At 37.6% G+C, this 60,948-nt stretch overlaps 1 protein-coding gene and 1 long non-coding RNA gene across 4 annotated transcripts; both read right to left on the minus strand.

Annotated features, from left to right (window-relative positions):
* Positions 1-32,352: 32,352 nt before the first annotated feature.
* On the minus strand, positions 32,353-57,110 carry LOC116175153 (titin-like). Of its 3 annotated transcripts, none has more exons than XM_031493266.1 (4): positions 56,932-57,110; positions 37,697-40,016; positions 34,783-36,961; positions 32,353-34,734 (listed from the first exon to the last, which is right to left on the minus strand). In XM_031493266.1, exons 1-4 carry the CDS (start codon positions 56,963-56,965, stop codon positions 32,488-32,490), a joined length of 6,780 nt encoding a protein of 2,259 aa, XP_031349126.1. In that variant the 5' UTR covers positions 56,966-57,110; the 3' UTR covers positions 32,353-32,487. The 3 variants fall into 3 exon arrangements, with proteins under 3 accessions (XP_031349126.1, XP_031349128.1, XP_031349127.1); XM_031493268.1 differs by lacking the exon at positions 56,932-57,110 and adding an exon at positions 56,453-56,471; XM_031493267.1 differs by lacking the exon at positions 56,932-57,110 and adding an exon at positions 50,475-50,584.
* On the minus strand, positions 45,493-46,603 carry LOC116175154. The gene is made up of 3 exons (XR_004146256.1): positions 46,462-46,603; positions 46,090-46,396; positions 45,493-45,994 (listed from the first exon to the last, which is right to left on the minus strand). It is a non-coding gene; the product is annotated as an uncharacterized LOC116175154 (long non-coding RNA).
* Positions 57,111-60,948: the final 3,838 nt, after the last annotated feature.

Raw genomic sequence — 60,948 nt, forward strand, 5'->3', positions numbered from 1 at the left:
TTTCTTTCTTATAGGGATTCTGTTTTAATTTTTTTATGTTTCGGAATAAATTTATGTCATTGTCAATCAATTAATTGTGATTATTCGAATCATCTGTGCGACCCAGATAGAGCTTTCATGTCAGGTTTTTTATTCCACCCTAAGATTTATTTTAGGTGTGAATCCAAATTTGTGAAATAAATTCTTTGGAATTTTTGGAAGTCGATCGAAGTCATCGAGTCTCTCGATTTGAGAGATTTTACTTCTAGCAGATGCGAGAGGATATTATACAATTCTAAGTTTCAATTTTGATTTTTTTTTGGGCTAGCTGGACAGGTGTTTTGTAGGTACAAGAAATAAATTAATTACAACAAAATGCAAAAGAGAAATTCACAAATCAAACATCTCAAGTTGTACAATAAAAATGACCTAATCGCATAAAATGCAGTTAAAAAATTATTAAAAACGAGATAACACAACTTAAAATGATAAATTGCATGTACCTAAAGAACATCAAAATGCTACCATTAATTTAACACGAAAAAGTGCAAATGTGAATGCCAGCAGTATTCAAGTTAAAGTTGATTATAGCACAAACAGACCCTCACACTACTAAATATAAGAAAAGTTAATTAGAGGCCCCCGCTATTTCGTATTGCTTCCGCATTGTTCCTCAGCGAGCACGAGACAAATACAGCCAAGCCCACGGTATAAACGATTAAAAGAATCAACATTGCACTGATAAAATACTTACACGTGAATACATAAATGAATACGTAATACGGCACAACCACCTGCATATTATAACAAACAATGACTGAAACGGTACACACAGTAATAGCTTGAGAGCACGCTATGCTCCAATAAGCAAATACAAAAACCTAATAAAGACTCAAAAGCCTTGATCACTCCACAAATACAAAAATTTGACATGAGAAATATCCTGAGTCGTAATTTGGGTTCGATTAAACACAACGTTAATCAGTTACAGACAAAATAAATTGACAAAATCAATCAATCAATCGAAAATAAAAATAGGTACTCAGGGGCAAAAGGCAAATACCACACACGATTGAAATAAGTTAAATTTAAACGAAAAAAAAGTCAATCATGCTTTATATCCGATCAACTGCGATACTCTTTAACAGAACGGTAACACAAACACCCGGTGATATTGCTTCGAAACTTCACTTAAGTATTTACTTATGCTAACAACACTGGATTTGATGTAAATTGAAACGAAATAGTGGCTTTTTTGGTGGTATAAAACTTCAATTTAGCAGGTAACTTCGACAACCTTACTGAACCTTAAGCGAAAAAAAAACGTATGATAGACACAACAACAACTACTTCTGCGAACATGCGAACAACACTTGAGTTCGACTCGAATTTGACTTAATAACGACGAATTGATAACTCTGAGAACACCAACTATCTCTAACAGAAACTTTACGATTATAAAGACTGACTGTCTTTCCAGAAAGGTTCGATTACGTCAGAAAACATTCTTCCCTTTCCTCACTAGCGATCCTCCTCCTCCTCCTTTTTGTGTTAAAATTAATTCGCGTCCTAGAGTAAACAGAACTCAGGTGTTTACTTCGGCGGAAAGAACAATGCTTATCTTGAAACTAATTAGATTTTGCGCAGCGATAACGAACTCTTATCGCAATGACCGGACTTAACCCAACGCAATTAAATTCAGATGTCCCTGATTACACGTAATTCAATTATACAATTACAAATCAAAATAAACAAAGCGATTGTTTAAACAAAATCAACATGTAACAAATCTGAAATAAAATAACAATGAAATTCACATTATACAAGGAAACCCATCATTACTTTAAATTTCGATACCAACTAAAATATCCGCATGAGGTAGTTTACCATGTAAATAATAACAAATTGTGACATGCAATTTAAAGATTGATGGTTAGTAGAAGAACGAATATTACTACCCTTTTCAAAAGAAACAAACAAAATAATCATTGCAAAACACGATACACGTGCACATTGATGTTACCCACGTCGACTTTCTGCCAAGCTTCATTCCCCAAAAATCCCTGTTCTCGGCACCTGCGCAGAACGGTCACGATTGATGTATACAGAACGCTTTTTCCCCATTCTTTCAGATGTAAGGTTTGTTGCATAACCGTAGGGGTATGGCACCACAAACCTTTATAACAGGCGCACAAAACCAAGAAAATAAGCCACAAATTTGATTTAGCTTAAAATATTATTTCTTGTGTTCGATTGTGAGCTAAACTTCAAGGGTAATGTCTATTGGACAATGGGGCACAGAACCTACTAAACAAAAGCGCAATGTGAAGAGAAAAAAGGAACAAATTTGATTGTAATTAAAGTATGTACTGTTGTGTAAATTTACGTTTGTTGTTTATAGTAGCATTGTAATTTGGTTATTTTGTTTATTTAATTGTTAAGGAAATTACGAGTTATAAGAGAAGGAATATCAGGAAATTATTTGCGTAATAGAAGTTTATCTCATCCTTTTCTCCGGTTGTAGATAAGAGTTGCGCTAAAAGTTAATTAATTTTGTAAACAGATGTTGCGCTTTAGATAAGAATTTGTTCATATTTTTAACTAGAGAATAAGAAAGTGGAATCGAAGAAGGGATAAGAGGGAAACGATCCTAGATTTTCAGAGTTTCATGTTAATTGTTTTTGTGAGTGACTATGTAATTGAGCTAGCTTGGACAAGTGTTTGTGTGGGTGGCCTAGTGACCATTTACCATCTCACCCAGCAGTACTTTACTTTTAATATTAACCTTAATTCTTTAACATGTACACCAAAACTACGAAAATACGACATACAACGAGAACAAATAGGATTTCGCTTCATACAAAATTTCTTCATGCTTCATTTGTGATTCCAAATTATAAGGTTAACAATATAAATATAAAACGAGCAAAAATTCGATTGCAAAATTTATTTTTTTGTGTGCATTTTTGTTTTGTTTTTTGTTTAACATGTTTTTCTGTAATGATTATTTGTGTGTTCTCATCGGCTCCTTCATATATTTGTGTACAGGGTGTTACAATGCGAGCAAAACAAGTAATGGCGAAACAAACGCTTTGCATTTACTGCTCGAGTAATCATAGAGCCGAGGAAGTTCCCTCTAACATTATTTCATTATCGATTACCCGAAGTTGTTTAAGAAAATATGCACGCCCGCAGACGTACATATCTTTAAAGATGCATTAAAATAAAACAGTAAACCGTAACTCGTAAACTTCGCCCTAATTGCGCATTTTTTTATTCCACGCACGAACCGAGAACTATTTTAATATTTACGATATAATTACACGTTTGAACCCATCGGGAGGGAGCACCAATTGAACGTTTTCCGAAACACGTCGGCGTAATTTGGTAGAGCGTGCATTTCCGATTCGATCGCTGTATAAGGAGCGTTTCCAATTATATTCCAATAAGTAGTTCTAAATTAAATAACGGCGGAGGAAAAATAAAACCGTTCTATTATGGATACGTGTCACATTCTTATTAGGCGCACGTCGTAATTTAAGCGCGGTGGTCCTTCGAGCCGGATCGACTTTTTCCGTGTTCGTCGGTTGAATTGAATTGTGTACTTTCAGTTCATTAAACACAAAAGTGTACTCTGTGACATGTAGCAATGTGGTCGTTCTGCAATGACCGTCAGTGGAAATGGATTGCAGTTCGACTAATTCGGTTGAGCTCGACCATCAAAGGTTCCATTTGTATGCAAATAGTAATTAACACAGTAAAAGCTTCATGCAGAAAACTCCTTGTTACAGATTGAACGCAGATAAACAAACATCGCTTTAAAATTTTTAAAAAAGCCAATTTCGTCGCGCCCCGAGTTGAATGATATTCCCGTTTGTGCGATGTTGCTTTTTTTGCACGCAAAAACTACATGACGAAGTGTATACAGTCGGAGCTATTAATTCAAGAGTTTGCAAATGTCGCTTATAAATCAATAGTTGGAAAATTCTCGGAAACTCCCGCATTTTCTATGTAATTTACGCGCTCTAGAACACGTTATGCTACTCACCCAACTTGCTGATAGACGCATTGAGGTACTCACCTGAAACAGAAAGAAAATATATTAGTATGGCATTACAGGAATCAATCGAGTTAAATGACAGCGTAGTGAATACGCAACAGAAGAGATAACTAAGAGTTTGCAGTCTTCGATGAGAGCTTAAAAGAGCAGCAACTAAGTGCACGTAGTGGATAAAGCAGACTCAAAGGATCGAAAACAGCTAATAACCAATCAGTAAAGAATTAGGGGCATTTGTCACTGTTTTGATACTAAAAATTCCTGGTCGTGACCGACAGAACACGTCCCCACTTACGCCGAACTAAAGTGCACATCGTTGTATATCTAACAGCGATAAAAAAAACACGTGCGTTAATTAAATTTCATCCGATAAGAAAAACTCTTATCGCAAACGACCAGATGTGCCGACATTTGAACACGCCATTTCACGTGTTACAAATAAAATATCGCACGCAAAATTAGAAAAAAATAATTTTAACGAACTTTCAAAAATTGCAAAAGTAATGAGATACGTCGTTTCGATCTAACTTTGGTTGTCAAAAATCAAATAACAAAAACCAGAAGGACAAAACGGACCGTTTTTGTCAGAATCTCGTTACACCTCATATTTTTGAACTTAACAAGAACGGTATGTATTCCAAACTCTCCCTTGTTACCGTTAGTGCATTGGGATAAAAAAATGACCTCCCTCCCTTCCACTTTTTTTTGGCGGAAATACACGTTTTGGAGGACCAGGAATCTGAATCAAACAAAATCACGATGGTGTTGGTCTGGATTCTCATTTCCGGATAAACGGTTGAACCGAATGGAGCCAAATTTGGTACACATATTGTGTAAACAACGTCTTGCAGACGTCATTTGGGTTTAAACACCAAAAATAATGACGGGACACCTGGCATATAAGAAGTAGTTCAACTTACGGGGGTTTTTAGAAATAAAACACAGAATTGGTTTATTTCATTTGAGTTTGTATTTCTGTAGTGTTATTTTTCCTTTTAGAATTGTCATTGCGTATTAACATTATGTACACATTTGTATACATTTATTATTATAAAACGTGAAATTCACATGTGTGTACGACACATCTGTCCGTTTGCGATAATAGATTTTGGTAGCGGACAATATTTAATTAAGGCACGTGTTTGTGTTACCTAACCTAACGGGAGATACAGGTGTGCGATGTGCGCTGTAATTCGGCGTAAGTGAGGGCGCGGTCCGTCAAAGCTGTCGTTATCAAGTCTAATTATGAGCTAAATCTGTAAAAAACCGGAAGAAGGAGATTTTATTATGGAAATGGTGTTTCGTTAAATACGGCAAGCAGGAGACTGTAGTGAGCTGGTTTTTCGATTAAAGACGCAGTTTCAACATTTTCATAATATTTCTGTAGAGGTTAACCAACGTTGTTAGAAAGTTGTGAGAACGCGTGTTTTCCGTGTTCGGAAAAGTTAGTCAAGATGTAAAGAAAGTAGTTTTAGTGCAGCGTGAGGCCTCCCGTCAAGGTTCTCTTATTAGCAAAGGTAAAAGTTTGTACTATTTGCACAGCCACCGGTAATATTTGTCATCATATTCAATAAGCCAGTTTGTTTGTCATCAAGACTTGAGTGATAAAGACGAGGATAAAGAAAAGCGAAGTTCAGAAGCTGTCAGCGTTTCTGTGTGGAGTTCAGCGCGCTTTGTTTATCGCAAACCGTTGAACCAGGGCATTAGCATTATTAAAAAAGCAAAAAGTAATTTTAACATTTTCTTATTTTATTTGTCGAACGACTGCGTGCGGGGAAATTTGTCGAACGCCTGCGTGCGGGGAAATTTGTCCAAACAAACTTCTCTTTCTTTCAGGAATTTCTTTGATATTCTTTTCATGTGTTTCGGAATGAAATGTTGTTATTGTCAATCAATTAACTGTGCGCTTATTCGAAACCATTGTGCGACCCAGATAGGGCTTTTATGTCAGATTAGTCGGTAATTGTTTAATTATATTTGTTGTATTTAGTTTGTAAGATTAACTTCAAACGGGTAAGCGAAATTTTTATGCGAGTTAAAAGTTTTATTGGTTTTTCACCAAACAATGCCACGTGCGAGATAAGCGATGCAGGTGTTTTGTAAGTTCTGGCGACGTAGAGGAATTTCGTTGCGGCGCCGTATAGGATGGTACACGATGTGAAGGAAGGGAGAGAAAGATACGTAGCAATGAACAGGAAACCACAACCGAATGGAGGAAGAGCACTAAGATCTGCAATATAGGCTGTAAAGAACTGATGATGATCTGTAGTAATCGCAATATTTGATATAATTAGTGTCCAAACACCCCTAATTTGAATTTGTTCGTTCTCACTACGTTCACCAAAGAAAAACGACAAACTTTAAAAATTATTTCTAAAAAAGTGTTGGCGTTTTTTAAGTGGTGATGGCTAATTAAAGTTCCTCAAAAAGAATTACTCTAACTTATTATCTTTTAGATTAAAAAAAATAATACTAACGCCAGTATTAGTCTTCATTCTTTGCAGAAAGATAAATGACTATAAAATTAAGGCCTCTTAATACTTTAATAATAACACGCAATTTAAAAGCTTAAACGTCCAATTCCAAAATGGAAGCATAAATACTCTCCGAAAACCCATACACGACAGGTGTAATGTAATTAGCAAAAACCGCACATTACTCTAAATTAATGGACACTACTCGTTGCACTGCAGTGTAATTAATATCGCGTTCAACTGATTTTCCTCGGGATATTAAACTTTCTCGCAATGGAAATGGACAAAATGGCGTTTTATCACGTTCGGAAGAAAATCCCGAGGACGGTCCGGTAATCCGACAATTGTAATCCTATTAAGACTTTATAAAGTGAACGTTAGAGTGGCAATCTTCGCGTCTACTTGCTAGATTGATTAATGTACAATTCGTCCTCCTTTTCAAAAACCTCCACTTTAACCTAGCGTTTCAACGATTACATTTTTTGTGTAGTTACTCTCGGAGTAAAATGTCTAGTGTGATGACTTTAAAAAGTAAAATCTCAAAATCGATGGGACGATATCAACTGGCAACCCTGTATAATACGTTAAGAAACAACATTGTCAAACAGTTTGTTTTCTTAATTGACTTTTCAAACGAAGCACCCGTTTTCGTATGTGGGATCTACCAGACCTCATGAACACATTGTATGTAGATGAAATCGAACGGGCGCTTCATTACTAAAAACCGCAATTCTTAGACATCATTACTTTTATTTCAGAAGGGGATTGCGTTAATGTGCTGTGTCGTTTTCAATCGCCGATAATAAAAAAATTTTTTATCAGTTTTGTAACCGTTCCCGTGGAGATATTTAAATTGTTATTGCAGCATCTGAAAATTCTCGTCATTTGAAAGACGCGGAAAAATTAATGGTTTGTGATTTCCGTTCCGTTTATTAATTACTAACCGATTTTAGTATCGCAACAACAATTTAAAAACAGGATTAAACGACTGAATTTATTATTAAGCGGGCTGTTTAGGGGGTCGATGGTGTTAAACGACTGAATTTATTATTAAGCGGGCTGTTTAGGGGGTCGATGGTGTCTCTCTGTGGACACAATAACTGGCAAACGCTTGGTCCTATTCATTAGACAACCCTATTGAAATTGGGTCAACTGCAATGATGTATGGGATAGGGTCACTCCGCTCTGTCGATTTTCTAGATCCTCTTTACACGCGGTTTATTTTTACGCATAGGTACTTATTTTGTTTATGTTTATTCAATTTGCTTGATGATCCATCACTAAGCTTTAAACCTTATTTTGAATCCGAACTTAGTTCGACTCGGTTCGAAAACGAGGCGAGTTTCGAGTAGAGCTGGACATCCGCAATTTCGAGCAGAGTCGCGTTTTCAAAAAGTTCGGCTCGCCTCGTATCGATGCCATCCCTAGAAATTTTAACCTGGCCAATTAAGTAAGCATAATTACAAGTAGCTAATTAGATGTGTTGCAGAAAACCTCGTCTGATTTGGCTGGGTTTAGTGTCATTGGAAGCGCGCTAATTTATCAAAATGTTTAAGCCATTTTCCAGATTTTTAGGACGTCAGGGAGCCTAGCAATTAATTAAAGAAGTTTTCATTTTGAGCGTTATCAGTGGAGTTCGCCGTAATGTCTGCAAATCCCACCGTTCCCGTCCAGAAATTGCTGAATTTTATAAAAGGTTAAAACGTTATTTAGAGGGGATCTTTCGTACTTTTCATTACCGTTGTTATAAAGGGGGGTTTTCTTATTTCAATGGTTTTCATTCCAGTAGCTATAGACACCGTTATGTTTCAATTTTAAATGTCATTATTAAGATTAACTAACCCAGAAATTGTTTTTTCCTTCCCTCACTAGAGAGGAAAATCACATTTTCTTCACCCTTTTTAGAGACGAAAGTAGTTGTTTCTGAAGTAGTGTCAGAAAAATGTATTTATTTATGGTCCTTATTTTTAAGTGGGCGGGGTTTCAGTCAAGGCTGCTCTACCAACCCAACTCACTATACATTTACAAATATCCATGCCCGACCCCACATGACAGGACATCCTGTAAATGATAATATTTCAATTTAGTAAAGTACATATACGAGGGGGGGGGGGGATATTTACAAATAAGCACAGAATTGATTTGTTTAATTCGAATTTGTATTTCCGTAGTTGTTTTTCCATTTTAGAATTGTTTCTAATTGTGTAATTCATTCAATTTAATTAAGATGGTTTAATGTAGACACATCTAGTCGTTTGCGATAAGAAACATGTTCATTTCGCATTCTTTTGTTGAGTTCATTCTCTCTGCATTGTTTTCCCATTCCATTTGCTGTACTGCTTTATATTTTCTATTTGTATTCCGTTTAATTTGATATATTTAGTATTTTTTCTTTATTCATGGTTAGGCCTATTTTTCTGGATTCTGTAACCAGTTCTATTAACATTTTCCTTAAATTCCCTTCTGCTTCGGCGAGTAGAACAATGTCGTGGGAGAGTTTGTTTTCGTTTATTCTAGTTCTCACTTCTTCCCATGCAATTTTTCGAAGACTCCATCCAATGCTAGCGTGAATAACACAGTGATATTGAATCTCCCTCTTTTATTCCTTTTATTTCGATGTCTTCTGATTCTTCATGTAGTCTGATTTTTGCCGTTGCACGTTGCTATATCTGCTTTATTAAATGTTTGTTATCGATGGTTAATCTTCACGTTTTACAAAGCCATATGTTGTTCTAGATTGTACTCCGTTGCTTTTTCGATCAGCAGTTAGTTTACTGTATTTGAATTTGTTATCTCAGTGTCTGTTTTTCCTTTTAGAATTGTTTGTAATTGCGTAATTTTTTTTATTGTTGAAATTGTATCGCTTTTGTAAATTGTTTACTTAAATTTGTGTATTTAATTGTTAAATGTGAAAATGGGTGTTAAAATGTAAGACACATCTGGTCGTTTTATCACGCGAAATTTAATTAACGCACGTGTTTTATCGCTGATAAGAGATAAGGTGTTTTACGTTGTGCGCGCATTTTCGGAGTAAGTAGGGACGTGTTCTTTCGAAGCTGGCATTATCGAGTCTAACTGTGATTGGCTTATTATTTTATGGTGGAAGTGTTCCATTAAATACGTGAGACAAACGGCGCTGCCGCTGCTAGCTATTAATTTTCGCGATGGTTAAAGAGCGTGTAAATTTGTTTGCGCAAAATCTCTAAAAATTGGCCCTATTTGTTTATTTGATGACGCAGTTCGTCGGTTTCGAAATAAAGTGTGTAGAAGAAGTTAAACAATGTTAATAAATTATTTAATTGATCCACAAGTGAAGTAGTAAAAGTGCGTGGAAAGTGATTTAAACGGTTTGTTCGTATTCACGTAAAGTTACTTCGAGTGTGAGTGAACACAGCAGTTGTCACCTTAGTAAAACCTTTTTATAAGGTTTGTCTTTCATTAAAAGTTAACAGTTTCCACCGTCCGAGATGCCACCCGACATTGTTCAGCTTATTTATTAAACCAGTTCAAGAAGTGCTTTCCTGAAGTTGTCAGCGCCTGAATACCGCAAACCTTCCACGATCAGATTATTTGGATCTGAGAAAAACTGCAACCTTAAGATTTTTATTTTGTTTATCGGCCGCCTGCGTGCGAGGTATTATTGTCAATCAATGAATCGTGTGTTTATTCAAAAGCTTTGTGCGACCTGGCTAAAGTTTTTGTTTTTTCTATTGGTACCCAAGATTTATTTCAGGTGTTGCAACTCCTATAGTTGGAAAATTAAAGAAGAAATGTAAATGTTACCACTTTTTTTAAGGTAGCTCCCAAACGCAGCACGCTGGTCCCTTGGTTTATTTGGAGAAAATATTTGTTTTTGTGTCTTTTTTCCCCACATACTTATATGTTACACCCTGTATAAACATGTCGACATTTGGGTGCATACTTTTCAAGATATGAACTATAATCAGCAGACAGTAAAATTCAAATTATTGAACACTTAATTGAATATCATTGTAATTAGACGTTTCCATTGATTTAGCATTCAACATACTAAGGTAATTATGAATGATAATTGAGTGTATAAAGTACCGATTACACTACAATTGTTATTGATCTTCAACTTGATTTACGATGTCTTCCTGGTAGCTTCATTTACGCACATTCAGTGATTACAGGCAATTTACGACTTCGTCCCTGAACAGTGACATATCATTACTAGCCGACAATCACAGTTTATGGTTAAATTTAAAGCGTTCTATTCACATTTTAATTAAGTTATTGCAAATTATTGTTTCAAGGTGATCCTCTGCCTGTAAACATTTAGAGCGAAAAAAATTTGAAAACTGCGAATGTGTGTGAATTCCCGACACTAACCTAGCAGAAGAGTTAAAAATTAATAGCAATTGCCTAAACGGCACGAATTTGGCCAGAAGCTTGTTCAACATCTATTTAATTGCGCCCAATTTTCCGCTCACTTACGGACCAAACCCAGAAAATAATATAACGCACGATAACTCAGTAGGGAAAAGACCCTCGCAAATAAAATTGTGTCATCGCATATCGAGCGATTTAAAATATTTAAAGGGATTCGGCAGTAAAACGGGGCGAAATTAATAAAAAATGAAAGTTATTTAAGTTTATCGCGTTAGACGAAACAAACCTAAAGGGGGAAAAAGTTTATTATAAATAGCTTTACAACCAAAAAGTGTTTCCATTTTAGATGTAAACTATTTTTATGGGTGGCAATCGTTAAATAAATTCGACTCATTTTTTACATTTCGTACGTATCTTCTCCTATAAGCGGGTCGCCTTTGTTTCGTCAGTTAATTGCACCCCATTTCGGCGGTGTTCACAACATTGTTAATAATTAACGGTTTTATAGGTGTAAAATATTAGCCTTGGTTGTCTGTTGGGGAATATAAAATTGTTAGCGTATCTGGGGTATTAGTAAAAATTGGAATTTACTGCTAGTGGTAGTTTTTTTTATGTAATGGGCACATTCGATAAAGTGTAGTGTTTTATGTTTCTCCCCAAACTACCGATGTGTTACGTTACATTAAAGCCAGACACCTCATTAGCCCATACAATTTTATTGGATTTTATACATTACCTTTTATAGTTCGTCATTAGCTTAAGCATTATTAACTCTCAGATAAACGACGTAAGTCGGGAGATAATCCCCACGTATCTATCATAACGGGTCATGACGATATAAGATTATCCCTTTTTTAGTGTTCTGACATGAAAGTAAATAGTGACAAATTATAGAAGGATACAGCGAATGAAGAATGCACAGAAAACACGAACTGCTAGAAAACATGCAAATTTAGGTCTGGTACACATTCAAAATATACCCTATAATATTGTAACGGGAGCCCGCTGCCGAATTTTTATTTTTAATTCGAATTTTATCAACTTTTTAGATTGGAGTGTGATTATAGGGCGGTTTCTTCAAAATTTGGTGGTTCTATTCTGAGTACGGTCCTGTTGAGCAAAATGCGTGTGAAAGTTGGCGATGCCAGAAAGTCGTGGGACGATCCTGCTGTTGCTAGTTTCTCGTCAACGGTGGCCAGAACGATTTGATTGGCTAGTTCTATTCTTGGAGAGGGTTGTGCGTCCCAGAATAAAAAATTTAGTAAAAAAGTAGGAAATTAGGCCGTAGGTGGAAAGTCAGAGGAACCCGCGAAAGAGATCTCGACGAAGCACGACTGAGAAAAATGATTCCGTTCTATGTCGCGAGCAATGCGCGTTAAGACACGAAAGCGTTCACGTTAAACAGCCGCGAAAAAGACTACCGCAAAGTGTTTCTTTTTAACTTGGTAAGATAACCTACAAGAAAATTGGTGTAGTAAAAAATTAAATCGTGCAAATTGAAAATTATTGCGAAATACAGCCCATTCAGTCCTGCGATGTATCAGAAACGTCAAACTTATCGTGCGGGTTATCTGCCGAAACCGTTATTTTGACCATGATAAATAACGCAAATTAACGTTTTTTGACAGATAACCTGCACGTTAAGTTTGAAGTTTCTGATACACCAAAGGGCTGAATAATGGAAGATTAAACACGCTTAAATAAACGAAGTCAGGGTAATATTCCAACGGTGAATGGACTAAGAAATAAAACTACATGAAGTAATTATCACCCACCTGTAGTTACTACTTATGTATCCCTTTCAGCACTAGGTCTTAACCAGCCAATAATAGTTACCACTTATATCGACATATTTTAACAACATTAACATCTACCGCCGTCGGATACATCAGTCCAATCACGAGACCAAACTTTCTGCAGGACTTTAAATTTTAAAATTTTTATTAGTCCCAATCACGATTTTTCATGGACGGATCCAGCAAGAAAAAAGTTTTCCCGTGTCGAATGCAATATTAAGCAACGAGAATCTTCCAGATGAGTTCAAAATTTAGATTTTAAGAGTATAATGTGTTTGTAAAAAGGGGTAATAATCTTCATGATTTGATAAGGAGAGCGAGTTTTTAAATAGAAAAGTGTCCACATTAATCTCCTTTACACTGATTTTTTCAATCTTACATTGTTTTTTACCACCCGCATGTTAGTAAGGGAGGTATTGCATTGGGGTAAAAAATGACCCTCCAGTTTTTTTTATGGAAATACACGCTTTGATTGGAACACGACCGATTGGAACCAAATTTGGTACACATATTCTGTGGCATAAAGGGACAGAATCGCGCAAGCGCAGGTGTGCGGGTCGTATCTGTGCTAGCCACACGAAATTTTTTCCTATTAATGTGGAGTGCTGTAGAGGACGGCGAATATTTGATTGATCATGTTTAATTACATGTAAATATTTCAAATTTGGAGTAGAAGAGCGACAGATTAAATTTAAAGACAAATTCCATTCTCCTAAGGAAATGAAATTTTCTGTAAAATTGAGCTAGCCGACGGCATACATTTTTGTGTCCTTGCCGAAATTCTCCGCAATATTGCATTTTCCCTTTGCGAGCAAGTACTGTAGTGAGACAGGGATAACCAATTGGCCACGGAAACGCGGACTGGTATTAGGGGTTGAATTGACCTGCGGTTTACAGAACCAACTTTGGAGGTTCAATGGCCACTCTGACAGAATAATAATAATGGCGTAGTTCCGTCTAGGTCTGCTTCCTACAGAACCCAGTCCGTCCCTGACCAACGCTCCTATCTGTTGTGCCGTGAACTTTTGGCATAATTTGCCACGGTTAGGTGGCTCAATTCCTGCGGGAGCTTGGGACGTGGGTTGAAGATGATGATGAAATTTTTTGGGCGCCAATCTGTCTTAATTGTACGCGCTGATCGACAGATAAATCAAGCGCGCCGGCACTAAACGATAATAATATAAATTACAATTCAGTTTATTAGGAAGGCATGTAGACATATAGCTATTGGGACGTTATTAATTAAATTATAGGTACCCAGCCTCCTTAAACTGAATGATCATTCAGGGAACTATGCTAGTTATATTACAATTACAGTATCTATGAATTAGCAGTTGGTACATCATAGTTGGGTGAAATACGTAACCTGATCATGAACGATTAGTTGTCTATAATTATCTATGAACGTATTAGTGAAATAAAATGGATGATAATGAATGATACCAGCTTATCTGGAAGGTCGAAGGTCTCCAATCCTCTGGCAGGAATGGTATATCTTGATTAGACTAGAGTGTTAATCGGAGCTCATTCGGGACGCCTGGCTACCGTCATTTACTATTACTGTTCGTTGCAGCTACCAAACCGCATAAAATGTTCTTAAAAATGAGGCGATTTAACATTGATGACCTTGGAAATAAAATTGCATGGGATCATTGACCTTTAATGACCTTGTAAGTAAAATGTGGTCACCTCAAGATGCGACTTTGAACTAGTCCAGGTCCGGCATGGTATATCACTATTAGAGGTAGAAATACCTCACATGGTATGTTCTCCAGAAGCAAAAGTTTCACAAGTGTTACGTGAAATTAAAATTTTAAGTTTTTAATTTTTTGCCAACAGATGCTTAAGTACTTGAAGCATAAATACCTCCTCGTGCAGTATATTCTGAACAAAAGTTCTAAAACTGTAAGCAAAAATCAAGTGTTCAGGCATTTCTCTTCACTATAAATTCATAGTTTTCGTAGTTTCTGAGATTTGACCCGAAGTCAATATTTTTTAAAAATCCAACATTCTGTATATCGTCTTTTTGTTGATTACATCACAATCTTTTTTTATATAGTTATATGTATATTATATTATATCATATTTTTCAAATTTTTGAAATGACATGTCTCTACTGTCAGCCATTTTTGTTAATTGGCAGCAGCTATCTTAGTTATCATGGATACAACAAACAAAACAAAATCTCCATGAATCCATGGTCTACTATTTAAAAAACGGTAAAATATATGATTTTTATTTATGAATCATGGCTAAAATGTAAAAAATCTACGGTGTGATCAATGTAATCAGGAAAAAGAATGCAAAAAAATTGACGTTATGAAAGCAAAGCACATCACGCAACCCACAATACATGTCTGTATAAAATGAGTCTATTATTTTTGTTACTAGATTCTAGTGACATTTTCAGTGTAAATCAGGTTTTTAAATCCGTCTTCCTAGTTAAAAAACAGAGTATAGTTCCTTAAACGTTGCAAATGTTGTCCCCGTTTCCTCACCTTGAAGCCAGTTTCTCACACGTATGTCTTCATTACGTAAAGCGATTTAATGACCTTTCATTCCGTGTTATAATTTGTAGTAAATCCATTGTTCATGGGAAGTATGTCAGCGTCATTTGAAGGTCACGGTTTGAACGACCTAGCGAGAAAGTCTACGGTAATCTCACTTTTTTCCTCTTCGAAAGAAAACAACCGAGTCACATTCACTTGCCCATCCTTAAAAAAAACTATCGTTACGTAACGTGTATCTCAATGAAAGATTTTAGCTATAATTTAAATCAACCCTTCAGACGGTCCCGTGCATTAAAACGTCGAGTGGTTTGAAATGCATGTAAATTTTAAAATATTTCAAGCCATCTCTAGCAAATTGGAATGTTCACACTGGTTACCTGCACAAAACGAAATAAAAAAGGACGTTAAAATCTGAACGAGCGAATAGATAAAAACCGCTTATCTATTTCGTGCAGCAGCATTTTCTCTCCGGGTTGCATATTTTATATTTGTCACTATGATAAATCCCCATCTCCTAAAGTGCACATTTCAAATTGGCTGACGTACAAAGTGCACTTAATAATCATAAACGTAATTTAATTATAACAAAACGTTGGAAGTGATGAATGCACTTGCATTTCCATTAGAATTAAAGCCGAGTTTATTGGAGGTATATACAAAGTTTCAAGTTTCAGCCGGTTTGGTAGCTTGTGTATGTTGATATTATTGTTTTGTAGATAGTTCACATAAATTAGTCTAATAAGTTGAGCTATAAATTGTTCGGGAGTACATAGCCGCTGCTCTCCCTCTCACCCTTGTTCGGTCACATTGTAATATCAAGATAATATAAATTGCGTTTGCTCTAGTTTTTAGCGGTCACGTAAACGTTGCATCTGCTCAATTGAGAACTGTCAATCGTAGAGATCTCTAGTAAATAACCGATTATGAAGAAACGCAAAAGACCGATGAATAAATAGGAATTTTTCATAGGGAAACGGTTTTCACTTGCAACTGAAAAACTAGTGTGGACACAAGCCACCCTATGAAATTACAACATTTTTCAAAAATTCAATTGAGAATAAAAGACTACATTGTTACAAATGTGGCTGTCCAAATGTTACTAGCAAATCCTGTATAAAATGTAATCCCACTCAGGGAAACGGCAACAGATGACCTTGAATCGTCCTCTAGATTCTTCATCCATTTCAAAATCCACCAACGATCTTGAATTCGATAGAAACAAAATCGTGTTAGATTACATTTTTGATTTGTTGTAGATTATCGAAGTGTTACTAGGAAAGACGCCTACCCTTTACCCTATGCGTCTGCAATACTCGATCAGTTAAAAGGAGCTAGTCTTGAGTTTGTTAGATATAAAATCGGCATTCTATATCAACCGCCCGATCGCCTCTTTCACGCAATGAAATTCCTCTTTCTGCATAAACTACCCGCGTATTATTAATTTACTTCTAATGACAACTTGTAGCGAATTGAGCAGGTACCCGTGTTCGAATAAGAAATCAATACGCGATCGAAAAAATGTGACACTCGACCGGCACAGATTCTCTTCGAAGATTTCGAGTAAGAATTCCGCTCTCCCACCAAATTTTTACTTAAATACATCGCCGAATCCAAAATACGAAACAAACCCCCCTTTTTCTGAACTCAACTATTGTCGAAAGCATGCCCTCTTAACCAATACAAATCCAGCATTGTCATCGGTATTTCAAGTGACAACTCAAATTATGGTCCGTTGTTACATGTTAAATTCACCCTAAGTTACTAATGGGTCATACTATATATGATGTGAACGATGTGTTGCATATTCTTAGGATATTTTCGTCACTAGCTATCATATAGGATGTCATAGGTCACATTCCAGTTAGATTATCTTTTAAAAAAGGAGACCGTTGTGAAAGGCAGATTATGAACGGCCATTGCTGTGCAAACTATACAAATTTTGAAAGAAATTCGTTAACCGATCTTTAGTTGCACAAGCATTCATAAATTAATTGATTTTTGTGATATTGAGCCAGTTAGGCATACATTGATTAATTTTACCCAGTATTGGGGATTTAAAGGCCGCTTACTCTTAAAGCCGAACTGGCTTTTAGTGAGAGGTACGTTGTCCGAGACCTAGGAAAAACAAAGTGGTTGAAGTTCGTGTCACCTGTTGGTCATTCCGTACCCGTAGCATAGAGCGTCCCTGATATCGGAAGTTACTTAGACATCGTCAACATCTTCGCAGTCCACGCTTAAGTTAGGTAGCCAGTTATTGAAGCCCTCAACGACTTGGTTGGTATGTCTTCATGTAACCTATGTGTGTCGTCCATTGGGAAGTCGTCTAGCCAGTTGGAGGCATACTTGTAGATACAGGCGGGCAGTTGGAAATAGTCATTCGGTGGTACGAGCCACTGCCGATGAATTGTGTAGTTGGTAGTATTATAAAATATAAAAGTTTGGGAGTCAGAGCCACTATTTGTGTAATAAATGTTGTTGTCACTTACTTGTATGTAAAGGTGATTCGTCGTACCGTCAACCCAGCTATTGCTGACGCACAAAGACGCTCTGAGAATCACAAAGAACGAAAACACCTTAACGCTGGCATAATCGCATAGCCCGATTAGTTTATTGTTGCCCATATTCTAACATCGGGGTTGTTTCTCTCGACTCAATTACCTACTGTAGTTCCAAATTACAGCCTATCCGAACTACTGTCACTTAATTTATATTATACAGGGTGCGACCGGTAGAAAGCGCTTCCTACAAGGGTTCGGCCGACCTAATCAGTGGTCATTATTACCAAAAGGTATTGCGGATTAGTCGGCAAGGGGGTTCTTGGAGAAGTAGTCACCGCGAAATTTAAAGCCGCTTCGAGTCACCTTAGGCTTGTTCATTTAGTTGTGAGAGTAGGAGAACAATTTAATTAGTTTTATTTGACATTAAATATTCATTAGTGGCGCACATTTTGTTTCTTTCCTTTTTCTATTGCGGCAATACCCTTCCTGTAGGTCCGACAGGAGAGTCACTAGGGATAAGGACCTGGCGCCTCCCGAGCATTCATTTAGAGTTCGTTCTGAAGAACTACCACGCCCGCGCGAGAGTTAGCCGCGGAACCTAAGTTACCTCGCCGCAATTCCCGACAGCTTAAATAGGTAACAAATTGGCGCCCAACGGTTGTTTTTTTTATTTTTTTTAGGACTTAATTAGTTCGTTTTACTACTTAAAAGGGTGAAAATATAGGAATAGGTTAACTTTAGTTTTATAGTTATTTTTGGGGGAGAGGACGTTCGACGTTCCAAGTGGAAACATTAGGTATAGGTTGTATATATATTTTTCTTTTTTTTTGGGAATACATTAGGTTAGTATTTAGAATGGAGGTTAATAGGTTATTAGGAGATGAGTTGTCTTATGAATTAGCCATTAGAGATATGTCGACTAGTGGTACTGTACTGTAGCCGAAAAGCGCTCTGCACTTCGAGGGTGCCTAAGATTAGAAAACTCTTCACTAACACCAATCCCTAACTTGTCTAAGTTAGATAATAAAAAGGAATTGCAAGTATGCTCAAGTAAATTACAAGAATTGGAACAATGCATTGAGTCATTTGATCAAACCAATAGGGAAAATGAATATAAACGAATACAAACGCGTCTATTGCATGTACAGGGTCGATTAAAACGACTAGAATGCGAAAATTCCGAATTTACTGATTTACGGTCCGAACTCCTTACACACTGTATGCGTTTAGTTGAATATCTAGAAGAAAAGTACGATCCCGCTGAAGTCCAACTACAGCAAGGAGACAACGGATCTATTATTCCAATAGCACAGAGTACAGCACCCCAACCTAGTATGAATCCCATGATGCCAGGCACCTCAGGCCCTTCGGTTATGCAGTGCAGTATCATGGATGAGCCAATCGTCGAACAAATAATCCCTATAACGGAAAACATCGCTTCAAGTCCAGTACATAGACCAATTCGGTCACAAGCGAGACCTACACATTCTTCGACCGCACATCCCGTTGGGTTTTTCAACGATTCGATAGAGATGCAACAATTATTAACAAAGCCCAAAGGAGCAATAATTGCGAAATGGAATCTGACCTTCGATGGACAGTCCAGTCTGCCAAATTTCTTAGAGAGGATAGAAGAACTCCGTCAAGCATGGAATCTTTCTAAAGAGCAAGTATTCGAATCAGCTTCTCAATTGTTCAAAGGCGATGCGTTAATATGGTATCGAGCTGTAAAAGGAACCATACGCAACTGGGATGATTTGACTAGTGCTCTCAAGGAGGCTTTTCTACCATGCGATTATGAATATGAACTCATGGATGAAATTCGTCAAAGGACACAAGGCATAGATGAGCCAGTAATCGTCTTCATTGCAGTTATGGAGAATTTATTTAGAAGATTATCAAGATTTCCTTCGGAAACGGTGAGAGTGCAATCCATCAAGAGAAATTTGCAACCATATTTACAAAACCAACTAGCACTATATACTGTACACACTATCCCGTACTTAACCAGTTTGTGCAAGTCAATTGAAGATGTGAAATATAGGATGAAGCAATTCAAACCACCACCCGCTCAATCAACGCTGAACCCGGATTTGGCTTATCATAAACATCAGAGAGTCATTTCTCGCACAGCAGCCTTAAATGTGCAAGATACCGAAATATCAACCACGGATCTTAGTGGGGGAAATAACGAAAGTCAACTTCCACAAGCGATGGCTCAATTGGCAGTGACAACCTGTTGGAACTGCCAAAATTCTGGTCACGTGGCAAGACATTTGGTCAACCGAAACGTATCCATTGCTATCGCTGTGGGAAACCAAACGTAACGTTACGCAATTGCCCCTCATGTTCGGGAAACGGCCAAGGGAGCCACTGAAATCGGATCGATCAGTGAGCCCTAACCAAAAGAAAAATACGATCCCATACTTAGAAAAATTACGTCAGCTAAGAAAATCAATCACCACCAAAATAAGTCCGGTTTTAGATTTTATATTTTCACATACGGAAGGTGATGAGAGACCCTACCTAGATGTTGAAGTTCTAGGTTACAAAATTAAAGGCCTGTTAGACTCCGGTGCAAATCGAAGTGTGGTAGGAAGCAAAGGATTTCAATTACTAACATCTTTAGGATTGCAACTTCAAAAATCGAAATCACAAGCTTGCACATTTGCCAACCAGCAAACTTTCAACGTTACGGGAGTCCTGTCAGTCCCTATGAGACTTCAGGATAGAGTGAGAATGATCGAGGTATTAGTCGTTCCTGAACTACAACATATCTTAATCCTTGGAGTAGACTTCTGGGTCCAGATGGAGATCATCCCAAATTTGCGGAAGGGGGAGTGGAGTTTTAATTCTCAGGAAGCACATCCAACAGTGGTCGACTCCATCTGTTCAACAGAAACGTTAACAAACGATCAAAAACAGAGACTACAGGAACTCACCGAAAACTTCTTCTCATCAACCAATCCGAAACTTGGTTACACACATTTAGTTGAGCACCATATAGTAACGACAGCACAGCGCATCAAACAGAGATACTATCCTGTATCACCGGCAGTCCAAGCGCAAATTGATATCGAATTGCAACAAATGTTACAGCAGGACATCATAGAACGTTCAAATTCTGCATGGAGTTCCCCCATTTTATTGGTTAAAAAGAAGGACAATACGTTCCGTTTTTGCGTAGATTACCGGAAATTAAATGCCGTGACACGAAAGGACGCTTACCCAATCCCGTTTATTTCATCGATTCTCACGAAATTAAGGGACGCCAAATTTATTACATCCTTGGACGTCAAGTCGGCTTATTGGCAGGGGCCAGTAGCGGAAGAATCCAGGGAATTCACAGCGTTTACAGTCCCGGGCCGTGGACTCTTTCAATTTAAAAGAATGCCATTTGGTCTTACCAATAGCCCAGCAACCTGGCAACGGTTGATGGACCAAATCTTCGGAGCCGAATTAGAGCCATACCTTTTTGTATAACTGTAACAAATTTCGTTCAAATTTTGCCTAACCGTTTTAAATACGGTTCAGTGGTACAAATGACATTAACACATTAATTTTGAGGTAGAAAAACTTTCTCTTCAGAATTATTACTCAATTCTTTGCCCTGCGAGCGTTGTGGCCTCTATAGAGCAAAATTATTAATCCTGCGCCTCTTATGTATCGCGAAAATGGTTCATAAATTTCAATTATACCCCCATGGGAACAAAAAAGGACGATCTCAAAAATTTAATAATGATGTTTTTGAGATCACGTACAATTTTTTCTAAGGGATAGGTAGCATTAAAGATTCCAACACTTTATCTTAGTGTTTGGGGACTTTCACATTTCGTGTGCGTGAGGGATTTGGTTGCATTAAATAAAAAACGAAATAAAAATGAAAGTAAGGAAGAGACGAGACAAAAATTACTACTTCGAATTTCTATAATTATTCGTGCTTCGATAAACTTTCAAAGTAAATAAGGGTGTAAGGGGTAATAATTTAAGAGACGTAAATCAAAGATAATTGACACGTCGACTTTTGGAAGTGCTTCGTCTAGTTAATTCGACCGGCAATTACTCGCACTTGCGGCCGATATCATCGTTATTTGTCTTCGCACTTTCTCTTTTGCGGTAAATTGCATAAACGTACACTTGTAAAATGGGATTAATCCGTTTTTCGCGTCGAAACGTCGAGCCCTCTCCGAAGGTACTAACTTTAAGGGTAGTTAACGCAAGTTATTGACGTTCCCGAGCAGTTTAAGTTCGTTTTCATATGCAAATAGGACCGTTGTGGTGTACGCAAATTGCAACATTTACTAAATCTGTTAGTTGCTTTAGGATTTCTCTTTCTGGAAAATTGTAAGCATCTCTGGTCAATGATGGCGTCGCATCACTGAATCCAAATGGCATACGGAAATCACCCTTGACCAGCGTTGTATTCTCTGAAGGAGGTGACCATTTTTTATAGATAGTAGTTAGTCTTCTTTAAGTTGCATCAATCGAGCATTCAAATGTCGACAACAAACATGGTGTACTACTTCGTATTTTAAAGGACTCAGTTAAGTATTTCTTCTCGTGGGAGAAATGGTTTAAAACTCTTTTGCCGGCGAACAAGACGGATATTAAGTTTTAGGTCCGTTAATTACCCATTAATCGATCTTAGTTTTTCTAATGGTATACGAAACCCAGTCTTAAAACCACCAAGGTCGTGTAGTTTACCGAAATATCAACCTGATAGAATACTCCGCCGTTTTACCTAAAATTCCAAGGGAAAAAGGGCATTACTAGATTGTCGAATTTGGAGACTTCGTTCCGACTATTTGGATAAGTATAATTAACCGTAATTAGTTGAAAGGGTTACAGTAACAGCTTTCGATTAAGTAAAGATTCCGTTACATGCGCCCTTAAAAAACTTGAAGTTTGACACCGGTTTCGTAGTTTTAAGACGTCTGGGAAGGACGTAATTAATTAAAAGCGGTGTTATCGGTCTATCTTAGCATGTTCAATGGAACTCCCGAATTGAGGGAAAAATTTAAGATAGGTGAGCGCTTTTCCTTGGAAATCTTTAGCTTTTTCCTGTTTCTGGCGAACTTCGCCGAATTTAGAAGTAAAAATCAATACATTTGCCGACAGTTAAAAGAGATTGCGTTACCTATGTTTGTTATTCGGTAGCTGAAGACAAGTAGTTACCGTTCCCGTTCTTGGAAATCATTATTGTCGTGCCCGTTATTCGGTTTTACATTCGCCTTCCGAAACCACCGAACCTCTGGAGGTCGTTTGACTCATTTGTTTGTAAATATTTTGTAAGAACGAGCGCATTCGATAAAGTAGTATTTTATGTTGCTCCCCCAACTACCAATGTGTTGTACCAAATCAAATCGGCTCCCTCAACATTTACATTGATCACCATCCTCGCCAGGTCACAGATCCGAATTGATCAATTCTAAAAAACTTTGTGATTATTCTGAAAACGTACCACAAGTCCACTTTACTTAAAATCGAAACGTCGATGCAACGCACTTTAATTTTTTTGTTATACAGTTGCTATGATAATAGCGTGATTAAATTGTTTTTCCCCATCGGAATTGATAGTTTTAACTACGCTATACACGCATTAGCAATATTTCACGTATACTGTAATAAATACGTTTCATGGGTTTCTTTCGAAACCGCATTCGCGTTATATCACCGCGCTGACACGATTGGTCCATTTTTCATAAACGAACGCTCTATTTGCCGCGTATTATTTACCGATTGTGATCTAAGTAATCTGCTCAATTAAATTAACTCGCAACTTGTTAATTAACTAAATAAATCACGTACATATCGTTAAGAATTTGAAAATGGAAAAGAAAAACTTCCACGTTTCACAACTAAATCGCTTACCGACTTTTTAGGTATGCAAACTGTAATAACTCGACCGCTGATTGTTCACCTCTAATTCCGTGAACAAGATGTACAACTTCACAGACATCTTCGGCTCGCGTGCGTTTAGCTATTTATACAAAATTAATAAGGGAACCGATGCAAGTTTGGAGTCTTGCGTCTATTTTAAATCAATAAAATCTTTCGTTTCTAATGCAATTTTCGTCTCGGCAACGTTAGTAAGGTCCGTCGCCATTGTAACAATCCACATGACTTATATGCGTACGTTTATCGTCAATAACTCGAAAAAACGATATACATGAAATTTGATTTTGGCCAAAAAACTAAACTGAAAAGTGGGGCGCACCCGTTACATAAGTAACTCGCTTTTCTACGCAATTGAATTATTTTTCAAATAAAGTGAAGGACCAGAATGTTTCGATTGGGAGCTATCCCCCAAAAGTCCCAAAATTTGCGTTTCTTCTGTAATTTTGTCTCAGCAACTATAACATACTTTGGACTAACGGTTTATTCTGAAAAAATGCTTGAGCCCCCCCCCCCCCTAGTACGTCCCTGGCTACGCCAATGAAATATATTTATTCTAAATCAACCTATGAATTACATACACAAGTCACAAATGGGTTTTATCCTAAAACAGGAGCTTGTACTTTAAACCGCGCAGTGACGGTATCCCAAGCTTCCCGCACCCCACAGTCCACAGTGGGAGGGGTGTGAGTGTGTTAGATGCACGACTCTGATGCTTGAACGTCACTCAACAACACAAACACTACTACAACGGAGGAAATGGGCGACGCTCTACGAAATCGCTGAGCTACTAGAACATCTCGGAATAAGCCTCATCTAAATTAATAAAGTCAAGACTCACTCAACGGTCTAATATAAATTTAGTATTCTCACGCCATCTAGGTATTTCCTTTGTAAACCCGTTTAGTTTAGATGTCTATGGTAGATTTGTTACTACCTTAGTTATTTAGTTCGCCGCTAGAGTGAACGTAACAAGTAATATAGCAAGATGCGAAGAATCGCATACGATTTTTAGGAGGGGAATTTTTAACACCAAGCGTGCATTCAGAAATACGACTTTTAATCCGGCTCGAAGCAAGCAGTAAAAAGAAAGAAATGAAGGTGAAAAACAATGAAGTGAAAGTGATTAAACCTGAAATTTGCAATTAAATTACTTAGAAGGTATAACGATCATTCGTCCAAAGTGCTTAAGGAAATGTTACGTAAATTAATTGGAAGATTTTTTGCTGCATTTTAATTATTTTTAAATAGTTAGGACGGTTGTTGAACGCAAACGCCACATGTCACCAAAGGCGCTTTGACCAAATACTAGGTTGAGTGGTTGACTAGGTTGAGTGGTAGAGCAACAGTTGTACGTCCAGGTTAACGTGTTGAACCCCGCCTAGATTATTTTCGTTTTAATTTTATTTACATTATATAATTTCGTAATAAAGGCATTATTATTATTATTATAAATAACCTTGGGGAAAGTTCGGAAAAATTCTTAATTAATTTCCGCAGCAGTTTCCACATTTAATTCTTTTTTTTTCGGACACGGCTCTACTGATTAATCGTTCTGTTCCTCCGGAACTCCGCCTGCAACGCGCTCTCAGTAAATTGCTTCGAATTGCAGTGTCTAACATTCCTCACAAACGCAAATACATGCAAATAATAAAGGATCGACGCGAGATTTGGTTGTCAGTCACGTATAATACAACAACGTTTGTTTTACACTCGGTGACATGTAAACAAGAATAAAGTGACATTAGCTGAAATCTAATGTTAGTGAAACGGAAATAGATGTTAGTTGGCACGGTTGTCCACAAATAAAACATGAAATTCAGAATTTTTTCGTTTATATAAAGAAAACACCGCTTGTGATCTCCACGGGTCAAAATTGCGAAAAGCGCATCCAACATCATCATAACAATATATCCAAAATATAGGTAATTTTTGATCGCGCATATATTTTACTGGAACGACATTACCACTACACCTCACAATTGAGTTATTGAGAGTAAAACTATACTGTCGATTGTATTGCGACAGTAACATTCCAAGGAGCTCAGCCGAGTCATTGAATATCCAACATATTCAATGGCCGAGTGGTGCAGCGCGAATAGGTCGCGGTGGTAAACATTTCTTTTTTTAAATTTGTGTATTTAATATGTGCTTTAATTGCAAGATAATTAGCACCTTAGATTACAATGCATTGGTACAGGATCATACTTATATAGAAGAACGATCCTCGAGATCTTCACACATACATCATTTTTACAATACACCTTAAGGGGTTGATTCTGTCCCACCAGATCAGCAAGGCTTGTGAAACAAATTTTTTGAATCGGCATTAGTTTTATTTTTATTCGAAGTGCTTAAATGTGAAATTTCATTTAAATATCTTAAATTAAAAAAACCGACTGCTGTTACAGGTCCATTTTTAGTTTAGTTTTGCTTTAGTTATTTTGATTTTTAGGTTAGGAATTTGTTTATTTTGTTTTGATTTTCATCACATAGGGGTGCCTATTTTCTTAAATTTCTTCTTTCGATTTCTTCGCTTCTTTGGATTCTTGCTCTCTTCTTACAATTGTATTTACCTTTTCACGCTTTAAACGCTTTTTCGTTCCTTACTGTTTTCACTATTCTAATTTTCGAAGCTTATGTGTACTATTTTATTCCATGTTACGCCTCTGGTCCGCTTTCAGTGTCATCTATTGTCAGTTCTTGTAAACTACGCTATTCTTTCCCGCTCTTTTCAAAAATCTATTTTTCTTTTCCCGCAAACTTTTTATGTTCCTTAATTATTGGTATTACTGTTCGTTTTTTTCAAAATCTTCTACGTTTTCGTTTCCGTTTTGGTGAATCGTCAATTATATGGTGTGCTTGTGAGGTGCGGAATTTTTGCAGCCGCTTTTATCCAACAATTTTGGGATTTCTACCCTCATCATCTAGTTTCCACTCATTACCAGGAATTGGTATTTCTTCCTTGGAAACCCTATTTTGGGGATTAAGAGTGGAAGAGGAAGCGTGTTTGTGAACTTACCTACAACCAATATACAGTGAATTTTTTTTAAATGCGAACATCGGAGTTTGCATGCAATGTAATTTCCCTATGTTCGATTTTTAAAAAAAACACATCAATCTATTGAGTAGTTCAAATGAGTAGTAGATACAATTGACAGCTGTCACATTTTTAAAATACCGCCGTCCAATTTAATTACGAAATCGGTTAGGTTATTGCTTAGAATGTCAAGGAGGACACTTCGAACATTTATTGTAATTGTTTGCGTTATTTATTTTCTTATTTTCTTCATTTATGTATTGAATAAATCAAATTAGTAGAATACCAGGTGCACATGACCTACAAATAATTGAAGGTTGGTTCACAATGAATTGTGATGTCAGCGCGTGCCATGTGAAGTCAAGTTATCGTAAGTTTAAGAAAAATTTATCCTAAAGTTGCTATGGCCTCACATGGCTTATTTAAAAAAATCTTACCGAGTGCTCTTCATCATAAAGACTATGAGTTGCTGTTCATAGTCACACAAGTTGCGCGTTTTGGGAATGTGAACCGCGCACACCTCATAGATTGATGTGTTTTTTTTTAAATCGAACATAGGGAAATTACATTGCATGCAAACTCCTATGTTCGTATTTTAAAAAAATTCACTGTATATATGTTACCCTTGCTCGCCGGATTTCAACCCATGTGTAAGTATTTTTGTTGTCTGTATCCTTTTCTATCTCTTCGTTGTCTCTTAGGATCCGAGCTTTATTTCACCGTCCACCAATTTAATTGAGCATACATATCTACAGTGAATTTTTTTTAAATGCGAACATAGGAGTTTGCATGCAATGTAATTTCCCTATGTTCGATTTTAAAAAAAACACATCAATCTATTGAGTAGTTCAAATGAGTAGTAGATACAATTGACAGCTGTCACATTTTTAAAAATACCGTCGCCCAATTTAATTACGAAATCGGTTAGGTTATTGCTTAGAATGTCAAGGAGGACACTTCGAACATTTATTGTAATTGTTTGCGTTATTTATTTTCTTATTTTCTTCATTTATGTATTGAATAAAGCAAATTAGTAGAATACCAGGTGCACATGACCTACAAATAGTTGAAGGTTGGTTCACAATGAATTGTGATGTCAGCGCGTGCCTTGTGAAGTCAAGTTATCGTAAGTTTACGAAAAATTTATCCTAAAGTTGCTATGGCCTCACATGGCTTAATTAAAAAAATCTTACCGAGTGCTCTTCATCATAAAGACTATGAATTGCTGTTCATAGTCACACAAATTGCGCGTTTTGGGAATGTGAACCGCGCACATCTCATAGATTGATGTGTTTTTTTTTAAAATCGAACATAGGGAAATTACATTGCATGCAAACTCCTATGTTCGCATTTAAAAAAAAACTCACTGTATATTGTCTCTACGTTAAGGCCCACACCATCTCGTAAGTAGCCTTTTTGTGATAGTTTTAGCTTGTAATGTTGGGTTTTTGTTCTAGGGCCTTGTATTTTTAGTTATTTCTTGTCTATACTTGTTGTACGTACCTATCTACTACTAAGAAATCTTCGTCTTCGTCCATCTCCAGTCTTCAGTCGTCCGTCTTCAGTCTCCAGTCATCCGTCTTCAGGCTTCAATCTTCTTTCGATACCCTCAAATTTATTTTCCCTTTGTTTCCTTCTACCCTCATCCCTATCCATAATCTTCCCCGTATTTAGCCACTGGTCTACAACCGCCAAGTCCGCCGAACAACTGCTGGACAACTTCAGCAGCCAGAACAGCTAAGTTCAAGTTTCAAGTTACCTATTTATTACCTAAAAAAAAAACCGTTAAGTTAATTTTTAAAAAATCCATCACATTAATTCAGCCACCCTACATCATATTAAGTAATTTAGTCCAATTTTATTGTCTTACTGTGAGACGAGATCTCGTACTGATTTTTCTTTTTGCCGTTATTTCCCTGTTATCATTCCGTGCCATTATCAATCATCATCATTCGCCCTACAATATCTGTGTTAGTTCTGGATTTCCTTGAATAAATACCTTTTCTTTCCCCTATTTTTCTCTATTTCTCTTCTTTATAGTTTTACCCCTGCATTTCCAGACCAACAGGAGCAGGTTTCTAATATTTTTCTAAAATTAGTGGCGCCTAAATTTTCTGAGCATTTCTAGCTATTTCTTTCAGTATCGTCGAACCACCCCTACCACCGAGAGCAGCTGGAGCCGTAGTGCTGGATTTCTTATTTCCTTTCAGTTTTCTTCGTCACAACACACAAGAGTAATGTTCTCCCCTCGGACTTGAAGTCGGTAGTGATGTTGATATAATGAAGTAGATTCACCAGGTTAATGTAGGTATAATGAGGTAGGTCACATGACGTCGCCAATTGTAGGTAATATCAGGTAAAACACGAAGTTAATAAAAGTAATGGGACACCAAGAAAAAAATTCGCATATAACCAAGACGACGACAGAATCTTCACTAAAAAGAAAGAAGTACGGCAAATTTGTAGCAGAAAGAAAAGAAGGGATGGCGTTATGTGCATACCTCTCGCTTGATTTCGCGAATTGTAATGGGTCTTACTGGACTACTGAATTTTGGAATTTTTATCTGGCCAATTAAGTCACTATAATAAACCGTTTTTAATTAATTGTGTTGCAGCAACCGTTATCAAAAGGGATCGTGTTTGGAATTGTTGGATGCGCTTAAATAGCATAAATTTTAAAGACTGGCCCAGATTTTTATGATAACAGGGGACCGAGTAAATAATTAAAGAAGTTTAAATTTTTAAACGTTATCGTCAAAGCACGTCGTGCCGGCTGGAAAAACCACCCAGCATTCCACAAATTTTCGAATTCTATAACAGATTGTTTAGAGAGGATCTATTTGCATATTTTGGCGTCAGCGTTTAAATTTGTACGTTGAATTTTCGCATTTTACCGTACTGCTACATAGCTCGTCGAAGTTACAGGATTGAATGAGCTTGCAGCCCAACTGATCCTTTTATTTCTTACTACCTTCCTAACTTCCAGCCGTCATTTTTTGGCATGTGGCACGGTCGAGGGGGAGCGCAGCAGTAGTCGTGTTACCTGGGAAATGAGGGCCAGGCAGATGCAGTAGTAGTGCATCACGCTCTGTAGTCGTGTGATTACCATCTGGTTGTTCAGGATACCTACAGTGTGCATGGTTTGCTTTGAGATATCCCTACGGAACCTAACCGTTTCTCGAATTGACTCGACGTCTCAGCTACTGCAAACTCTGCACTTTGTGGTAGTTTGTCCAAATTATCTTGGAGCACAAAAGTTCGAATAGAATCAATAGAAGAATGAAAAGCAATTTCCGTCATGGCTCCGAAATTATCACGCATAAATATAAATTCGCGTGGGTAAATTACGCTTAAAGTTTCTTTTGATTCATTGAATAGTCCTTCGAACACCATTCGTAGTCGAAAAATTTCTCAATTATTTTTGAGGTGCTGATCGCCGTTTCTGATTCGTGGCGCGTTGCAGTTAGCTATACGAAGGAGGGCTCTCTTATTTGATGTTTCGATGCATGTGTGTAGCGAGTGGTTCATTCTGTCTCCGTGGAGTAGGTACCTAATCCAGTTCGACCGATCGCTGTATCTGTTGCCTACTCGTCTCGTGCGGATTGTAGTTCTTGTCATCTTAGCAATGCGAGATATTTAGGGGTCCTCTCATTAACATTTCCTCTATTTAAAATATGTTCTGCTTGAGCTATATTCGATTTTCACATGAATACTTGCTATTGGCATTTTCACATGTACTTTTCGTGTTAAATTAAATTATGTTAACGGAAGGCTGGAGTAGAGCCACGCCTTTTTGATGTTTCCTGTGTACATGCCATTTATTTATTGCACGAGTTGTGTTTTCTCAATAAACTCTGTTAGTGTGACGTCAAATTTGAGCGGGAAATTCGAAATGTAGGACTTGGCTGTTTTACTGTCGAAGTATATTGACCCCTATCGCCCCATACATTAAGTATCACTTTTAAATAGGTCCTCTTTACGGGCTTATACTGACCTTATGCGCATTAAATAAGCATAGGTATCGACCCTCTTATATCGAAACAGAGCAATACTCGCTAAATAAAATCCATTAATTGGGTTATAATTAAAAATTAAGAATATGTCTACCATATTTATAATTTACGGTTGGCAGTAAGGAATGATCATAAATTCATAACCTATCTTATTCCGTACCTATTCATTATGTTTCCATTTTCTACTGTAAACAAAAAAAACCCTAGGACTATTGAAAAGTACTTAAAACAAATTCAAAAGACACACTTTAAAGGCAAGTAAACGACTAAGTGTAGTAAGTGGGATAATGTAACCACAAGAACAAGGTCATAGAGGTCATGATCATTCCATATCGTCAACCGTAAAGTGTAAGTGTAAATATGGTAGACATATCTTATAACGCAATTAATGGATTTTATTTAACGCTTATTGCTCTGTTTTAAACGTAAGTAATCAGTGCTTCGATATATGGGCCGATGTGCTTATTTAATTCGCATAAGGTCAATATAATCCCATAAAGAATGCCTATTTAAAAATGATCCTTAATGGATAGGGCGATAGGGGTCAATATTTCCGACAGTAAAAAAATCAGTCCTGCAATTCGAATTGCACGGGCTATTATGACGTAACCACTAATAGACCCTATTGATTGTATTAAAGGTATTTTGAGGTGTTTTTGTACTGAATTGATTTATCATGTTTGCTCTGCATTTATGATGTCTTGAATATTTTGTTTTTATGAACTTGTTTAATTGCATTTGATTTGATATCTTATTGTTATCATACAATTTGAGATATTTTATTTTAGTGTATTTTCTCTTGCATTTTATTGCTGTAGGTGATTTATTTCATGTATTTGTGTGGCCTATGCCGGGGTTTTTTCCCGTAGAAGGTTTCCCTGGCATGGTTCTTTTTGTGTGCGTGATATATTTATTTGTTCTTGTCATTTCTTACGCACAAAAGTTCTGTCTTTTATTTAATTTCCTTCCCGATTATGTCTCACGTCCCAACACATACAAGAACCGATTACACAACGTAGGAGTCCATTCGTGCCACCCATATCGAGCCAACTTCCATCCAAATTCAAAAGTGGCGCGAAACGTCCATCGTGTCGACTTGAAAGGTAGGTGGCTCTGCTCGTAATTGTTTTGCCAGAGTTGCCAACGGTAAGTATAGGGTAAGTCAACGTTTTCAGTGTCGACTTGATAGACCCCTAGGAACATTACAAACTAGTGATGCATAATACATTGATGGTCGTTTGCACCGACAAATTTAAGTGTAACTTAGCTTAAGCGTAGTTTAAAATCCATGGCAACGATTATTGAGACAATGGTTGCCATGGATTTTAAGCTAAGTTACACTTAAATTTGTCGGTGCAAACGGCCATGAATGCCGTTTTTACTTTATTTGTATTTTTAATCAATGAATACTTGATCGTTAGTGTCGATATTCTTTCAACATCTCTCTTAAAACCATAGCAAGAAATTACATGCATACAGTCCACAAAATATTCGTTTTACACGCAATATTTTAAAAAACCATGTTTTGTCATTTCAAAATAACGGTTTCCTTTCAACGCGCTCTACTTACCTGAAACTCTCTTATCCGCCCCTGTAATGTTGTTTCCTAATTTTCGAACAATTCTTGGAGTTTAATATCAACATTGCGTGGGGGGAAACATATTGCCATTAGATAAAAGATGTACCTACCTAAGCATTGTAAAGCGAGCAAAAATGTGGCACTCAATCTAAAAGAAGGGTTTTTAAGACATTTTCCTAAAACTGTATTTTGTAAAAGTTATAGTTTGAAATTAACAAATTGTTAATATGAAAACAGCAGAACATAACAAAAAGAAAACTAATACATAAATAAAAGTACATACGATTATGACGTCACAAATCGGTAGGTGGATTGAAAAAATCCCAATGACTTTGATATATCGTAACTTTCGGTTCGCTCAATAAAATTAATCCGGCAATAAAAATTAACAACAGCAAAATAACAACATGCAAGTCTTGTTTACCATCCACGTTATTCACTACATTATTGGTAATATGAGTAATCAGTCTCCTAATAGAGCGGTCGCCTTCCAGCGCGCACAATCTCACTAACTGTCCGGTAAGTTGCGGTATAGACGGTTCGGGAGAACGATGGTGCCGTCTACTCACTGGCACTGCATCTTCTGAACTTGAGGCGGTCACCGGCGGCGGCGGAGGTTTGTGGTGACGTTTCCGCCGAGGCGGCAAAGGAATGTCTTCATCGATAAACTCTTTGAAGTGTGGAGATCGCAATGCGTAAAAACTTGGGGGAGGTTGCGAAGGTATGTAGGTAAGTTCAGACTGAACCGGGTCGGGAGGTCTTGGAGGAGGTTCTTCATCAGACTTCGAAATCCTGTCGTGCTCTTCTTTCGCAATCTGCTCCACGTCTACTGGTTGTTCACCATGTTCCTCAATTCTCTCACCACCCACTTCTAAATTTACTGCCCCGTCTTCAACAATAGTGTCACTAACAGTAGCAATAGCTTCATCAATTAGTTCTTGAATTAAACACTCCTCCAAGTCCATTATGTTTTGTTGATTGTCTAAAGAAGGCTCATCTTCGTTCATAAACTCGGACACCTTTTCCACTTGAGATGATCTTCTGGGGGGACGAGTTGGAGGTTCAAGCAATTCTTCAGATATATCATTTTTTTCTTCAGCGGTATCTAAGAGGTCAGTTTTTGAGTCGTGTCGAGGAGGCACCGGAGGAGCTGTATCAAATAATTCTGTTTCCAAAGGATCATCAATCGAAGTTTTTTTTTCGACAAAATCGCCCTCTTCTTCGGATTTTAGCTCACTACTTACCGCTTGAACTGCAGTTGAAGCCATGCGCTCTTCTGCCGCCATTTGCAGCTTTTGGAGCATTTCTTGGATCAAATTTGGGGGTAGATCAATACCGCTCACTATTAAGTTGCCACCTTTAGAGTTGATCTCTGAGACTTGCAAACTTACACCCTCTAGCTCAGACACGATGATTTTACTCGCCTGTAGCTCGTTGACGTGCAATTTATCAACGTCTAAATCGGCGACTTGCAGTTTTTGCGCCCTTAGGATACTTACCTCCTGACCATCTTGAATTAAACTCACGGGTTCAACCACTTGGGGCTGCGGATCTCTTACTTTGGAGAGTTCGTCAGGTATACCCGATGTTACCACAGCTTCTGGGATATCAGGGTTCTTCAAATCGTGAAACTCTGCAGGGACTTCAGAATCTTCATATGGTGGTTCAACACTCGACAAAAGTGCTTCCGGTGGGTTTTTCAATTTTTTAAAATCTTCAGGTATCTCAGAGAACTCTTCATCAGCTGTGGGTTCGTCAAGCGGTTCCCTGGTAATTTCAATGACATGAACCGTAGAATCTCCGTCGGTGCGAAGAGTGGAATGTGAGACAGCGTCCGGGTCGGTTAACGTTTGTAAAACTAGAGAGCCATGGGTTATAGTTTCTTCGTGGTCGTAAGGTAAAATTTGGTCTTCCAGTTGCTGAAGATCGTCAGTTTCTTCTGCAGTAAATTTGTGAAGGTCTTCTTGAGATTCCGTTGGCAAGTTTCGTTCATGGGATATGTCGCGTAAAGCCGACCGGGACTTCCGGGGCGGGCGTGGTGGTGCTGGCAGAGGCCGGTCTCTCATTTTTTGAACCACTTCACCAGATTGGAGATGAACTACGTTTAAATTCTCCTTATCTTCAGTAAAGGTAGGTGTTGGTCCTCTTAGAGTGCTATAATTTCGTAATGGTCTCACTGGCGTTGTTTCACCTGTCGATCGGGGTACCGTTGCAAATTTATCTTCCTTTGACTTATGCTTGTTGGCTCTTCTTGGCCGCGGTGGTGTTTTCGGTACTCGGGTAGGTGGTAGAGGGGGGTCTCTTGCTTTGGACTTATCGATAACAGCATAACCGCTCGTGTCTCTTACGTCTTTTATGCAAGCGACTTCAGTCACTTCCACTGGAGCGTCAGAAACCAAAGAGTCAGCACCTCGAGATGTTCGGTCGTCTTCTAATTGTGATGCTGATATCGATCGAGTGCAGGAACGAGTTCTTCTTGGTCGCTCAGGTGGCTCTGGTGTGGGGATTATGTACTCGTGGTCTGCTCTGTAATCTTGAATCTGAAAACGCCATTTTTGTAAGGTGTTTCATCACTTGCATATACTTACATTTTCTACAGGAACACGTTGTTCTTCGTGCCCTATTGAACCTTGGTCGGATTGACTTGCGCTTCTGTAATTTCTACGCCGGCGGGGTGGAGTTACAGGGAAGTGGTTTAATTCTACCCCGTCTAAAGAAAAGCGTTTTTCTTCGTCTTCTTGATCAGAGGGCGTTAAGCTCCTTAGGCTTCTTTGCCGGCGAGTAGGAGGTATGGGAGAACGATCCAGACTGACGCATTCGAATGGAGCTTCACCTGTTATTGAACCGCGGTCAGACGGACTTAAACTCCTTGAACTTCTTTGCCTACGCGTGGGAGGTACTGGAGGGCGGTCGTCTCGTTCGGGAGAGCCTTGGAAATTTTCATACGCGTCGTAGGGATCGTAGACCTTAATTTTCGGCTGTTCAAAATCCTTCATGCACTCATTCTCGTACATGTGCGGAAAATCGTGCTCGTAAAAGTATTGCATGTCACTACCCAGAATATTGTGGCGAAGAACATCGGAATGATCTATCGCAATTATATAATCGGGGTGAATGAATGTGCCGTGTTCTACGATGGGAATCGTTTCTTGAAATGGAACGACATCATCATTATCCAATTTCTTGTTCTTTCGCCGATTCGGTCTAACCGGTGGTGATATTTCAAGTTCGACCTCAAAGTCCTTAGGATACTCCTCCGGTTCGGTAGTGTACGATTCAAGTTCGAAGCTCAGTTGTTCGCTTGAAACGTGGGGAGTTTTCTTTCGTTTGGGTTTTCTTAAGGGCTTACGTCTTGGAGGCTCTCGTACGGGCTCTGACTGATCGGAAAGCTCCATATCGTACTCCCGATCTTCACTGTTGGACTGTGGCAGAATTGGTTTTCTAAACGCTTCCCGTATTTCGGAGCTTAAGTACTTTCCAACTTCAATATCTTCTTGCGATATACCCTTTTTTCGCAAGAAGAATTCGTCTGAATCGATTTCTTCTAACACTCCTTGGCGATGTTCGCTCAAACTTCCCGAGGAGTGCTCTTTCGAGGGAGTTATATCCATACTACCTTCTTGTGGTGTTTGCTCTTCCTGTTCGGGGGGAGGTGTATAATCGACATTATGAATATCTTCAATGTATCGTCCAGCTTGAGGCCCTTCGTGAAACTCACCGTGCTCCCATCTTTTTAGTAGCTCTTTACCAAACGTGTCCTCTTCGCGATTTTCCGGTATATAGTCATCCTCTTCTGGTTGATCCTGGATAAACTCAACATCTCTGTGCTCCTTGTCGTATTCCCGAGGAGGAACATCCGCTTCATGATTTTGCACATTCTCCTCTTCGTTAGCGTTAGGATCGAATAAAGCATTTGAAGGATCGTCCATGGAATCTTCAGAGTGCAATGGAATTCGGATTACATTTGGAGCTTTTGAAGTTTCCTTCTTTACGTCCCCCCACTTCGATCCAGATTTAACCTTACCTACTCTTGGTACCGTCGCGAAGTCCGGCTGAGTGGATGACGGCTCGTTGTTTTCGAACGAAACATCCTTGTCTCTTCCTTTCGATTTATCAAACATTCTAGGATACGTCCTAAAGTCGAAAAATTTTTTCTTGGAGTCGCCTACGTTCGACTCCGTCGAAAATTGTCGGGCTCGCCATGAATCTTTAGAATCTTTACGCGTGAAGTTAAACGATGGCAAGTTGATTGAAGGCCGGTCCGGTAGCTTGGGAAGTTTAATGTTTGGTTTCTTGAAGTTCGGCTTTTTGAATTTCGCAGTTGGTAGTTTTGGCGGAGACGGTAAAGTGATTTTTGGTCTTTTAATGCCTTGGATCTTTGTTTTAATTTTAACAGCCTGAGTGCGAATGGTGTCGTTGAAACTTCGGGTTAATGAGTCGTTCCTTCTCTTACTTCTTGAACTTGCCTTTGAACTGGTGCTTGCTTTTGAGCTGTGCTTTAGGCTGTCCGTTTTTGAGACCATATCAGGTGCGTGTGCAAAACTATCGTCGTGGCCCTCGGTTTTTGCCGGTTTGTTTGGGAAGTAACGATCCTCGAAGTTTTTCTCCAACTCGTGAACGCTGAGGGTTTTCCCGTCATCATGGTGGTGGCCATCGGGTGATGGGGAAACTTTTCGTTCAAGTGACCGTCTGCCATCATGAATAACTGGCGGCCCTTGTATTGATACCACTTCAGGGGGTGGGTTAACCGGCTCATACTCATGGTCGCTGAAACAAAAGGAGAGTTAGTCATGGATTTTATAAGTGTGTTGAACTGATATTGCGGTTGCCAAGGTTTCTATAAATAGAGTTCGTCCGGGTAAGCTGAAGATTTTTAGAGCGTAACGTTTGTGTACACGTACCGAGAATCCACAACCAGATTACTTGTCCGACTAACTGGACGCGATCCTACGTGGCTTTGTCGTTCTGGAAGCAAGGAGTCACATTTGTAAAACTGACATGCACACCTAACGTCCAAGGACATAATGGACGACGCAGCTGATGACGTTCGCGAGACATTGTGCTGTTGCGAAGGGTGCTCTTCGCCCTCAGATAATGACCGCTTATTTTTTCTCTCAAATGACTGATTGCGGTGTTGACGTTTTGCTTTAGAATGGAGTTTAACTTGCGGGGATGCAACTTCCATTTTTCATTTCGCGCGTCCACTAATGATAAATGGAAAGCACATCCTCTAAACTTTACACTACCTACATTTTGCTTATTCTTTCACACACCCTACCCGAGTTTTCACCGTTTACTAGGCGACAGCCATACCGTTATGCTATTGTTAGACATGCAAAACGACAACCACCGATATGACTACGACAACGTTGCTGCTTAGTTATTTTTATAACGCTAGCTAAAGATGTTGGCTACGGTCCCTAAATGATCTAGAATTTGTCACGCTGCCAAATTGCATACAGGTGCTTTCATTTTGGTAAAACAAGAATTGTGGGTACTTACTTTGATTTGGACCATTTATTGTAGTCGTCTTCCAAAGAGGTCGTCTTCATTATTTGTTTATCCAAATACGACTTCTCCTCGTCCACTGACATCGATTGGAAAGATTCTAAGGGAATAACCACACTATGTCCGACCACACTCGCTTCGGGTGCCTTAATATCGGGAGTATTCAACTTTACGTCTTCATATATCGGCTCTCCACTTTCAGTTTTCGACTTACGCTTGAAAGACACCTTCTTTTTCAACACGGGGGAGGTTTCCGTTTTAATTATAGACTTTAGTCCTAACGCTTGTTGATGGTATTCCTTCTCCAATTCCTCATTAATCATTGCAATTGCCACCTCGCTTAGTTTTAACCCATCCTCTTCGTCTACAAGTATTTGATGTTTCAACTGCAAAACACCTTTTTGCTCTTCCAATTCGGGATCTTCTTCTGGGTTGTCTTCCACTTCGCTCACAGTTTCCAACGGCTTTACGTCGGGGTACACAGTGTCCACAGCATGCTTCGCCAAAGTTTTCAAATCTTCAATCTTCAAACTTCCGAAAAACTTCTGGTCAGTCTCGCAAGGAGTCTCCGGTCCAGCGCTGTCTAAAATTTCATCATCCGACGGCGGAGTTAAAATAATCAATTGAATATTATCATCGGGCGTATCAGGCTCAGGAGTTTCAGCCTCTTCAACAACCTCTTGGTCTGTCTTTTCAATCGGGCGGGTTTCCTCAACCGCTTCGCTTTCCAGGTGGGAAAACTCGTCCGACTCACCCGGCGGCAGCTTCAAGGGTATGTGAATGTAAACTGGTTTCTCCGGCCCAGCGGTTTGCGACCTCTTCGATTTTTCTTCTGGTTTTTGGACGACCTCGGCTTTCTCTTGGCGTGGTTTGGACTTTCTATCGAATTTGGAAAAGGACGGAAAGTTGGGCAGCCTGATCTTTTCCTTGGCTTGCTTGAGTTTCTTCATAAATGCGAGCTTTGATAGACTTTTCCGGCTGTGGCTACTATCGATTGAGGGTCTACGTTTCCTTTTAGGTTCCTCGGAGCGAGCTCTTACCGGAAGGGTTTCTTTGGGAGGTAGTTCGAGATGACCCTGTGTGGGTACTGCTTTTTTCCACTTTGATAACGTCGCCTCTAGTTTGCGTAATCTTTCCGGATCGGGCGTGTGATCACTTAAGGTTTGTTTCTCCTGAACTTTAATAGTGCTTGGTCCTACTTCGCCTTTGTCATCTTTGTCTAGGCACTGGCTAATATTATCATCGACTGAACTATCTTCGGCTACATCTGGAACTGATTTTTTCTCATCCTCCGCAACCTCTTCGATGGTTACTTTGTCACTTCGCATAGAGTCTTCGAATTCGCTACGAGCCGTACTGACACTTTCCTCGATTTCTACCGTAGGTGGAACAGATTCTCCTTGCCCTTCTATTAGGATCTCTTCTGTTACCTCCTCTATAAACACATCGCTGTCACTATCCAATTTCATTTTGATTGTTTTCGTTAACTCCACGCTGGTTTGCGACGCCCTACGGGCGACATGTTGGTCGTGGACCAATTTAATTTGTGTAAGCAAATCTAATAGTGACGTTTTCCTTTTCTTTTCATCAGGACTACTTACATTAATTAAACTTCCCATAGGAGACTGCTTGAGACTTTCACATTCATACTTGGAATACTCGTCCGTTTCCCCAGGTGGCGGTTTCAGAGGTATGTGTATGTAGACCGGTGATTCATCTTTTATTGTTTGCATTTTCTCCTTCTTAGGCGCACCAGCTGTGACCGTTTTCTGTTTCTTTGTCTCTTGAAGTGCCGATTCCTCTGACCTTGCCCGTTTCGAAAATTTGGGAACTTTCAGCCTACTCTTCGCCGTTTTGAGCCTATCCATAATTCGCAACTTTGGTAAACTAATGCGACTGTAACTGCTGTCCACTGATAACCTTCGTTTTTTGTACGGCTCCTCCGATCTCGCTCTATTTCCATTCACAGCACTCACTGGAACGTCTAGGGTGTCCCTGTCCGTGCTTACGCTGGCCTTTTGAAGATTAGTGTCGCTCATATTTTCTTTGTCCTCCAGATGTTCGTCGTCGGTGTGAAGTTCGTGCTCACTTTTCTGGATCATTTCGACATCGGTGACCTCTTGCGTTTCGGATTTGCCCAAAGTTGACGTACTACGGCTTCGTCTAAATGCATCCATTGTGTATTCGTCGGGGTCGACCTCTTCGTCAAACGGTGGCTTGGTAAGATGTGTCCAAGGATAAGCTCCTCTTCTTCTGGACCGTCGCACGTCCTCCCAATGGTATGTCTTTATAGGTACTTTCGGAATGTCTGGTGCTGAAAATTAAATTCGAATTAGTATTTTGTAGGTAAGCGAAAACGGAACTACCTATTTTTATGTGTTTGTCTTTTAAAATTGCATATCCTGTGTTGAGTGTACGCAATTTACTATAGACTTTTATGGTTTTACATTTCAACGTTTTAAACGAGATCATTTTTAAATTTAAACTTCCTTAACGTCTCGCAGGACAATAATTAATAAACCAGCATTGCGGACTATGGAGCGCTGGATCTATACTTTGTTTAATTTATTTGCACAAGCATTTTTACGCCATCGTATCGTGCTCTAGGTACTTTAGCTCTCGAAATATTTTTAGGATTAAGAAAAGGTTACCTTATTCTGTGCGGAAGTAAACCCACATTAGCGTAAGTAAGGGGATTAAAATAGCAATCCTATTTCACAGTATTTCTCGTCGCACCCGCACGTGAGAATAAATTCTATACAAGGTCCTTTAAACAACAAAACTGAGGATGGGGAAGGGAGGAAATTGAAAATGAACGATATAATAAGTTATTTCCATTACGTTCCCATAGCGTGAAATGCGGAATTAGTCGCTCGGCTCCTTCATAACTAATAATAATAATTTATATGAAAGTCGGGAGAATGACACATTACTGGCGAGGAAATATTAATTTCCAAGTCAAATAGTGTCATTTTACTGACGAGGTTTGTATTACATTTTCCTCGAAATCGTCCTTTTTAATATAAAATTTCAATTTTCATATAAGTAGAACTTTTTATTAATATTAATATGTCCGGAGTCTGGTAAAGTGAAATGAGGAAAAGTAGTCGGAAAAAGTGTTTCTGCCACTGTTATGGAAACTAAAATTTCCTGACATAAAGTAGGCATGAAGACGAAGGTTTTATAACGAATTGGAAGTTAAATTATAACTGGGTTTCTTTAAAAAAATCGCTGGGGTAAGAAACCCTTCAATTATCTACTCATTTTCAAGCGTTTTAAACAAACTTTTTGTATATCATTTATATATCACTTTGGAACTGTAGGGGTTTTAGAGCAGTTACAAACGTGAGACAAGGAATGCAAGATTCGTTCTGAGATATCCAGGACGAAGGTTACTATTTTTTTATCATAGTAAAATCATTGGATTATTAATTTCCGAAATATCTACTGTCGCTGCGAGGAGGGTCGCCTCAGGCCTATTTGTTGTAAACTATGTTTTATTGAGGTTAACATGCTTTCTCAAGGGAAATTTGAATTTGTGCATTCTTAAAAATATCAATCTATGGGTAAATCGAAGCCGTTTGTATTACATGAATTTTACCACTTAGACCCATTGAAATTAGATTTGATAGAGAAAATTAGTTTTTGTTAGTTAGTGCTAATTTTTCCGATATGTGGCGTAGTTTTACACCTAACAGGATATTTATAAGATGTAGGTTTTTTTTAACAGAAAGTGTTTGAGCTGAAAGGGCGTGAACAGGTTACTATATATTTGCGGACATACGAGGTCAGGCTGCTTTTGAAAAAGGGTTGTATTTTAATAGTACTTTGTGTACCAAGGCGGGAAAGTGGTTGTTTTCCGGCACGAAGGAAGATATGGCCAGGCGAGGCGAAGACGAGGCTGGCCACTTCCTGAGACCCGGAAAACAACTTTCGTGCCGTGGTGCACACAATATTTTTTATCCTATACACTTACATTTAAAATTAATCCCTCAACAACGTCCGACCGCAAGCGCTTGAATTTGGATTTGCTTTAACATTAGCACGCGTTTGTTTTGTTTATTTCCACGTTTCCTGCTGACTACGTGAAAAAAATTTTACGAAACGGTGCAATCTAAGTGGGCCCACGAGTATATTTTTTACTCGTAGATCTACCCCTTTTCCTTATAATACAGTTCAACGCAAATTCAAATTCTTGCGCGCTGGCGATTGCACAGTGCGGAGTCACCGAAGGGAGTCACGGTGCAACAGAGCAGAGGTGCAAATGGAGAATACCGATCATGTGCGAACTGAGTTGACATTTCCGGCATTTCCTTAGAAAATAACGAGATTTAAGGGGTTGTAATTAATACCAGGCGCATTTGAAATTATTACTGGTCTTGTGTATTAACAAATGTGTTTTAAAATTGAATGTGTGTTTTCAGGGACAAAATCACACCGGTTACATTTTAAATCCTTGGCAGGATCCATGTCTTGTCAAATGTTAGATGCTTTTAAGACTGGATTTATGCTTGGTGACGAACGCGCAATGGGCACACTTTAAATCCTTGATGATCTTGTATTTTTTAAAAATGTGTTTTATAAATAGATTTAGTCATTCCTTACAGTCACACTGGACACATTTTAACTTCGGGGTAGTCTCGTATGTTAAAATGCTACTTATTGCGGATAAGCGGTGTTCTACTTACAGTGCAAAGTACGTCTTGGTGTTAAATGTATTGACACAGATGCTCGTTATTGAAAGTAAATGGGAGATTTATGACTTGAAACGTTTGAATTGATCACGTGATATTGGGAAAGTATTCAAATTCACGAAACATTGATAGGTATAGGTTCGCGGTAATTAAATAAATTCTTGAATTCAGTAAAATAAAGTGAACATAGGGTAAATTTAATTATTTTTCTCGCCTAGCCGACAAAATTGAATTTTCGCGCTCCATGCGTGCAATTGTCTTCTTTCGCGTCCTCACAGAGGCGAGAAAATGTAAGTTTCTCCTTGTATAGGATAAAAAAAATTATTCTATGATCGAATGCTCCCCTTCAATATACTCAACTCCCCTTGCTACACACTGTTCCATTCGTTTTTTCCACTGCTCAAAGGAATGCTGGAAGTCTTCTTTTGTAAGAGCGTTTAGGCGAGTTCTGCCGATTTTCGCTTCACCTCTTGCATCGCCTCGAACCGGGTTCCTCTTAAGGCAGATTTGATCTTTGGAAACAGGAAATTTGATATTGATGCGGTTGTTCGTGTTTTTCGTCACACATTGTAATCGGCACGAAAACACTTTATTTTTTAACCTCTATAGAAAAAATACTGCTACCACAGCGACCAAAACGAGTTTCCGTACTGAAATAGTAGACACTTTCAGCTAGCCAACGCTGCATTTGTTTCCTACTCCTCTCAACCCCTTCTGCGAGCGCACTATGCAAACTTTAAACGGTCATGTCCTACTACCTCGCTTAGTTTTAATGTTAGAAAAAACAAAGATGGAGGTTTTTTCAAGTACATCAAAAAAGGTTCTATGATTTTTTTTTAATGCGTTGTTTTTTTTGGTTATTTCACGTTCAAGCTTTCAATCTACCCCTTTGACGAATAAGAACCAACTTTCAGCAAGCTATTATTCCGTTTGTATTAGGTCTAAAGGCACCACAACCTATCTTTCTTTTTGTTTTCTTCATTCGCGAAGCGCAAATAACGGACGCTACGATGATTAGCTATAACCACAGGCTCATCCGATTTCGCAATAAGAGAAGTAGTTCAGCATCTCATTGACATACAATAGAAACCCTTTATCTTCGTCTCCTACAAACCAAATACGCTACGTACGACCGAAAACGTATGCTAGAAGGTGATATGTCTGATTTCAAATTTTAAAACGACCAGTACCGTTGGTGTATATAGAGGCACTGCTGGAAAGCATTTCACTCTTGCTTTGCTTTCTGCATCCATTGAGTTCAGTTCAATTTGTTCTCATTTGTGCCATTGTCCATTTTGAAAAAGATTTTGCATTCATCACGGAGTCAACTGTACAATACAGAAGCGATCTGTTTCCATATTTCTAAAGCGAGCGGCATTTTCCAAAAAGAGATGGTATCATTTGATACCAGAAGAAAATAGTACCCTCGTCAATAACAGACTGTAAGTTATTTTAAATTTGTGATTTGTATAAAGTAATGGTCGATTATCCTTAGGAATTTGCTTATTAATTTTGTTTTGAGGTAATTTTGGCATTCCTAAAGGAATCGACCCATCAGAATTATTTGCATGTATGACATTTATGAATAAAAAATCTCATTCAAACAAAGGATTTTGGTTATTTGGCTTCATTGATTGGAATTTTGCATTTAATTTCAGTGAAGTCATTCCTTTGGTTGGATTAAAATTTGGTTCAGCATTCAGAGGTTGTATGTGTATATTTTGGACAGGAGAATGTACCAGTGTGGTAAAGATGAATTTTAGATAATAATCAGAGTTAGCATGGACATGTGATCACGAAATAGGCATAGCATTGGGGTAACGACAGAATGGAAGGGGCCTTCAAATTGGTACAAATGAGGACTTTTTCTTAATCCAACAAGGAACAGAGAAACAATGCAAAAGTTTCCTCTGTAGAACGCCCATCTCTAATACGAACGAGATCAATTAATACCTTAGACAAGACGTTGGCATGTAAACACATTTGGACAAAATAAAAAATAAGTTCGTCAGGGTCTTTTGGATCTAGCGTATGCGGCCTTGGTGTGGTGGAGACGGACTGAGACCCAAGAAGATCGGGTAAAGGCAATGAAAGGACATACAGGGATCAAAGAAGATGGACTGCCTAAAGTATACGTCATGGAAATGATTTCTGGCAGAATTGGAAAAAAAACGTGCTTCAGAAAAGTGCGGTAGGTACAACAGTGTCAATACAAGACGCGTGGGATCACAAAAATCATTCGATCTACAAATATGATAAAGAATCCACTTGCAACTCGATGTACCTATATGAAGCCATCGAGCGAGCGAGCGTCCGAGCGATCGTACGATTGGGAGAAAGCATAACCGTCTCGTTTAAAAGTCGACGCTAAAATCAAGATCAGCTATCACTTTTACTTTTTCAATAACTTTAAGCGTATCCGAAATACGAGGGGTGGTCAAAAGGCTATATAAATCAAAAACTAAAATGGCCATCACAAGTTTGTTATCGGATTCCTTTGTTTCGTTAAAAAATGAAAACAGCATTGGTAACACGAACTTATAAATTAAGATGGACTGCTAATGCTGAATTGACAAATGACACCTACATGGGGGCCGCCATGATGTGCACTCACTTGGCGCGAAATTCAAATCAACTAATAAACACGCATTAACCACTCGTTTCCTAAATAAATTACTGTGACACATGCCATTTTCCAAGGCTGCAATAGTCTCAAAACTAGAGCACTAGGAAAATTCCCCTAGAAAATAACTAAAACGTGCACATCATGGCCGCGCCCATGCTAGGGCCATTTCTGCCTCTATGCAACTTTTTTTTTGATCAGCAGTCCATCTTAATTTATAAGTTCGTGATTGGTATTAAGAACGACGCTACCTTACAATTACAAGGAAATCATACTGTTTACTGTTTAGTTCTAATTTAAGACAAAAAGTGGATCGACTGCCCACTTTTTTGTTTGAAGAAGATTTTCACTTGAAAATGCGTGGTAGGTATATAAATCAGTCGAAAAAGTGGCAGAGTGGATTTATGTGGAAAGTGGATAATTTCGAATTTAGGTCGTATTATTTTTATGTTTGTCAAAACAATTTAATTTTTTACTAACACCCACACATTTATTTGTGTATACAAAAAAGCGTTCCGTAAAAATTACAATTTACATTTGACGTTGGTTTTTATTACACTTTAATAGCTAATTTAGCATAAATTCACGGCTTGAATATGGAAAACATTGGTTGTTTTATATTACTCGACTGCGATTTAACAGTTGGTACTTGGCACAAGACCAAGCAATGTACTATTTTAATGTGAGATCTTTTACAAGTACAAAGTGTTTGTTTTTAAACAGCAACGACTTGCTCTTCCAAGGATTTTTGCTAACCTTAATTTAAATATAGGCTGCATCGTAAAAGGATCATTACACCGAGACCACCAGTAATTTTTCTTAGATCTCCAAATTGATCTTGATAATTTATATGGAGGCCATCATAGTAAATAGGTCATCATAACCTAGCAAGGCATTTATTTCATTCCCTTTGACAAATAGTACACCGAATCTGTATAACCTTCTGTGCACTTTTTTAATTCTATTTTTCTGATCCTTTAAATAATTATTTTGGTTAAAAGCATTTGATAAATATTTACCTAACAATTAGTAATGGAGTAGGTGATACTGCGCCAGTTCTAAATGCTTACCATAAGGTCAGAAGGATATTAGCAGTTCCTTCAACTTTTTGGTTAACGTTAACGGGAGACTTTTAATCGTGTTTTAAGCAGCCTGATTCGAAGCAAAACCGTTTATTTACGAGTAGTACAATTTAAGCAAAGGAACATTTTCGAGTCTGAGAAGGATTTTCAAATAAAAACACGCTAACCGTAACTACTGGTTGAAAACAAGTTCTTCAAAGCTGAGTGACAACATTGTGCGATAACTACAATTGTGTATAGAACGGCATACAGCAGGGAATTTGAAGACAATTAATCGGTGCATTTATGCATTTACCTGTAACAAACCTTAGTGAGTAAATTAGGCAAAGTTAATATCAACAGAACGAAACATTGTCTTACTATTCCTGTGCATAATCGCGATCTCGAGTATTACTTTTGCGAAATTGAAACCGGTTTGATTTGGATAATTAAATGAATTACCACTGCACGTCACGCCTGGTTATAAATGATTGGCACATTTTTTGTTTGTTAGTTGTTTCTTCAAAACATCTGACGACAGAACAATTGACGTTCTCATGCCAAAAATTATAAATTACAGTAGGTGGTTCGCTTAGAAATGAAAGCTCTGTATAACTATTTAGAATGATGGACCCGTTTATAAAAATCCATAAACATTTATAAAAACTATCCGCAACAGGTGGCCGCTTTGCCGATTCAAATATTTGGTTTTTCAAATTTTATTCAACATAGGAAACTTCCGAATTGTCAGCGACATTTCACTTCTCGTCCTTGGTAAACAAAATACTATTGTTTGTGTAAAATCATGTCAATCGTGTGTTTATTGGAACCCTTTAACGATCCAGATAGATTTCTGATGTTTAATTATAATTAATTTTGTTGATTCGTACCCAAAGTTCATATCAAGTGTTGTCAACATTTTGCTAAGTAGCCCTTTTGGAATTGTAGGAATTGATTGTGGTCATTATTTGCATTAAAATTTGAAATTTTGAAGTCGAATTTGAAATTTTTTATTGTGCCTGGATTCGTTAGGTTTAAGGTGTGTTGTACCTATATAGTTCTTTTTGGCCGGGTCATTGCACACGGCAATTGCGTCTGCTCGTCCAACGTGGGGCATTGTATTTATTTTTTGAGGCCCGAATGTCACGGGTCACACCAATATACTCAAATCAACTAAGTTCACATGAGTATTTATCAGAGTTCAATTAAACCATCAGATCTTGAATTCAGGTTTTAAGAGGAGATAAAGGGCTCAACTTCCAAAAGGCAAGTGGTTTGAAATAGTACATTATATATCAAGGTAGAGAAGTCCACTATTATTGCCTGAGCACCAAGATTACATCTCGAGGCGCTTGCGCCGAGGGGTGTAAGGTGCAAAGGCAATAATAGACTTCTCTACCGTGGTATATATACTATTTTTTTCACTACTAGCACTTGAAATCCTCTAAATTAACATATTATATTGATAAGAGAGTTAACGGTTGGACAGAATTGTTTGTTTCTTAATTTAACATGTCAATCAAGTACGTGGAAGTACAAGTCAAACAGGCCGTATTTTGTTCTGTCATTGAGATTTTTCAAAGAGTAATTTCGTTCGAATTTTTTCAAAATGTGATAATTTTAGGTATGTAATTTCTCTGGAAATTGCGAATGGTGGCAATTATTCGTTTTAGAGAACTTGTCTAAACGTTCATTGAGCGAAATTTCGGGTTGTGTTTTCTAAAAGTGACAGCGTGACAGTTCTCATTATTGACTACTAGTTAATAATAAAAAATTATTAACCACTTGGAACAAATGCCGAGAAAGCCTACTTTACAAGTGGAAAAAAGGTTAATAATCATGTCATCAGACGCTAGTAGTGAAAAAACATTTTTATTAGATACTGACCTGGCCGTGGGTAAATTAAAAATGAATTGAATTCAAATTCGAGGGCCACCATGGGTATCTCGGAAACTGTAAGAGATAGGTAGGTAATTTAAATTTGGCAAAGTTGCGTATTTTGATGCTTAACAAAATGCCGTTTTGAAATTGAACAAATTCCGACTACTTTCAGAGCTATCCTGAAAAAAAAAACAAATTTTGCAACAAAGTTTCTATTTTTTATCGAAATTATTTAAAAAGATATTTCAAAATAAATGACATGTTTTTTTCTTATGGAAGTCATTTTTACTTTTTGTATCATTTGATGAGCATTTTTTTCTGATTTCAAAAATGTAAACCTCACTAGATATTTTTTAAATATTGTTAAAATATTTTCTTTTTTCTGACAAACTTTGTCCTGGGTAGTATACACGGTGTCCATTTTTCGAGTGCCACTATAGGGATCTCGCTTATCTTAAGAGATAGAGATTGGGTTACATGAGGGCAGGGTTGCGAATTCGTGCTGAATAATAATCTGAAAAGAAATTCAAAATATCTTCAATAGTTTTGAAAATACACAAAAAAAACGAAAATTCTGATTTTCGTTTTTAATTTTTTCATGGTAAACTAATCGTACTAGACATTTCTGAATTAAGGAGATTTCGAATTAGGCATCTTGTTTTTAATAACTTTTAAAATGACGGAAAAACATGTAGCAACTTTAGTTTTTCTAATGGTCGCCGTTTTTTATTTTGACATTCTGAGATTAAGTCTTTTTTTCTCTTTACAACGATATATCGCACAGGGTGGTTCACTAACATATTTTTCCTAAAAAATACAATTTTCATTTTCTGTGAAGAGTGCTTTGCAAAAACAAAACGTTCTTTTGTTGTGAACAAAAGGTTGACTTATTTGAAGTAGTGTCATTTACGTTTGTGCTAGTTTTGCGAAAATATTATGTATTCTTATGTATTTTTTCTAATATGAATTATACTTTTCTTGCAAAATGAAGGTTCAATTCTATTCAGATGACAATCAAATTTTCTCAACAACTAGTTCCCTGCCAACGTTGCAACCAGACAGGTGGATCGAATTGTCAAACTTTTGATCACAATAAAAGAACGTTTTGTTTTTCCAAATCGCCCTTCCCAAAAAATTAAAAATTGTATTTTTAGGAAAAGTGTGATACTGCACCACCATGTGTGATATATCGTTGTAAAAAGAAAAACTAAAGTTGGCACTTGTTTCTCCGTCATCTTAAAAGTTATTAAAAACGGGATGCCATATTCGAAATCTCCATTAAAAAGTGTCTGAATAATGTGTTAATAAGAAATGTCTATTAATTGATCAAGAAAAAATTAAAAACGAAAATCAGAAAGTTTCGTTTTTTTTGCGATATTTTCAAACCTATTGATGATATTTTAAATTTCTTTTCAGATTGTTCTTCAGCACGGAAATTCTCAACTTTGCCCCCATTTAACCAAATGTCTATCTTTTCTTACGTTTTTACAAATTAATAGCGCCAATCCTTATTAAAAAATAGTAATAGCAAATTGGCATAATCGTGTTACGTTAGTTTGGGTGGCAAGCTATGAGGGGATCGCCGGTAACGAGGAGACTGATCGACTCGCTAAATCCGGCACCAAACATCCCCAAATTGGATCGGAACCCTGCTGTGGAGCACCAGCAAGTCTAGCTGGAGGAGTGATAAGAGGCCAGCTCAGAAAAGAGTGGAAAAGTTTATGGCAATCTGCCCCTTGACTAAGAAAATCCAAGAAATTGATCAGACTAAAACCAGCTCGTTACTAGGCACTGAACAGATGTGAACCAAGGTCATATGTAGACCTGGTCATCTGAACAAAATCGGGGTAGCTGAGGATAACACATGTCGCCTCTTCTTCGAGGAAGAAGACACGGCGGAACACAGCATCTGCTGGTGTGAGGCAGTCTTCGGACAGAGACCACAAGAGCTGGGTGATAATTTCACCTGAGCAGATCAACGAGTTGAAGCTGGAGAGGATCCTCAGATTTGTTTAACAAACTGCCTCTCGCGGAGTAATACACTGGGGGCACGCACAATAGATCCAAGGGTCAAAGTATCTAAGCTTGATATAGCTCCAAACCAATGAGGCAATGAATTTTTAGAGTAAATGCATTGGGTGAGTAAACAGACAATTTTCTAAATGAGATGATTAGACTGATGAAATACAGGGTGCAAATTTGAAGGATATAAACAAATGTCGACTTCAAGCATTTCGAAACTACCGATTATGCCTTTTTACTGTGAAAAGTTATAATTTAAAAGCACACTAAACTAACATTGTCTAAAGTGGATGGCAGACACGAAATCTGCTTACGTATTTGGCTGGAGGTCATATGCAAAAACAAAAATAGACACATGGCCTGAATTAAGCTTGGTGTATACAAACTGTCGATGAAAATTAAAACTAGGTTTAACACACAAATGAAAAGCAGTGATAGTCAAATATGGGGTATTTGCTTATAGGAAATGGCACACAACACTCATATCGTACCGTATCCGGGCGTATATTATCTCAGTTAAATTATATAACTCCCGTACACGTCTTCACTAAATGCAAATATCCGTCACTTTATAGCTCGTCTATAACTAACGTTTGTGGGAGATGCATTAGTCTAAAATGAAGAATACACCATTATTGAGCCTCCTCGTAAAATTAATGGATGAAAATGTAATCTATTTATAATATGTATACTGAATACGTTGAGCATGAGCAGCTCGTCGCAAATTCTTGAGACAAATATAGATCGTTAACACAAAAATCTATTGTTTTGTTAATTTTCGATTGTTCTTCCCCTCCTGGTAACTTCCAACCCTACAGTCTTAAGTGTTCTTGGTACAAACTGCGGAAACAGCTGAAATGAGTTAAAATGCATCCAGTCTAGGTTAGTGACACAGAATAACAATAATGCGAGCTTTAGACGATTGGTATGGTGACCGTTGTCGTGACAAAAATAGTATTGAAAAATTGCCATTGCATTTCTGCTTGATGTATACGAAGGACACCATCACAAGATTAGATGCCCTTGATGAATCTTCGTGAGCTCCTGTCCATAGTCTTCCACCACAAATGCGAACACCTTACGAAAAAGAATCGAATAGCAACCTGTACGACTCGTCCAGTTATTGAAATAATTAACAGTGATATGGAATTTTACCCCAATTACTTTTACAAACTAGGTGGTGAGAATTGTCTACGTCAGGGGAAACAAAATTAAGTAGGTATCCAGTACTTAGTAATAGGAGGCTGACAAGTGCAGTCATTCCACGCACCATCATTGGAAAAAACTCTCAAATCTCCCACAAACTTTAGTGCGATTTATTTATATGATTATTTGACAACTGTGTTGCAGAAAAGCTCCGAACACTTGTAGCGCTTCCATTTGGAGCGAGGTGAGTTTCTAAAAAAAATGTGACTAAAGACACAAGAATTAATTTTTTGAACTTCAATCAAAGCAGGGCATCACAGCAACACACCGATAACAAAATTCAAACCTGTGTCGCCAGCAGGAAAAGATCTCGGAAAAGATATCGCGACTGTGTTGAGGGATGCAGAAGGTGTGATTGTGGATTATGGTTGGATTGGTGATGATGCACAATCAGTTCTGTCCAACACGTACAAACTGCACTGCACTGCACTGCAGAGATTGAGTAAATTAGATGGCACAGCCTTGCCTTATCTTGAAGTCCTGAGAGGTCCGGAAACAGCTTTTAAACTCTTTTTAAAATATAATGAGCACTTTCCACAGGATTTGCAGAGCTTTAATAACCCCCACTCCCCTATCACCCTTGCAAATAAGCATTTCACGAATATCTGTAACGGTTAGGTATGGTTTTTGTTCATGGTATGAATTTTGGTTTGCTTTGTCTTCGTTAACTTTCGGAATTGGCACGATTTGAGATCTTTCTGTAGTTGCGGTAAATCGAAAATATCCATTTGGTTGCCTTGAACAAAGCATTTTGGGGATGTTTTGGATGCCGTTGGGCGGGAGTTTGACCTTTCGATTTATGTGGATTTGGATTGCGGTACTAAGGGTCCCTGGTTCGAATTCGAGTTCGAGCCTGGATATTTGTATATGTATAGAGGATGGGGTTCGTAGAGCAGCCTTGGCTGAAACCCCGCCTTTGTTAAATTGAATTTAGGCTAGTAACAAATAAAAACGCGAAATTTTGGCTATTTTGTAAATGGGTAGGTACGACATTGTAAAATAATAAAATTGCAAAACTTTCTTTGTGTACAATTTCTTTATTTGTAAAATTTATATTTTATGACATGTTTGTTAAACGTAAATGGATTTGGATAAAAAGATAATTTATAACATTTTGTTTACGTGATAAGGCAAGGGTGTTTAATGTATGAATACTTGCGTCTATGAAAAAAGTGGAAATGGTCCACGGTAACGCTTGTAGTGTTAGAAGAAAAGAAGAGTGCTTTTTGTTGGATTGGACGCTCGGTGACGGTTTTGAAGTGTAGGTACGTCGTCAACGTTTTGTGAAGTTGGTAAAGTGTGTGAATTACACCGGTATCCAGTTGCGTCAGTCAAATTCTCGCAATACAGTTTGTAGTCGACCTACACCGTTTTCAAATTAACAAATGTGCTGAAGATTATCCTCATAACCAGCTAGTAAGAAGGTAGTATCTGAATTCAACGGTAAAAAGTCCGCATGCCTCGAAGACCGTACAAGTGTGTTAAAAGTAACATTTTTTTTTTCATTTGGCATCTGTGGTGTTTCATGAACAGTAAATTTGTTTTGGGTAGATTTAATGTAGTTAGTCTTTGAGATTTAATTTTAGATTTAAGGTGTGTGTATTTTTTACCTCGTCATGTGTGTTTACGGCCCCGTAAATTTAGAGTTTTATGTAATTTTCGGCAAGCCGAGGGTGATTTAAAAATTGTTTGTGAAAATAGGTTAAATTACATTTTGTTTGCAAATCCTATTTTTGGTGTTCTTTTTAAATCATTTTCAGTGCCGAATAGTGGGGCGAGAATGTTAGTGCTGAAGTTCCGGGTGACAATTTCATTATTTTGTACCGGGTGAGTTACATAGCAATACCTAAACGTTAAAAGCCGAAGTTTTGTTTTGTTGGGTTACCGTTTGTGTTGCAACAAACGGAATTTTTTTATTAGTTGCACAGTGGAAGGCGGGTGCATGTTCCATAACCATTTTATGTGTAATTAGAATGGCACCTGAACAATTTGCTTTCGTGTAATTCGCTCTCAGATAATTCGCATCGGAACAATTTACACGAAGACAATTCGCACATAGGCCTCTCTCTCCCCTGACATTTCGATGGCGTTCCACCGGCATATTTATCAGAAGGAACGTCGGGTTCCAAATTCAGAACCCGATATTTGGATCTTAGAGAAGGAAAGATAGAGGAGGGATAAAAGATGATCGTAATGTGAAGCAAATTTTAGAAAACTCAGCAGCCTTGACCAACTCCACAATTCCAAAAAATTATATTAGAAATATTTATATAAACAACTGACACAACCCTGGGTACCAACAAAGAAATGTGATATGACAACTTTTATCTAGATCGTAATTTGGGCTTGCTTAAACACAACATAAATTTATTAGACAAAACTCAGGCCCAGAATACACATACCACGCAACAAGCTACCGATTGAAACAATTAATTAAAGAAACCTTAACTACCTTAAAATGTTAAATAATCTAAATAAACTGATACACAAGCACACAAACACTAAATGATGATATTGCATCGAAACTTCTCTTTTTTCTCGATTTAAATGACACAAGGTTCATTGTAATTACTGATGTAAAGTTGGCTCCTTGATGGTAGAAAAAAGTTCCCTTTAACAGATACCTTGGATAGTCTTGGAGAAACGCTTCACAATAGCAAAAAAGTTCAAACGAGAACACTCCGACTTTTTTCGTAAATTTCACTTCTTTAATTGGACATAAACAATCAGTTTAAACAGAGTAATAAAAAAAATCTCTCCCACTTTCTTCTACAAAAACAACAACAAAATGTGCTCCCGCTGACTGCGATACACGGATACACCAAAAGCATCTACCACTAACAAACTACACGTCTAACACCATAAACACGCCGATTAACCTCTTCCTCTGCTGTTTAAAACCGTTTCCCTTTCTTTTAAACTGTCCAAACCATCTCCTTCTTCCTTCATTTTCTGCGCGTCGTCGAGTAAATTAAACACCTGTGTTTTCTTATTATCGAAACCCACGTATTTACAAACTTAACCTCACGTAGCGATAAGGCTCTTATCGCAATCACCGGAGATGACGTAAAAAGTATCACTTTCAAAACTAGTTGTATAAAAATTATTACACTTCAGTTGTCAATTTTCCGTTTTTTAACTTGCTCTTCGAATTTTTGTGCGTTTTCTTTTTAGGAATTGTTTTGTTTTTCCAAACAGTTTTTGTTGTTTTTGTTCTTACGTGCTTGTTTTATAGTGACTTAGTTTTCATTTTTGTTTCCATGCGAACTTATCAACGGCCCTGCGTTCATGCTAGAAAGAGGAAACCACAGCCAACTACTACTATATCAATATTATCTATTCCTAGTTTTATGTAATCCGTTTCCCTTAGATGTATGCCTGCATTGGCTGCATTCCCAAATCGTTAGCCGGCAGACGAGATATTGATAATTAGTACTTACATATGCATTCGAAATATTGACCGCAGCAGTGTACATCTCATCCAAGCTTTTCATTTTCATTGCGTGAGTACCCCCTTGTGGCACGGTTCCAGAAGTATATCACAGAATAACCGATCTCGAGACCGTGGAATGGGATGGGAGTGAATAGAATGCAATTCCCATGGGTGTTATTTATTTGCAGCTAATTATAAATGAATATGCACAGTGCACAGTCCAAGATAAAAATGTCTGTCTATCATGGGGATCTCAGAAACTATAGATAGATGTTACGACGATGGACCAATTAGAGAAAAATTGCATAATTAAAGGGTTACTATCATGCTGTAAAAAAAACCGCAACATTCCGATTACTTTCGAAGATATGCCAGACAAACCAAAATTTGTCGATTTCATTTTTATTTTTTTTTATAGGTAATCTTGCATGATTAGGGCGTTGTGCGTGGATGCACCATTCTGTTGAAATCACCAGATAATCCATTTTTTATTGCAAATACGATGTAGGGCACAAAAAAATCATGGAAACTCTGGTGATTTCAACAGGATGGTGCACCCGCGCACACCGACACAGTGTATAGCAATCTTGCACACAAATTTATAACATGTAAATTTATCACGTAGGTACAAGCGCGAACATTAATGATCACTTCCCCATCGATGTTGGAACAATTTTCTTATATTGAAAACGGAATGTTTGTAAAAAAAACACGGAACGTTCTCGAAGAGTCTAAAAGGCGTATGATATTTTAAGAATGATTGCGCCGCATCCCCTTTCATTACTTATCCCCAGTGATAAATCGTTTATCGACTTGATGACGCATGCTGGCACACCGATGTCTAGCATACTCCCAACAATCCCTAATCGTTATCAATCTCGAAAAAGGCAGTACTCAATCCACCTATCAGAAACCTTTATCGATCAATAACTCTTTAATTTAGTGTATTTTCTTTTTGTTTACTTCTTTAGATCACTATATGTATTCAGTTATTCACTATCACTTTAAACATAAACGCGACATTATTTACAACGGCCTAAAGCGCACAATCACCGCCTAATTTTTGCAGAAAAAAATCATAACACGCCCACGTCTTCGTGAAGTTGGTCAGAGTAATCTAATATAGAAAATGTTTTATTCTTCACAAAGGCGCCAAATTTCATGTTTATAATGGAAAAAGACAAAAATCGGCTATTAGAGAGGCCCTTTTCAGTTTTCTAAAAATATCAAAAAAATCTTCAAAAAACATTTATGAGGTTAGAAATCGTCTACTAAATTTTACAAAATTGGAAAGAGTTTTATAAAACCGTCATTTCTTTCCTTATAAGTGTAGTAGAAAAAAGAAGCCCAAATGCCGAAATTTTTGTATGCCGACCTGCGTAGCTCAGATGAGCTTACGTTAGAAGCTCTAACTTTGGCTACAATGGTCCTGGGTTCGAATCCCAGGTAAGGCATGGCTGTTTATGATTGTATAGTGGGTTGAGTGGGAAGAGTAGCAAATTGCTAACACTCCGCCCACTATAAAATAAAGGCAATAAAAAAAAAAAAAAAGAATCTCAAACGGTACATGCTGTTGGTTGATTTGAAGAGAATGTTTGGTGGCACTGACCAGTTCGCACCTGGTGGCAAGTATGAATAGCGAGCAGAATTAGGATACACGCGCGTCAATTAGTTTCGAAAATTGTCACTTTAGCAAACGGGCTATTTACCGAATTTGTAAAGGAGGTTTCAGTGCGTAAAATCCCCGAAGGAAAATTTTGGTCAATCTCTAAGCCACATTATGACGAGTAGGTATTATTTAAATTATTGCAAATAAGTTTCGACCCTTACAATAAAAAATGTATTAGTTGATCCAAGCCAGCACTGTTCATCTGCATTTTCACCTTGAATTACACCCAATTGCGTGATCATCGGGCACATTGTCATTTATTCTACATGCACTTCGCGGTTGAGCTAACAATGAATGACTAACCATTCAAAACTGCGATTGAATAGCAGCATTTTACTACAACAATTGGTTAAATTTTAATCTCACTTGATGACGGAAGCTGAGTTTCCACTCACCAAGTATGTCATTTTGAAAATAGAGTCTATTTTTAAGACGCACTCCCCCAATAATTAGTTAACGTATTTCTTAAAATGCGCCCGGCGACTTTTGCCAACTTCGACTTTACGCAAAAAGATTATTTTTGGTTATAGCTGCATATGCAAATTGCAATTCCGAAATTTAGAATTCCCAGATTTGACTCGCCAACAGTGTTCGCATTAATCATCTCTTTGAAAATAAATTAAAATAGACAATTACTTACATGCGTTGTTCGAAACTCGATCAATTTCTTCCATACTTGTCTGCTTTAACACACAATCTACTATCCATCTTCATATTACAAATAAAAGTATCACACACCCCTGAATCGATATTTAATTCTTTTTCCAACGTTTACCAACACGCGTGAATCGATTCTGACTTAATTTTCAGTTTTAGTTCCTTTCGAGCGGACTAGTTTAAATCGAATCTATTTTCGACGGCCCTATTTTTAAAAATAAAATTACGTTACCTTGCTAAATGTAAGTGGCGATGATGCGCAAATGTTGCGACTTTATTTTTAGGCGTTTTTGATCTATACCTACAGCAGTAGAATTTGAAAGTTTCAAATTTTTAGATTGTCCTAGCAGGTAGCGTATGATTTTGCTTTGAATTGAACCTTTGTGTCTTAAAAAATGACGCGGGCTGTTGTTTTCGAAAGATTGATCTCTAGCCAAATCTGAAAAGTACGTGAAAAAACGATAACTATGATGATGATTTAAAAACTAGTTGCAAGTAACGTGGAGGTCTAGGATGTACCTATTCATAGTGATGTAACTTTAGTGTTTAGAACAAACGTTACGCGAATTCATTTAGATTGCTTCATTTAAACAAGAGAAAGCAATAAGACTTAGTAATTAAAACCATAAGTCTGAAACATTATTGATATCGCGCTCGAGATAGTAATAAAATTATAGTAAAGGTTCACAATAAAGATTAAATTACGCAGGTCATGGTCCAGCTGCAATGATATCGGAACATGTTCTGAAAAGTGTCATTTGGGCGCAAAGGTAGTCAATACATACGTAATACCCAGTACACGCCACTGCATAAATGTATGCGTGAAGGTAATCAGTACACGATAGCCAGTACATCAGAACTCTGTAGTCTGTAGTACCGTTTGAGATGTACTGGCGGGTGGTATTTGGAAGCTAGCCTACTGATATACTCACTGGATATCGATAACCATTACATTAACAGTAGTACTATTAGTAGGTACTTTTTGGGTACTGAATATATAGGTGCACAATCACTGGCTACTGCCCAAATGCTGCTATCCAGTACACGAGAAAATGATAACCAGGATATAAACAAATAGCAGTACCATTTAGTACTGCCATAGACAACATATACTAGTATTATGTTGTCTGTGGTACTGCTTAAGGATTGTACCGGGTGACCCAATAACTCTGTTCCTCGGCCATAACTCGGGAACCGTTTGTCGTATGACTTAGGGGTAAAAAATTATTGGATAAATCGGTTATGAAGAATCGCTGGGAAATATTTTCAAGTTCTAAAAATGACCACCAGAGGGCGTAACTGCATCTTAAATTTTAAAATTGCATTTTCTTCAAATTTCGCCTAATAAACAGTCTTTTTCCACATTTTTAAAGATAACCAGTTTATCTATCATTTTCATAAAAACAAAAACTCAGTTATTTCAAAAACAAAGATGGCGTAGGACGTTCAATTGTTTTTGCAATAACCTGCTTTAAATTCTTAACCGTTTGACCGATTGTAACAAATTTGGTATCGTTGAAAAGAGCAACAAAAATCAACCAAAATATAGTTAATTTAGTTGAATCCTTCTCCGCCAGGGGGTTCGCTTTGACAATATGATCCAAAATTCTAAAAAAATCAAATGGAATGATATGACTTTTTAAAATGTGTTGCTATCGAGTCACCTTTGGAACTTTTGTTTACATGGGAAATCGTATTTAACTTGAACTTCCAAAGGCGACTCGACAGCAACTCATTTTTGATCGCCCGTTATTTGTAAATTATTCTGCTGTGTTTACATTCAGAAAGTGCAGTTTTTTGAATTTGTAGGTAATCTTTTCTAGAATGCCGATTTCTAATCAAGAAGCATTTAATATGCTGGCGCCGCTGGCGGCGATGGTTCGTGGTCGATTCCGATAACGCAAATAGAAGATGTAGGCAGCGATGGTCGAATTTTGAAAATACTCAAAATATATCGCCAGAATATTAAATGCTTTTTGGTTAAAACGGCATTTTAGAAAAAATTACAAATTCAAAAAACAGCATTTTCTGAAAGCAGCAGAATAATTTACAAATTAGGCTGTTATTATATTTTTATAATGCATCGTGTTTGGTTTGTTTAATTTTCCAAGGCCTACCTAAAAGTGTTGGGTGCTTTTCTTTAGCGCCATCGAAAAATACCGGAAATACGTAAAAAGTAAATTTAATATACAATTTAAGCATTTTTATTAATTAATTAATTAATCTCATTTTCCCAATATTTGAGGTTAGGAACGAAATTTTGAAAAACGGTTTTCACTGGCCTCTTTGGATGTTATTTGGCTACTTTTTCATAAAGAAAGGGTCATATCATTCCATTTGATTTTTTTGATTTTTTAGGATTTTGGGTCATAGTGTCAAAACTAGCCCCCTGGCGAAGAAGGATTCAACTAAATTAACTATATTTTGGTTAATTCTCATTGCCCAAGGAATGCTCTTTTCAACCATACCAAATTTGTTAAAATCGGTCAAATGGTTAAGAAGTTAAAGCAGGTTATTGCAAAAACAATTGAACGCCCCACACCATCTTTGTTTTTGAAATAACTGAGTTTCTGTTTTTATGAAAATGATAGATAAACTGGTTCTTTTTAAAAATATGAAAAAAAAATTAGTTTATTATGCGAAATTTAAAGAAAATGCAATTTTAAAATTTAAGATTGCAGTTACGCCCTTTGTTGGTCATTTTTAGAACTTGAAAATAATTTCCAGCGATTCTTCATGACCGATTTACCCAATAATTTTTTTACCCCTAAGTCATATGACGAATGGTTCTCGAGATATGGCCGAGAAACAGTCTTATTGGGTCACCCGGTACATATAGTTTTCTGATACCTTGAGGATTACACTAGTGCTGGCTACCTTCTAAATTTCGCTAACCAGTACAGGGGATATTGATATCCGGCACATGAATAAGTCTCATACGCTTTCGTACTCCCTAAGTAGTAAATACAGATCCAATCAAGTAGTTGTGCGACAGCTTTGATTCTTTGAAGATATATTAAAAATATACAGGACGTGCCAACAAAAATAAAATTCGACCCTCCTTATCCGGAAAAGCTAGCATTTCCAAAACATCTCATATTTGTTTTTGAGAGAAAAGAAATCTATATTATACAGGGTCCTGCAACAGTGCATTGGTCTTTCCTAGCTCATACCTCGTAAAAAATATAAAAAACCGTGTGTGCAAATGTCAATTATACACCGTTGCGCATTTATAGACATTATTTTTGTATGTACAGGGTGTCCAATTTTTACGGTGTCAATAAATAACTTTTTTGTTAAATAGAACAACCTGTATATTTGTGCTATATGTCAACCTCTACATTGAACGCTATTAACTTTTTGATTTTTTTGTCAATATTGCCATCTTATTAATTTTTTTCAGAATAATACCCCATGCGCAAGCCCTACTTTGGGCCGAGGCAATGTCCAAACACCGTAGTTTTTAGGTTATTCCATATTTTTCACGAAACTACCTACCTATTCATTAATTAGTTACGGTCCTTGTGAACTCCCTGTGTCTTTAAATCTCATTTTCTCATAATCAAAATGTAGGCATTTACTCGGATAAAATTTATTTCTCAAAAGTATTTCCTAACTTCAAAAAACAAGGTCGCTACGATTTATCAAAGTGGGGCTTGCTTATAGGAAATTATTCGAAAAGAATTAATAAGATGGAAACAAAAAATCATAAAGTGAATAGCGTTCACTGTAGAGGTTAAAAATTACATCGAAATATGTAAAAATATACAGGGTGTTCTATTTGACAAAAGCTATTTTTTGACACCGTAAAAATCGGACACCTTGTACATTCAAAAATAATTTGCATAGATGCGCAACCATCAGTTGACATTTGCACACGCGGTTTTTTATATTTTTACGAGCTCAATGAGCTAGCAAACACCCACGCTCTGTTGCAAGCCCATGTATGTAAAACTCTTCCATTACTAACAAACAACGCACAGCTAGGCGTAGAAAGCTA

Source organism: Photinus pyralis, unplaced genomic scaffold (assembly GCF_008802855.1).
Source record: "Photinus pyralis isolate 1611_PpyrPB1 unplaced genomic scaffold, Ppyr1.3 Ppyr1.4_LG6, whole genome shotgun sequence".
NCBI lineage: Eukaryota > Metazoa > Arthropoda > Insecta > Coleoptera > Lampyridae > Photinus > Photinus pyralis.

Coding starts and splice junctions, on each gene's coding strand:
- LOC116175153 (XM_031493266.1), bottom strand. CDS start 56,965: ATGGAAGAAATTGATCGAGTTTCGAACAACGCAT. Junction 40,017..56,931: donor TCGAGTTTCGAACAACGCAT/GTAAGTAATTGT, acceptor TTTAATTTTCAG/CACCAGACATTCCGAAAGTA. Junction 36,962..37,696: donor AATAAATGGTCCAAATCAAA/GTAAGTACCCAC, acceptor CTTTTGTTTCAG/CGACCATGAGTATGAGCCGG.